General features: G+C 37.4%; 4 protein-coding genes and 3 non-coding genes across 7 annotated transcripts; 4 read left to right on the top strand and 3 right to left on the bottom strand.

The window, feature by feature from the left end:
• Nucleotides 1-21,082: 21,082 nt before the first annotated feature.
• On the bottom strand, nt 21,083-21,934 carry LOC136202295 (nicotianamine synthase-like). The gene has a single exon (XM_065992817.1). The coding sequence runs from the start codon at nt 21,932-21,934 to the stop codon at nt 21,083-21,085; it is 852 nt and encodes a 283-aa protein (XP_065848889.1).
• Nucleotides 21,935-46,683: 24,749 nt separating this feature from the next.
• Nucleotides 46,684-47,526, top strand: LOC136202292 (nicotianamine synthase-like). The gene has a single exon (XM_065992804.1). It carries the CDS (start codon nt 46,684-46,686, stop codon nt 47,524-47,526), a length of 843 nt encoding a protein of 280 aa, XP_065848876.1.
• A 1,607-nt stretch (nt 47,527-49,133) lies between these two features.
• On the bottom strand, nt 49,134-50,830 carry LOC136202862 (probable xyloglucan endotransglucosylase/hydrolase protein 23). The gene is made up of 3 exons (XM_065993800.1): nt 50,564-50,830; nt 50,287-50,480; nt 49,134-49,512 (listed from the first exon to the last, which is right to left on the bottom strand). The coding sequence occupies exons 1-3, from the start codon at nt 50,819-50,821 to the stop codon at nt 49,134-49,136; spliced, it is 831 nt and encodes a 276-aa protein (XP_065849872.1). The 5' UTR covers nt 50,822-50,830.
• Nucleotides 50,831-61,369: 10,539 nt separating this feature from the next.
• Nucleotides 61,370-61,441, top strand: TRNAR-CCU (transfer RNA arginine (anticodon CCU)). Its single transcript has one exon. It is a non-coding gene; the product is annotated as a tRNA-Arg (tRNA).
• An 85-nt stretch (nt 61,442-61,526) lies between these two features.
• TRNAR-CCU (transfer RNA arginine (anticodon CCU)) lies at nt 61,527-61,599 on the top strand. Its single transcript has one exon. It is a non-coding gene; the product is annotated as a tRNA-Arg (tRNA).
• Nucleotides 61,600-61,689: 90 nt separating this feature from the next.
• Nucleotides 61,690-61,762, top strand: TRNAR-CCU (transfer RNA arginine (anticodon CCU)). Its single transcript has one exon. It is a non-coding gene; the product is annotated as a tRNA-Arg (tRNA).
• A 4,211-nt stretch (nt 61,763-65,973) lies between these two features.
• LOC136203604 (probable xyloglucan endotransglucosylase/hydrolase protein 25) lies at nt 65,974-69,129 on the bottom strand. The gene is made up of 3 exons (XM_065994800.1): nt 68,776-69,129; nt 68,509-68,702; nt 65,974-66,507 (listed from the first exon to the last, which is right to left on the bottom strand). Exons 1-3 carry the CDS (start codon nt 69,055-69,057, stop codon nt 66,126-66,128), a joined length of 858 nt encoding a protein of 285 aa, XP_065850872.1. The 5' UTR covers nt 69,058-69,129; the 3' UTR covers nt 65,974-66,125.
• Between the last annotated feature and the right edge of the window lie 2,960 nt (nt 69,130-72,089).

Here is a 72,089-nt window from a genome sequence, read left to right as displayed (position 1 = left end):
ATTCCCTCAAAAATTTTCCGTAAGGAGGACCAAACTGAGGAGTTAGCGATATATTTTTTGGCTGATCCAGAGTCTTCTAGAAACCTCAGTCGAAGCTTGCTAATTATAAAACTTTGCCCCTGAATCAATTCCCAGCATAATTTTGCAAGGAGAGCAGAATTAAACAGTCTGAATTCTTTGATTCCTAAACCGCCATTAGCAATCTTCTGATAGCAGACTCTCCAAGGGACCGTTATGAGTTTCCTTTGATCCCTATCCCCAGACCAAAGGAAGTTATGGACAGCCCTGTTAATTCTTGCAATTAGCAACTCGGGCCAGCGGTAGAGGAGAAACGAATGCACCAGTGCTCGGGTCAAAGCAGACTTGATTAGAGTAAGTCTTCCGGCAAAAGACAGAGTGTGACCACGCCACAGGCTGAATTTACTGAGGAATTTATCCATTAGAGGATTAAGGTACCGAGCTCTAGGGGCTCCCTAAAATGGCGGAACTCCCAGATAATTGAACGGAAGAGAAGCTTGTGCAATGCTAAGAATAGCAGATAGCCGATTTCTGCGACTCACTGAGATAAAAATTTCCAAATAGGACTTGTGATTTGTTCCAATTGACAGCTTGGCCCGAGTAATTCTCATACATAGTGAAAATATCCCTAATGCCTTTCATATTCTTTGCCGAAGCGCGAAGAAATATCATCATATCATCAGCATATAGCAAGTGGGAAGGGAACTCGCTTCTACTAGTGTAATTCATTGGATCTAAAGTTCCTTCATTCACCATTTTAGATATCCATCTACCAAGGAAATCTTCAGCAAGCCCAAACAAAGTGGAAGACAGCGGGTCACCTTGCCTGACACCACAGGAACAGCTAAAATAGCCTTTTATACCACCTCCAAGAGCAATGGATATTCTGGCCGATCTTAGAATCTCTAATATCCAGCTTCTGAAAGTTAAAGAGAATCCAAAGGATTCAAGGACCGCCAATAAGAAATTCCAATCAAGAGTATCGAAAGCCTTCCGGATATCTATTTTTAAGGCCATGTTACCTCCGAAGCACTTCTTTTTGAGCAAATTGACTCCCTCGGAAGCCGCAACAATACAGTGATGGATGCTTCTACCTGCTATGAAGCCGAATTGATTGTCTGATATAATTTTAGAAGCAATTGGGGCAAGCCTGTCAAAGAGTATCTTCGAAACAATTTTGTAGCTGAAATTTCCCATGGCAACAGGTCGATATTAGTGGATTTCATTTGCTCCTTCCACCTTAGGAATGAGAGCAATGATGCTCGAGTTCATCCCAGGCAGCATATGTCCAGAATCAAAAAAACTGAGAACCATTTGACAGACATCATGACCCACTATATCCCAATAGTGCTGATAGAACAGACCACCAAAGCCATCCGGCCCTGGCGAGCTGTCCTTATTCATACTGAACATCGCTTTCCGAATCTCTTCCCTGTTTGGTTGCTGTATAAGAGTTTCATTCTCATTGTCAGTTATGCTAAGAGGGATGACAGAGCTGATGTGATCATAATTGGCATTCTGTAGGCTGCCCGTGAATAACGATTCATAGAAATTGACCATATGCTGTGCAATGACCTGCTCATCATTGATAATTGTGTTATCAATTAAAAGGCCGTCAAGGGAGGGCTGTACCTTTCTGATTTTGGCAGATTTGTGGAAGAAATTAGAGTTACGGTCACCAGCCCTAAGCCATTTCTCTCTGCTCTTGTCCCTGAACAAAAGTTCCTGTCGGTGGATCTGAAGGTCTAGATTCTGCTGAGCTTCGGCGTCCTGTGTAAAAAGAGAGTTGCTAAGCCCCTCGTTAGAGATCAGCTTTTGGATTTCCTCGAGCTTAGCCATAGCATCGCTAATATTTTTGTCCACATCTCCAAAGACTTCCTTATTCCATACTCTTATCTTAGGCCTGAGAGTCATAAGCTTGTGACAAAGTAATTGCGCAGGAGGAAGGGAAATATTACAAGAAGCCCAGTGATCACACACCAGATTGTGCAGAGAGGGATGAGTTGTCCACATCGATAGAAATCTGAACCTGCATTTTTTTGCTACTCTAGAGGAACAAGAAAGAAAGATTGGGCTGTGGTCAGACTTACTACGAGGGAGAATTGCACAGCTAATTTTATCCCATCAGTCAATGAATCCATCGTTAACCAAGGCTCTGTCTAGTTTACATTCCACATGCTCAGTCCCTCTTCTCCCATTTGACCAAGTGAATTGAAGGCCAGAGCTATCAACTTCACTGAGATTTCCATTACTTATGAATTCTCTAAAATCCCGACAGCTGCACTCAGAAAGGCTTCTACCTGTCTTTTCATGTGCCCCAGTGACAGCATTAAAGTACCCTAGAACCATCTTTTTATCACAATTATCAACAGAGAGAAGAGAATTCCAGAGATCGCGCCTTCTACCAGCATTATTATTACCATAGACAAAGGAGATTTGGTAACTAACATGAAAAGGACTGTACGTTATTGTAATATTTTGCTCATGATTGACAACAGTGGAGCAATGTCTCAGGCCGCCAGCTTTAGAGAGAATCCAAATGGAATTGAGGGGATTATTTACAACAAGCTCCATGCCAATAGATTTCCAGAACAGATGAGGAATTCTGCTGAAGTCAACCATAGGCTCAGATAAGCATAGGAGATCCAGCCTGTTGGTTCTGCACATCAACTTAAGAGCTCTTTGAGTTTCCAGGTTCAAAATTCCCCTGCAGTTCCAGTACAGTATGTTCATAAGTGTTTAATTGGGGTCCGAGCTCGACCAGTACACTTCGAATCAGTGGCTTTGCCCTTTGATTTCTTATGTGAGGTGATCCAGTCGCTGCTCTCAGCTGCATAATCCTTTGTTGTACATATTTCTCTGTTATTCGATCTAAGCATGTGTTGTGTCCATTCAGGAGATTCAGCAAAAAAAATTAACTTTTTTTGGGAGATCTGTCGATAGCTTGAATCCCAATTCATCAGATTCTGACATCTCTCCTTTCTCTTCATCACTTCGATCTCCCCAAGCGTCTCCTGCCTCAGTTCCGATTGCTTCTGATCTGTGCAGCACCAACTGCAAATTATCAGCAGAAATCTTACCATTCTCAATTGTGTCTCCCTCACTGTTCAGTCTCTTTTCTTCCACATTCACTTTCTCCGCAGGGTGAGTTCTTTGCCAGATTTTATTTTTCGGCTGCGGAGGAGGCTTGCTCGATTGTGTCGTTGGTTTAGAAACAACAACGTTTTTCCTACAAGTGGCCGGGGAATGCCCAATAGCAGAACAAATGCCACACAGCATGGGTAGGTTCTCATATTCTAGGAAGACCCACTGCTTCTGATTATCTGTGTCAACCCTAATCCTATCATGAATATCCGAATTTTAATTCAACATCAATTAGCACTCTGGCATAGTGCCCAAATTCTCCATTCACCGTGTTATTATCAAATTTAAGAGGGACACCAACTGCTCTAGCAATGCTAGTGATAATTCTAGTATCCCATAATTCCCAAGGCAAGTTATAGAATCTTACCCAGACTTGCGCAGATGTCGGTTTGTGGAGGTCAGGATTGAAGCCAGGGGTCCAATGCGAGAATCTGATGATTCCAGGCTTGAGAGAAATCACACCATGTTCCTAGACGGACTGAAGAGCTCTCTCGTCAGGCATTACAATCTGATAGAATCCCTTTCCAAGTGAAATCAATTTCCAGTCAAGTTTGCGTTTCCATATTTGATTCAGCTTTAATTTGAGATCAGCATGCTTCCACGGCAATTCACCCTTGTTTAGCAAGACCCGGCCAATAACCGAGTGTTGGACAGCTTTAATTCTCTCCTCATAGATCAATTGGGGAATTTTCACCGCCTTGAATCCACCTTCCTCAAAGACTTGTGGAGGCAAAGGCGCAGGAATCGCCTTGGATGGAGGGATCGCCGTTGAAGGGGTGGACTTCCGCAGAATATCAGCGAACGATTTCCTGCTGCGATTGAAATTGTCAGTTGAGAACTTGGTAAAAGACGATCTGTCAAAGAGATGGGCAATGGCATAATTTGCAAGGTCGTCGGCGGCCGGCAGAGGAGGTGTCATCTCGGGAACTCTGGGTCATCGCCTCATTCCATTAGTGATATTTTTATTGAAATGTTCTAAAAATACCATCCTCTTATTTTAGATTTTACCTATAAAATAATATAAAACTATAAACATAGTAGAATTAGATGATGATTAAAAAATTAGATGATAATTATCATTTCGCATACAAATAAAACATGAATGACGTTAAAATTAAAAAGTTAAAGAATTTAAAATTTATTTACAATATCGTAAGGAGATTGAAGTTTTCAATTTTAAAATCGCAAACACTCGTTTTAGTTTTGAGTTAGATGTGAAAAATCTAAATAATCTCCTGGTAGTTAAAAAAAATTTTGAATTCCCGCTTTCACGTAAAATAATACCATAAATACCTATTTAATAAAAATTGAAAATACAAGAATTATTTTAGATTTTACCTATAAAATAATATAAAACATAAACATGGTAGAATTAGATGATTATTAAAATTAGATGATAATTATATCTTCACATACAAATAAAACCTTAATGACCTTAAAATTAAAAAGTTGAAGAATTTAAAATTTGTTTAGAATATCATAAGGTATTTGAAATTTTCAATTTTAAAGCCGACACTCATTTTAGTTTTGAGTTAGACGTGAAAAATCTAAATAATCTCCTGATAGTTAAAAAAAATTTTGAATTCCCGCATTCACGTAAAATAATGCCACAAATACCTATTTAAGAAAAACTGAAAATACAAGAATTATTTTAAATTTTACCTATAAAATAATATAAAACCATAAACATAGTAGAATGAGATGATGATTAAAAATTAGATGTTAATTATCCTTTCCCATACAAATAAAACCTGAATGAGCTTAAAATTGAAAAGTTGAAGAATTTAAAATTTGTTTAGAATATAATAAGGTGTTTGAAATTTTCAATTTTAAAATAACCAACACTCAATTTAGTTTTGAGTTAGAAGTGAAAAATCTAAATAATCTCCTGGTACTTAAAAAAATTTGAGTTCCTGCATTCACGTAAAATAATACCACAAATACATATTTAATAAAAACTGAATACAAGAATTATTTTAGATTTTACCTATAAAATAATATAAAACGATCAACATAGTAGAATTAGGTGATGATTAAAATTAGATGATAATTATCCTTTCGCATACAAATAAAACCGGAATGACCTTAAAATTAAAAAGTTGAAGAATTTAAAATTTGTTTAGAATATCATAAGGTATTTGAAATTTTCAATATTAAAATCGTCAGCCCTCATTTTACTTTTAAGTTAGAAGTGAAAAATCTAAATAATCTTCTAGTAGGTAAAAACATTTTTGAGTTCTCACTTTCACGTAAAATAATGCCACAAATATCTATTTAATAAAAACTTAAAATACAAGATTTATCTTAGATTTTACCTATAAAATAAGATAAAACGATAAACATAATAGAATTAGATAATGATTAAAATTAGATGATAATTATCCTTTCGCATAAGAATAAAACCTGAATGAGTTTAAAAAGTTGAAGAATTTAAAATTTATTTAGAATATTATAAGGTGTTTGAGATTTTAAATTTTAAAATCGCTAACACTCATTTTAGTTTTGAGTTAGAAGTGAAAAATCTAAATAATCTCCTGGTAATTAAAATTTTTTTTGAGTTCCCGCTTTCACGTAAAATAATGCCACAAATACCTGTTTAATAAAAAAAGAAAATGCAAGAATTATTTTAGATTTTACCTATAAAATAATATAAAACCATAAACATAGTAGAATTAGATGATGATTATTTGCAGCCGAAATCATTTACGTGCTAATTCCAAATGTACTTTATAAAAACGTTAATTTTTCCTCCCATATTCTGAGCATTTTCTTCAATCCCTTAGCTCAATATTCTTTTGCTTCATTGGACGATTTAGGGTTTAATAGATTACGTTTGGAAGAAATACTTGTGCTAGATTATTTTGATTTGAAAATTGCTTTGTTTGAATGTAAGTGGGTTGATAGTAGTGGTGAAATAAATAAAAAAAAAGATGAACATGGGTAGTTGACCTTAGTAAAGTTGAATCAATTCGGGCAGCATGTGAATCCACTCATTAGCATCGTAAGGAAAAACAAGTTTTCTATTTGGTTTACCTGTTGATCCTCTGATCTGTTGTGCTTGCAAAAAAGAGTGACTGATACTTGACATTGTTGATGTGATTGACGAATAAGGAAACCACTAGATGTTGATTTTTATGTTGACCCAAAATTTTTATGGTCTTTAAGCCTATTGGTTTCTTCTTGGTAGCCTATGATGATATTGGTTCCTTTGTGGGAAGGAAGAATGGGGAGTACTTAAGATGTATTCCTAATGCTTTAATTGCGGATGTGTTATCTTTTCGTGAACATTAAGGTAGGTCAAGCAGTTAGGTTGGTCAAATGTTCAGGTGGTATCTGATTTCTTTTTGGTGGTCCAAGCCTTGACACGAAACTCTTCCACCTATTTGTATTTAGGTCGTATTATTGATGATTGTAAATCTTCGTTACTAGATTTGGTTAATTGTTTGATTACTTTTGTTAAACGTTAAATGAACATTTTTCGTCACGTCTTAGCTCGAGTGGCGAGTTTTGTGTCTTAGTATGAGAGTTTGGTGTCTGTTCCTCCTTCCTTTTTTCTTTTGTAATGTTCTAATTGTCGTTCAATAAATTTTCGATTTTCTTAAAAATAAATAAATTAAGATCTAGTATGTAGGAGGTCGGCATTGAGAAATGATAAAACATAGATATTCTAAGAATTTCAAAATGGAAGTCCATTCTATAACCTTTTTTTAACAAATAATAATTTAATAAATTTCTAAACCTTTATACTTCCTCATTTGATCGAATATGTATCTGTGGATTTTTTTTTTCAAATATCGGTTTAGGTTTTTGTTTTCTAAAACAATTATCTTTTAGTTTGACATTATAAAAATAACCGTTAGAAATCTTAAAATGAAAAAATACAATAATTAAAAATTGTTTAGAACCACATTAAATATGAAGTCCAATTTCCAATTTTACAAAAAATCATAATTTTCATACTTGTCTCTTTTTCAAATATTTACTTTTTCTCAACTTACCAAACAATACGTAAATAATTTTAAAATAAAAAAAGCGAAGATTTAAATTTGCTTGGAATATTATCAAGTGTTTAAATTTTTTAATTTTAAAATTATCTATAATAATTTTAATTTTAAGGTAGCTGTTTGATAAAATAATATAAAACAATAACAATAACATAACTAGATAATCACTAAAATTTCGACCAACAAAAAAAAGATAATCATTAACATTAGATGATAATCATCCTTCCGTACAAATAAATCTACTTCAATGTTTTCCCTATTAAAATATAGATTAATTAGACTCCGCCAAGTCTAAAACTTTTCAAAAGTATTTGTCACAGGAAGATCTCTACTTCAGCTACGAGTCCTACTATGAAGAACCAAGTTAAGCGGGGGTTTGCTCTAAAAAAAAAACTCCGTCCTATATACTCTTCTTCCTCCCCTTATCCACCGTTTTCCCACCATGCTTTTGGTACTCCGAACAACAGTGGCGGCGGCAGCAGCAGTCGTTCCGGCTCCGGCAACGCCAATAGTAGCACTGAATCCACCACTCTTATGACTTACCAAGTTGTCCAAACTGATGATTTGATTAATTACAATGTTGATGATGCTGAGGAGGAATATTTCAACTCTTTCCCTCCTGGTTATAGATTTAAGCCTCGTGATGATGAGTTTATTGTTCATTATCTGAAGCCGAAAATTTCTAATCAAGTTTTGCCTCTTAATAGGATTAAGGATGTTCAACTCTACAAGTATAATCCTGAAACCCTTGCAGGTATTATTTTTTTTCACTGATTATTTCATGTAAATTAATTTGTTTAACTTGTTGATTAAAAGTTATATTTGGTTTGCATCATGATATTATTTGCTGTAATTGTGATTTGAAGATTGAATAACATATATATTGTTGTTCTCATTATGATAATGATTCAAACGCCGAATAATTCTATTCTGATTGGCAACTAGTAAACCGTAGAAGCATTCAGTGGCGACAATTGGGAGTAATTTTTCGAAGTAGGGTTGGGCAAAAATTTTGTGTGGTTTGAACTCATAACCTCTCACCTTAAAACAAAACTTTTAACCAACTTAACCATTTTTATCTATTGAAATAATACTACTTCGGTTAAATATATACCAATGTTAGGGGGGCTACACGAGATAAAACTAACAATACTCAAGGACGGAGCCGGTGACCGGGGGCTTCGGCCTCCCGGGCTCTGGGCTGGCTCCCCTGGAAGCATTCGTATACTTAGGGGTTAGCGATTTCTAATATTTTTTAATATTATTGTTAATATTGTTTTTATTTCATTTATATAATGTATAATCAAGTGGAGTATTTAATAGTGTTACTAAAACACATCCATAACATTCACGTTATGTATAGCATAGTTGTTAAAAACGCGTCAGCACCTGGTTTGTGCGCGTTTTTCAAGCTAGAACGACAAGAAAATTTGCAACACTTAACAACTTCCACTCTTAAGTGTTTAGTCTTGCTAGACTATTAGTTATTAACTTAAAAGTTAGTCTTTGGATTCAAAGTGTTTTGCTAGTTCTGTCATTTTAGAAATGTTTAAATGTTGTTCTTTGTAATTTTATGTGTTATTTTGTTTTGATGTGGTTTTACAACTATCATGTATGGTGATTACTACTAATTTGCATAGTAAGAAAAAGCAGCAATGGGGTCTAGATAACTACATTTGAATTTGTGGAATTAAAGCATTGTAGAATGTTTTTTTTTTAATTTTTGCTCATGAATTTGCAGCAAAATACAAGGCAAATGGAGAGAATGAGAATGAATGGTATTTCTTTACGCCACGGGATCGAAAATATCCGAATGGGTATAGACCTAATCGAGCTGCTGGAGATGGATTTTGGAAGGCATCTGGAGCTGATCAAGAAATTAGGTTTAATGGAAATACAGTTGGATGGAGGAAAACATTGGTATTTTTTAGTGGCAAACCTTCAAAGGGTGAGAAAACTGATTGGATTATGCATGAATATAAACTGGATAATCCTCCTAAAAGGACAAAAATTAGTCAAAATGACATGAAGGTACTCAATGTAATGCTTATAATTCTTACATTTTTTGAAAAGTTAGTCACAATAACATAAGTTAACATCCATGAGCATATATTTATTGGAATTGTATACCATGGATTCTCTTTGCTATAAGAATTGTATATCATCCCATACTTTATGTTTTCAAGTTAACAATTTTTAAGTTTGTTGTGTTAACTTTTGAGAGCGATTCATTATTTTGTTTCACTGATTATTTCAGCTTGATGACTGGATCTTGTGCAAAATACGCAAGAAAGACCAAAAAGACAAAAGTGTCAAAGCTGCATCTGGATCCCAAGGAGCCTCGAGTGAACCTTCTTTGCCTTCAGAAAATGTGTCTTCTTCATCGTCTGTCCCTATCATTACTGGAGCAACCGAAGATTCTGATTTGGTTCATTATAATTACAGTGAGATTTCAGAATCTTCACATGTTCCATTTCATGGAGATCAAGCTTCTCCATATGCTCAACAAATGATTAATGTTGGTGTTGCATTTGATCAAGATCAAGCTTCTCCGTATGCTCAACAAATGATTAATTTTGGTGGCAACAATAATTTTGTACCTTTGATCGACAATACTGCCTCAGCAAGCATTCTGTATCAGCATACTGCTTGGCAGATACCTTACGACCACTGTTGGATGGAAAGTACTGGTACTGGTTTTATTACTAATGAGTTGGATGAACTCGTTTATAACTTCCCTGACGAACCAGATAGCGAGAACAGCAAGAACATCTAAGGTCTCTTGAGTGTTGTTTTTGTCATGGAACCAATTGAACTAATACCTCGAACTGATAGTTAAGGCCCAATCATCTATCTTATGTTAATCTCCGACACACCCCACACGCAAATGCCCCTTGGGCTTGCAGCGTGCACAACACAGGCCCATCCCGTCTTGTGTTTTCAATTCCACAAATTAATGAGGTTGCCGGGACTCGAACCCTCGACCATTTGGTCCTAAAAGCTCGAACGGATAGTTGAGACCCAATCATAGATCTTATATTAATCTCCAAAAGTTTTATATATTATTTAGCTAATAACTCTTTTTTCTAGCTTAATTAGTTTGGCAGTGAGAGTAGAGATTGATATAAAAACTATTGGACCTTAACTATCATAGTTTTTATATTAATCTCTATCAGATTTTAATGGCTAGTTTTTAATTTCTTTGGATGAACTTATGATTTTCTGAAGTTTATTGGCTTAATTATGATTTTGAATTCCAAAGATGTTTGATTATTGTTATTATGTCTGAAGTTTATTGGCTTGATTATTATAGCAGCTCATAGTTTGATTCATTTAGGTTTGAGTTGGTTGAAGTCTCCAAATATATTTGTGTAACTGTAGAATTGGATGCTCTTAAACTTAGCTATAATTGTTTGAATTTGATGTTGAAATCTCTCTATATAAAATAATTTATTTGAGAAAAAATACCATCTACGGACTTACATATTAATTGCTAACACAGATGATGGATAACAAAATGAGTCACTGTCCATTTTCAAGGTAAAAACTCACCGTCATACTAATATTTTTCAGTATGGTTCAGTTCCAGTTTTGTTTATCAAGATGCTTGTAGGAAGAAACATTTTAGAATGCTATAATTGGACGATTATGCGCTGCTTTGTTAGTATACCTTTTCTTTTTACTTCATTATATTTTTCGGTTCTTTGCTTCTTTCGAGCTTCTTTTTCGATGTCATTCTAGTTAAGACTAGAGGATGGTTGTTATGGACTTGGCAACCCATTTTCATTTCAAAGAGAAATATGTGGACCGAATATTTCAATTTGTTGTTCGTCTATTTGACTGGCGAAAAGTTTATTAGCTCTGATCATCCCAAATCTTTGAAATATTATAAATCACCCAAATCTTATAAAATGTTTTGCTCATAATAATAATAAGAACAACAATGCATTCTTGGGTATCACTAATTTTTTAATCTAGTTAATACATAACAAGATTTAGAAATTAAATAAACCAAAGAAACAGCAAACCAAGAAAAACATAACAAGATTTAGTACACAACAAGTAAACAAATCCAGCAAAAAGCATAAAACTGCAGCTTCACCACAAACAGATCACCAGGAAGCTACTCAAACCCATATGTATTTCAAAAGATAGTGATGATCCGCGAAGCCAAAACGGACCGAATCATAAACACGGGCCCAATCTACACTTAGACCCATAGTCCAAGATCAAACGGGCTCCGAATAAAGGGAGCGGGTAAAGCGAATAACCACCCCGACATCCTAAACGGAGCATTAAAACTCCCACTCAAACACGTTTGTTGCCACGTAAGGGACGTGGCCTAGAAGGAGTAACCGCCCTCGGCGGTTACTTCAGAACACTTATAAAAAGCCATAAGGCCAGAGGGGGAGGTACGTTTTCATATTTTTCCAATAATACTATTATCAATTTACCAACCCTCCTACAAAAACTGACTTGATCGTCGGAGAGTTTTCCCGGAGATCCTGTCTCCGGTTCTGTTTTGCAGGTAACTACGGTGGAGATCATCTAATCGGATCCAGCAAGTTATCATTGGTGCGGTGAAGGTGGACCTTTTTTACCAACATTTGGTTAAAGGTACACAAAGAACATGTCAGAACCATCACGAACGACCGGCGTTACAACCAGATCAACTAGTATGAACTCAAGGGGTCCACGGACTACGAATTCGCAGCCTGCGAGTACACAACCTATGGTGCCTAGCTCGACGAACCCTTCGGGACAATTGAGTCCATTATTAGAAGTCCAAGTGCAAACTGAGATGGAGATGTCCAATAGCGATTTCGTCCAAATGGCAGGACAAGTCTTGGCTTCTAATATGAGCCAAGCGGCGGGGGATCGAATGATTAGTTTGCTAACCGCAATCGCTGATCACAATAACGCCGTGGCGGCTCCTCCTCAACAACCTGTTGTCATCTCCACACAACCATCGACTACTGCCACCATATCTGCGCTTCCGCAGCCATCTCGAGAGCCAAATCAGATAGGTCAGAGTAGTCGCATGAACCCACACAGCCACCCAGGCAACTACTCGTATCACGATCCTAGTATGACGATCCATCCGACCTGGCAAACATCCCAACCGACGTCGGGAATGTCAGGAATCCTTCCGCTACGACAAACGGAGCCCTTTGTTCACGGATATTCAGAGTTGATGACGTTTGGGGCGAATACGTCTGGACAAGAGCACACTTGGAACTTTGATCCTATAACTGGACGACGGCTAGAACCACGGCGGGAACAACTTTCAACACCAATTGGCGGGTGGATGCCACCTAGAGTTCACCAGCAGCGGATGGAAGAGGATCGGCGAATACCCCATATTGAATTGGAAGATCAACTGCGGAGTATGATGGAGCGAATGGGGTACACACCTAGGGCGAGAGTAGAGGTGCAGAGCGATTCGCCCTTCGCTCCATCGTTGCGGGAATTTATTCCAGATCACAGGATAAAAGCGCCGGCGATACCTAAATACTATGGGGACCCAAATTCTGATCCTGAAGCACATGTCAGGAACTATAGAGAATTAATGGATGTCGCAGGAGCGAGTGAAAGCATAATTTGCAGATTATTCTCGACCACTTTGGGCGGAGCGGCATCTGATTAGTTTCGGTCTTTACCTACTGAATCCATTCATAACTGGAATCAATACAGTCGTGATTTCTGTGCAAAGTTCGTGGGCTGTAAAGCAGCGGATGTGACGGATAGGCAGCTGAAGGAGATCAAACAGAGAAATTATAATTCCCTAAGGGAATTTGTTGTCGCATTTAATGATATTCTGGTGCGGTTACAGAACCCGGATATAGTGAGCATTCGCAATATCATGGCGGATGGAACCACGGATTGGAGCATGCGGGAGGAAATCATCCGGAACAAGCCACGCACCGTGGGTGAACTCATGAAGATAGCAAAAGAATTCATGGAAGTGGACGACGTTAACAGGGAGCATAGAGCTCAAACAAGGCAAGAACGGGAGGCGGCTAGACACACTTCAGATGGTCGACGGTATCAAAACCAAACAAATTACAAGGATAATTTTGTTCGAAAGGGCAATCGTTCCTTTCAAGGGGGGGATACCAAACACCATTGAACACGACTCGTCATGAGGTGCTACTTTGGATTGAGAAAAGCCCCCTGAAAAAGGATGTGCAGTTTCCTGAGGCCAAGGGACGAACCAATTTGGGGAGATATCCTAACAAATATTGCAGGTTCCACAGATTGAATGGCCATGACACAAACGATTGCTATGAATTGAAGAAGGAGATTGAAAAGCTTATCGAGAGAGGCAAACTGAGTCAATTCGTAAGAAAAGAGGCGAGTGACGAGAAAACAACGCTCCCGCATGAAGTGGATGCAAGGCCAGAAAAGAAGCAGAAAAAAGGGGTGATAAACGTGATAGCAGGCGGGATCTATGAGCCTCCAACAAAAAGGGCTCGCCGTGAACAGCGAAAAAGCAACACACATAGGGGGGATGCCCTCAATTACTCATTTGCGCGAATCACGGAGCCACATGCGGATGCTTTGGTGATTACAATGGCCGTAGAAGGATGGGACGTTAAGCGTGTCCTTATTGATACTGGCAGTTCTTGTAATGTTATTACTTGGACTGCATTCAACAAGCTGGGAATTAATGATGAACGAGTGGAACATACGTTCATGGATGTAACTGGTTTTGGAGGTCAATCATCTCAAACAAGTGGACAGGTGGTGCTGGAGGCAGAAATGGGTGATAAGAATCTAAAATGGCGAGGTGATCTGGAATTCGCAATTATTGATCTCCCATTGGCCTACAACATAATTCTGGGGCGTCCGTTCCTATCGGAAACGGAATCGCTCATCTCAATGAAGCATTTGACGTTACATTTGCCAACACACCAAGGGCGAGTCATAGTGGAAGGTGATCAACTTGTATCTCAACAAGCCTATACATTGTCACTTGAACCAAGACCAGATGAAGAGGATAAGGTTGATGAGAAGTTGCCGACGGAAGCGTTGGGAGAAACGGAACTATTCGCCATCTCAAATGACAAGAACGTACGAATAGCGGCAGGACTCCCAGAAGAAACGAAGAAAGCCATTACCGAGGTGTTGATCCAATGCGAGTCGGCATTCGCAGCTCCAAATGAAGTGCTGAAAGGAATAAGTCCAGACATAGCAACCCATCGTTTGAATGTGGACAAAGGTGCAACCCCAGTGCGACAAAAAAAGAGAGGACACGCTCCAGAGAGGCAGAAGGCGATTGAAAAAGCTGTGGCGGATTTGCTAAAATCAGATGCAATTCGAGAAGTCACCTATCCGGAGTGGCTAGCCAATGTGGTGCTAGTCAAAAAGCCAAATGGAACGTACCGAATGTGCGTCGACTTCAAAGATTTGAATAAAGCTTGTCCGAAGGATATGTATCCGCTACCTAACATTGATATATTGGTAGATGGGACGACAAGATTTGAAGCTTTATCGTTCACCGACGTGAAATCCAGTTACCATCAGATACCCATGGAGAAGGCGGATGAAATCAAGACATCATTTATAACTCATCAAGCAACTTATTGCTTCAAGGTGATGCCCTTTGGACTGAAAAACGCGGGAGCAACATATCAGCGGATGATGAACAAGATATTTTCAGACAAGTCAGGCGAGAACTTCTCGATCTACGTAGATGATATGATCATTAAAAGCAAGAAGATGCAAGACCACCCGCAGGATATTAAAGAAATCCTGGAAGTGCTGATCAAATATGGCCTCAAATTGAACCCAAAAAAATGCACGTTTGGAGCAAGAGCAGGAAAATTCCTGGGTTTCATTGTTAGCGGTAAGGGAGTTGAGGCGAATCCGGAGAAAGTAAAAGCGGTGATGGAGATGAAAACACCGAGGAACATAAGAGAAGTACAGAGACTGAATGGGCGGTTGGTGGCATTAGGGCGATTCATATCATGCTCAGCTAGGAGATATCTACCTTTCTACAATGCCATCAAAAAATCTAAGTCCTTTGAATGGACGCCGGATTGTCAAGAGGCATTTGAGGGTATAAAACGATTACTATGTTATCCGCCCTTAATGAGCAGGCCGGAAGATGGAGAAGATTTATTTTTTTATGTATCCGTCACCAGTATGGCGATCTGCACTGTGATGGTTCGAGAAGAAGAAGGACAACAATATCCAGTGTACTATGTGAGCAAAGTCTTGAAGGAGGCAGAACTCCGGTATTCGAAGTTAGACAAAATGGCCCTCGCGGTGATAACCACGGCGGCTAGATTAAAACCATACTTTCAGGCGCATACTATCATTGTGAGAACTGGTATTCCAATGCGAAAGGTACTGCAGAAACCTGACGCATCCGGCCGATTGATGGAATGGTCAATTCGCTTAGGAGAATTCGATATTCGCTATGAAGGAAGACCAGCACTAAAGAGTCAAGTACTCGCCGATTTCGTGAATGAGTTCACGTGGGATGATGACGAATGTCCAAAGGCATAAAAAGAAGAGTGGAGCATGTTCACAGATGGGGCATTATCCACAGATGGAGCTGGACTGGGAGTCGTCATCAAGGGCCCGGAGGTTATTCGCCTGTACTATGCGGCAAAGTTAACTTTCGAAACTACTAATAACGCCGCAGAGTATGAGGCAATGATATGCGGATTGAAGTTGCTTAATGAACTTACGCCAGAAAGAGTGGTAATCTACAGCGATTCTAAACTCATGATAAATCAGATCACAAAAAATTATCTGGTGAAACAGGAGGATCTGGTGAAATACCATAAAGAGGTCGGCAGATTGACGCAGGAGTTAACACGCAAGGGAGTCGTTTGGGAAATGGTGCATGTTCCGCGGGGCCAAAACACAAAGGCTGACGAATTGGCAAAAGCAGCGGCGAGTAGAGAACCATGGAGTCAAAAAGCATGCGATTTGGAGATAAGATCGGCACCAGCATTCGAAGTCGATCAGATTATGGTCATCGAAGAACTGGTAGATGATGAAGATTGGCGGATGCCCATTCGCCAATATTTGGAACAGGGAGATTTTTCGGTTGATAAAAGCTTAGCCAGAAAGCTAATTGGGTAGTCAGTGAGATACTCAATTCGAGATGGAACTTTGTATCGGAAATCGTATACATGTCCATGGTTGAAATGCATTAGCCGCAATGAAGGAGACTACGTGCTGCGAGAACTACATGAAGGAATTTGTGGCGCACATGAAGCCTCGACGGCGTTGGCAAGAAAGGTTAAGTTGATGGGATATTACTGGCCCAAGGTGGTGGAGGATTCCCAGAAGATGGTTGCGGAATGTCGCAGCTGTCAAATCCATGCGAATGAAAAGCATGTTCCCGGAGCCAAAAAAATCACTATAATGACGGCATGGCCATTCGCAACATGGGGAATCGATATAGTGGGCCCATTCCTAGAAACGACAAAGAAAAGGAAGTACTTGATAGTCGCAGTTGACCACTTCAGCAAATGGGTAGAAGCAGAGGCAGTAACCGCTCAAACACCTGAGCGAATGATCGAGTTCTTACGAGAGAACATTATCATGCGATTTGGAATCCCACAAAAGCTTATAACCGACAATGGCACCCAGTTCAACTGTGTCAAATTCAAAACATACTGCGAAAGCATGGGAATCAAGAATCATTTTTCTTCTGTAAATCATCCTCAATCGAATGGTATGACAGAGGTTACCAACAGGGCCATGATTCAGGGAATCAAGAAGCGGCTAGGTGATAAAAAAACAGGTTGGGCGGATGAGATACCCCATATGCTATGGGCATACAGAACTTCTGTCAAAGTAGCAACGGGCGAAACACCTTTCTCGCTGGTTTATGGAGCCAAAGCGGTCCTGCCTGTTGAAATCAAGTCGCCTACAGATCAGATAATTTATTATTGCGACACACAAAATCCTATCAATATTAGGGATGCATTGGATTCTGTTGAAGAACGAAGGGAAAAAGCTTACATGCAAATGGCAGTGTACCGCAATAGAATCAAGAAATATCATGACAGAAGGGTGCGAAAAGTGATAATCAACGAGAACGACTTGGTCTTGAAAAAAGCGGATAAAATACAATCCAGAGAAGGCAAAGGCAAATTAGGCGTCAACTGGATCGGACCATACAAAGTATCCAAGAAGCTGGGACCATCAACTTTTGAAATAGAAGAAATGAGCGGCAAAAAGCTCCCGCGCACCTGGAATCTAGAGAATCTACGCCTATATAAACAGGCCGAGTAGTTCAAGGAAATGACGAGTACTCTTTTTCCTTTTATGAGTTTTTCCCAATGGGTTTTCTGATAAAAGGTTTTAATGAGGCTTTGATCCCACGCAGTTTATGTGCCCATGTAATAAGAAGCCTATTTTATTTATCAATAAAGGTATTCAATTATTACATTTATTCAATATACTACGTCCGAATGCGGATCCTTTTCAACATGATCACAAAAACACATAAATGTGTTGCCTACTAAAGAAAGGCGGATGCATGATTACGCATCACTCGCAAAACCTTATGGTTAATCTTAAAAACACATAAATGTGTTGCCTATTAAAGAAAGGCGGATGCATGATTACGCATCACTCGCAAAACCTTATGATTATTTTCGAAAGAAAAATCATAAGATAAGGCATAAAATTAAGCGAATAAACGAGTACTCAAAAAATTGCAAAAAGGGTCTGGCCACCCTAGCGAAAAAGAACCTAACTACAAAGAATTACAAGGATGAAGTCGGCAAAAGACAAGGGTAACATATGAAAATAAGGGGCAACAAGGAATAAAACGACAATCGCACATGTAGGTAAAGCGGCAAGTAAAAGAAAATTTATATATACGAGCAGTTTGTTGCATACAACAGTTCAAAATATAAATCAAACTACGCTACAGCTTCCTCTCATTCACCCCTATTGCCCTCCTCGCCTTCAGCGGCTCCCTCATCTCCTCCAGTGGGCGGATTTGCTTCAAGCGAATCCTCAACAACCCTCGAATCAGTAACCGCTTCAGAGAGAGGTACCTCTTGCTCAGACTGAGAAATGCCTTGTGGTACCTCTACTTCCGCGTTCTGATTAGGGATTTCGTAGCTAATTGGAGAGGCCTGAAAACTCTGCCAATCTAAGAGGAGTACCTCATCCATATCAGCATCCTCGGCTTCCAGCTTGTCCCACTTCTCAGTTAAATCCTTTTCAGGGATGGGAACCTTGGGGCGGTTAAGTATTCGATCTGGATGTCCATGCTCATAAGCGGCATGAATTCACTCCCCATACCAATAGATGCGAGCACCATCTTCAGTGAGAATCTCCTCAGCCCTCTTCTTTTGCATCTCCAGAGCCTCCTTGGATGAATTTAGATCATCAAGGACCTTTTGCAGCTCGTCGGACTTAGCCTGGAGGGATTTGAGAGCTTCCTCCTTCTCGTTCATAGCCTTCTGACAAGCGCCTTCAAGAGCCTTTACCTTCCCTTGGACATCATCATAAAGCGACTTCTGAGTCGCTAATTCAGTACCAAGGTTCTCCAACTCTTTGGCTCGTTCAGCATCCCTTCGGAGAGCGCCCTCCGTGAAATTGATAATCTGCATATAAGACGGCTCGCGAATAAAAAGGGCGAATAAAAACATGCGATTACTATGGACACAAAATCCTTGAAAGGGAATGACAAGCTTCTACCCCCAAAACAACAATATACCTCTATGGCGCGCTTCTCGATCCCCTCCATAGTAGTAGGAAGCGGTACTTGTTCTCGCACGCGGGAAGCAGAGGGGAGTCGCCCAAGGACATTGCATATGGACGAAATAATGTCCTTACAGGAGAAACTCACAGCCATGCCAAAGGTCCTAGTCCACCACCCGCTGATATCGGGAATGGGCTGCGAACGCATAAGGAAAGAGATCAGAAGAACATCAGATAGCTTATAAAGAACAATAAACATTACAATAAATCAAGATACCTCGTGAATTGGTGTACTGCTCTTTCCTTTTGATGAAGCAGATATGGGTGTACCGCCAACAGTAGGAGATACAGATGTGTTTCTCTTCCTGGGACGAGAAGACTCCGTATCTGCATTATTCTTTCGCTTCCTAGTTAAAGGAAGGTCCTCAGAAACAGAAGTGGGACCTTGTGAAACGGAAGCGATTGGAAGGGAAGCCGCCTCAACAGAAGGAGCCACCCCCACAGGAGAATTCGCCCCTGCAACAGAAGTTGTTCCCTCCATCCGCTTCTTCCTTCTTGCTAGAGCTTTCGCCTCCCGATCTGCAGCGAGTTGAGATAAAGGATCACCCCTGCAAAGGGTTAAAAGAAATCATCAACTTGGAAATGAAAAAAAAGAAAAGTACCTTGAACAAAAACGCGATAAGGGATATAGACAACGCGATCTCCCTCGTGGTAGGCAATCGCCACTCGACTTCTTAGCATGTGGAAGGCCTGATCATACGTCCATACAAAAGGAGGCGTACTCTTCAAGAACTTTATAACAGCGGATTCTTCCTCACTGGGGTAACCGAAGTTGAAACTCTTTACATTGGGCCGGCCCCAGCAGCGAAGGAAGTTTGGATTCCCTTCATTAAACTTGATAAAGAAGTAAGATCGGTCCCACTCGTGGATCTTGTTCAGCTTCTCGTCGAAACCATAGTAACCGCTCTGACGGATGAAAGTGAAATACCCCACCGAACTCTTGAAATGATGAAGCTTGGAGAAAATTTTGAGCGAGAAGGGAACCTCCAAACAATCCGCCAGAAATTTATCCAGAGTTAAGTCGGCCCATCCATTGGGATGCAATTGACCGGGTGCGATTTCGTAACCGCCCAGGACGGAAGCAATCTCATCCGCCAGCGGATACGTGAAACCACAGATAATCTGGGCGACGAAAATGGTGAAATACCCCTTTGGGTAGTCGTCCGGTCCTCTATCCTCCCCGGGAATGATGGTCTCGAGACCTTGCAGTCAAGGATACTGCTCCCGCAAATCATCAATTGTCTCGCGACAAACTAGGCTTCCTGACCGGTCCTTCTTCGGTAATAAACGGGGGGTTGGGACAGGTGGCGGAATCAACTTCTTAGGGTCAAAACCTAGACCCTCATCGGTTGTATTCGCTAGATGGAGGAAGTCGGCGGGATGTGAATCAGACCCAGGAGAGCTGGTTGAAGCTTCATCAACCATCTCATCGACCTCATGAGACACCTCGCGGACGTAATTTTCGTCGAACGGTGTGAAATCGAGGTCAAGGTTCGACATATTGATGAAGAAAAATGAACAGAAGTAAAGAGCCGAATGAATTACAAGTAACGGAAAGGAAAACTTACATGTGGGAAAGAATACAGAGAAGAACGAACACTAAGGAGTTGACGCCAGAGAAGAAATGACAGGAGAAGGAAAGAACAACTTTCGAATTTTGAAAGAACAACTTTCGAATATCCAGACAAAGACGAAGAGTCCCCTATAACATGTGAAAAGACCCTAAAGGGCTCTTGCCAAACTAAAGGGGAGGCATGTGATGATCCGCGAAGCCAAAACGGGCCGAATCATAAACACGGGCCCAATCTACACTTAGACCCATGGTCCAAGATCAAACGGGCTCCGAATAAAGGGAGCGGGTAAAGCGAATAACCACCCCGACATCCTAAACGGAGCATTAAAACTCCCACTCAAACACGTTTGTTGCCACGTAAGGGACGTGGCCTAGAAGGAGTAACCGCCCTCGGCGGTTACTTCAGAACACTTATAAAAAGCCATAAGGCCAGAGGGGGAGGTACGTTTTCATATTTTTCCAGCAATACTATTATCAATTTACCAACCCTCCTACAAAAACTGACTTGATCGTCGGAGAGTTTTCCCGGAGATCCTGTCTCCGGTTCTGTTTTGCAGGTAACTACGGTGGAGATCATCTAATCGGATCCAGCAAGTTATCAGATAGGCTTCCGAACAAGAACAACCGAATTGATCACATCATTTTTAGGATGAAAGATGGAAAGAAGCTGAAATCCAGCTAAGTCCTTCTCATCAATACATGGGTAAAGAAAAGCTCTAGCTCCATCTGCACTTCTCACAAGTAAAACACCACCCTCTTTCATATATTTCCTTATGTGTTCAATAATCTTAACTTTCTCTTCTTTGCTCATCCCAACCAAGGCTGCCAAGAATATGCAATCATATTCTTTCAGCTTGTCTTTCACTTCCATTATATCACATGTCACAAACTTCATTCTCTTCTCTAGATCATCATCTGAATTCACAATTTGTCTAGCCACATCATTGGCTACCTCATCAATGTCATAGTTATCAAAATGAGATGATTTAAGATGATGTGTAGCCATTACAAAAGAAGTTAAAGGCATTGGACCTGAACCCACAAAGGCTACTTTATTAGGCTTCAAAACCCCATTTTCAGCTAGGATTCTGTATTCCATGTGTGCTAACTTCACATAGTTCCCATAGTATGGGAACAGATTAAGATTGTTCATGGGTTGAGGAGTTTTGATCAACAAGGATGCAAATTCAAGCTCCAGAAGAGCTTCAGCACGACCGGCGAGATCGATGAGCGTTTTTCGCATTTCTTGTTCCTCATGGGACAAGGAGTTGATGTTTAAGGATGAAGGTAGAATACATAGTTTTACAAGGTGTGAAAAGAGGCTATTAACCTGCTTTGAAGGCCTTAAAGAATCAAGTTTCGATATGCCATCGTATACTTGCTTGATGTGAGCTATGAGATGCTCAGCTGGAATTTGGGTTTCAATGTTGGTGTTTTGTAAAGAAGCCATTGATGATTGATGTTGATAAAAAAAAATACTATGCAATATTGTAATAAGATTAATTTGTGTTGGTGCTTGTGTTGGCATTGTTTGCTATAGACGTATTTATAGCAGTATATGCAGCTTCATTTTGCACTAAGAAAACTGTGAGGATTTAGAAAAAAAATATATAATAACTACAATTCTGTATCAGGCAATAATTAGGTGAAGCAGGGTGTTTCATGCCATCAGATCCATTTAAATACGTAGAATATAAAATAGTATTGCTACATATGATTATTATAAGCTTAAATTTAACTTGTTTTAGTTTCAAATAATATTAATAGCTAGAAGGTTGGCCAGAACCCTATACTATTTTTTTAACAGAAAAATAGTATCTTCATAAACTACAGGTGCAAGCTATTCTGAAAAATCATAAAAATTAAACACCTAGTATAAGAAAGAGCGTTTCAAGCTACCAAATGAGCTGCTCTATTCGTTAAACGAGCGACAAAATCCATTTTAAATGCTTTATCTAACATTAATTGCTTAGAGTCTTCAATTTAGCATCTGTTTCAAAGGCAAGTTTATCCATATCGTTGTCAATAGCCCACAAACTTTGGGATTCAATTCACCAATCAGTTAATAATAATTTTTAATGTAAATTTTTATTGAGATGTGTTATTTGCCTAAATCTTTGCGACTTGAGAGTGGATACTTACCTAAACTTTTTGTAGCTAAAAACCTATGAAGTACCCATAAGGATACGCATACTGATACAGGTATACGGGTATACAGGTACGGAAAATGTGGTATTTTTTTCTTCCTAGATCTCAGTGGGGGGCAAGTGCCCCAATTTACCTCACTTTATATTCGTCCCTGATCTCCGCGTATCTCCAGTGTATCCTTGTATATCTCCTAATTAAAAAAGAAAAAGAAAAAAGGAGATATTGTCTAGCCGTATCTGGTACGTATCATGTTGTATCCATATCCTCGAAATATCGGATACGCGTACATTGACCTCTTAGAAGTATCGGTGTTTTATAACTTAAAAACAAAAATTATGATATTTATACCGCCTAAAGAAAAGAAAATTTAATTAGGTTGGACATGTGGAATAAAATAAACAAAGTTAAAACACTAATCCACGTGTAACCAAACAAACATACTAATCCATGTTAATGTGTTGATTAAGGTTATAAAAAAAATGTGTTAATTGAGTGTGGTGGGAACATGACCATTCAAAAAGGATCTTTCGATTGATCAATATATATAACAAGAATATATTAATAGTGTGAAAGCAACCAATTCCTTCTCATTGATTCTTTCCATAGTTGAAGTTTATATATATAAAAGAAAGTCAACAAGATAATTCTATAAATTCAGAATTAATTAATAATATTAGTTTAATCCATTGATACAGATTAATTCGGGACGAGTTAGTTTTAATCGTAAACTAACAAAGATGTTTCTTCTCAAGCTGAACTTGGAGAAGTGAATCTCGGTTTTACGGCCTAAAATCCGTAGGAAATCAAAGATCTCTCATTGTTGAAGGTTAAAAACCCTAACAAGCTTCAATGAAGAAGATAATAAAATTGATTGATAAAAAGTTGTCTAATTACAAAGAAAAAGATGTATTTACATCATCTCAAAACCCTAAAACAAACCTAAACAATTACACAAAAGGGTAACTACTTAATTAATAAAAGGGTAAAGATAAAGACTAAATAAGCCCCTAACTAGGGTTACAAACATGGATAAGAGTAGGGGCAACTTAGGAATTTAGAAAGAGTAAGGATTTAAACTAATGAAATAGAAAGAGGCAATTAAGGAGTAAATTAAGGAATAAATTAAGGAAATAGAAAGAGACAATTAAGGAGTAAATTAAGGAAATAGAAAGAGACAATTAAGAATGAATTAGGGAAATAGAAAGAAGCAAGGGCAAGGCAGTCAAATGGATAAAGTTTAACCATATTCTTCCCCATCTTCTTTGCTTGGCGTTGAAGACTGCTTTAACTATCTCAGGCTCTGCGTGCCTTGAAGGACGCTCCACGTGAGGGGCCCTCTAAAATTGGTCCCCGTCAGCTGCGTCTTCATCCCCTTCTCGAACCATCCCTCCACGCTCCGCTTGTCTCATAACACACTCTGTGTGCACTAGATTAGTGGTCTCCTCTACGTCTGGTTCTCTTCCTCCCCTCTTGGCATTAACTCACGCTCTGCTTGTCTTATAACACACTCCGCATGGAAGGCGTTAGTGATCACCCCTCCGCGTGGTTTTCTTCCTCCCTCCTTGGCTCCGGACTCACACTCCACGGGTTCTATCTCTCGCCCCACGCACGAGCACAAGATGCCCTCATCATACTCCTCTTCTTCAAAAGAGTTGGTCCGTAACTCGGTTATAGAACAAAGATGGTGCTCGGTAGGTGTTATCTGCTCCATATATTGTCAGATTCTCCTTCTCTTCATGAACTCTCCCCACATCTCAACTTGTGTCTCACCCTGGACTTCATCTTCTGTGGTACTCATCCCCCAATCTCTACCGACATCGAATGGTATGTCTTGGCGAAGCTTGTCAAACCACTTCCCAACAAATGCTTGGACGGTCTTCCAACGCCCCTCATTTCGTTGAACGGACCACCTTTGGATACTCTTGATCTCCCTATCACGAACTTGAGGAATCAACACAATCTTCTTTCGCTCTTGGCCTACCTCAAATTGAAGGTCCTGACGACATGTATCAACCCAATTAGGATCAATCAAGGTTCTAAAAGACGCTAGGCGCTAGTCGGATGGAGAGGACTCTTACTAATTAATCAGATTTGTATTTTTTATATTTATTTATTTATTATTAAATAAAATATTATATAAATACCATTAATATATGAATTTTCCTATGTAAAAATAATAATATAAAATATTTAGGATAGAAAAACACACATATTTTAATATTATTTATATTAATGTCCTTAAAAAAATAACAAATAGATCAATAAAAAAATATTTATAACAAAATGTGTCAAAATAAAATTAATATTCTTAAAAATAAATTTAATAGTTTAGGTTTTTTTTTATTTTTTTGTTATTTAATATTTTTTATAATTAAAAAAGTTGACATAAAATTTGAGGACCAATTTTTTCAAAAAAAGCCGCCTGGGAGCCGCCTAGGACCGCCTAGGCGGTCAAAAATCGGTCAACCAATTTATGCCGCCCAATTAGTGAAAATCGGGACGGTGTTCTAAAAATCTCCACCTAGGCGGCCGCCTTAGCTGATTTTTTGAACACTGGGCTCAATCCCACAAATACTCTTCAAAGCCCCAACATGGCCTTGAGTCGAATATGCCCTAACCTCTATGTACCTCATGGCATCAACCCGGATGCTAGACTCAACTTCCACTCGCTCATAGCCGACCTTAAATGGAATCTCCCGGTGCCATATATCAACCCAAATTGGAGCGATCCCTTGAGTACTCTTCATAACTCAAACATGATTTTGAATTGAATAGGCCCGGACTTTGCTATCATTCATGCCACTAACCCGGCTATGGTGCTCAATCTCTCCTTGCCCATGGCCCACATCAAACGGAATATCCCGACGATACTTGTCAACCCACTTCATAGTGAACTCAAGCCCACTTAGATTAGCTCCTCCCTCACCTTGGGTTAACAATCCCAGAACTTCAAGACTTGCTACTTTACTAACTTGGCCATTATTCCCCAAGTCTTGAATTTCTTCTATCTTCTTAATATTTCGCGGGCGGCCATCCCCATTCATCAAATACTTCATAAATCCCACTCTCTTCACCACAAGATCGCTTCTCATTGATTCCTCATAGGGTTGATGCTTCCTCAACAAGCACCACATATACCCCCACACATGCATGTCAATAAAGCACAAAATAAGGAGTTCCAAATTTACCAAGTCTTGACCTCCTCCCATCTTCTCTATATTCCCCGGGAAGCCGTTCCCAACCAACAAATATTCAATCAAGCTCACATCCTTCACAGCAAATTCACCCCTCATGGGCTCATCATAGGAAAGGTTCTCCCTCAACATATACATCCAAGATTCCAACACATATATTTCAACAAAACACAAAAGAATAAGTTCAGATTTTACCAAGTGAGTGACTTGATCCTTTTGTGTGTGGCATGTGTTAGGCATCTCGGTGCTATCAATAGGCACCATAGAGTAACCTTCATCCTCCTCTTTAGAGCTCAACTCACCATATGTAGGACTAGGTGCACTATCTCCCGGATCCCATGCTATGTCTAGTGGTAGCTTTCTCAAAGGTGGAAGCCCTTTAGGAAACCCTTTAGGTGGCTCGTTGAAATACATAGGTTTGTCACGCTCAAACATCGGCTCAACTTTCTTACTTCCAACTTTGCTATCCTCCTTCTCAACCTCATGCTCCCCTTTGGATTTGACTCCATTAGGACAGAGGCTAGTTAACTCACCCATGGAACCCAAGTCAAGATGATTCAATGTCTCACCCGTTCCACTAATGCACCCATTCACATTCAACTCCCGAGTTGGACAAACTCCCAAAGTGGACTTCGTTTTCTTACTAGGAGAACTCTTCAAAGGTGTACGGATGTATCAGACTCCGCCTTTGTGTATGGTGTAGGTGTTGCTTATTTTCGCATGTGAGGCATCACAATCAAATTGCCATGGCCTACCAAGTAGCACATCACAAGCATCCATCTCCACAACATCACACATAGCTTCATCCCCATAAGCTCCAATAGTGAAAGGAACCTTACACCAATGAGTAACTTGAAGTTTTTCCACCTCGTTGACCCAACCAAGGTGGTAAGGTCTAGGATGTGGTTCGGGAACCAACCCAAACTTACTCATATCAGACCGACTAATGATATTTACTTGGCTTCCTCCGTCAATCACCATCTCACACTTCTTCCCAAGAAATAAGCATTGAGTTCTAAATAATCGATGACATTGGCTATGCTCCTCCTCACTAGGCATTGGCACCCTCGTCACCAAATACACATTATGTTCATTGCCATCATCATCAACTTCATAGGTGCCTTCACTTTGGCTCCACTCAACACTTTCCGACTCATCTTCATGATGGAACCTACTCCCATCATACTCATAGTTATCCTTATTATGATCCCGTTCAACATCCTCCAATTCATCATTACAATGGAATCTACCTTCCTCATCTTCATAAGGAGTCTCATGTCGATCCTAAAACACTCACTCACTCTCATCATAGTAGACCCCATCTTCGTCATCCTCATAAGCGGCCCTATATTGGTTCCACTCAATCCTTCGACGTTCATCCTCCTCATAGTAAGCTCTACCATCTTCATCATAATCAAATTCATTTGCACGATGATAGAATTCACCATCCTCACATATTTCTTCTTCGGAAGCGCTCTCTCTCTCTCTCTCTCTTCAACCTCATCCTCGAATTTTCCTTCATAATAATCATGTTCAACATTTCTTTCTAGCTCATTCTCGGATTGGTTCTCCTCTTCATCAATCTCCTCTACTAACTCCTTCTTTATGTTCGTACTCAAATTCATTTCCCTCTTCGTCCACGAACCATATTTTCCCATGACCTTTCGTTTCCTCTCACTCCTCTTCATAATTCGAACCAACTAATTCACATGCCAAGTCACCCGACTCAAAAGACATGCTACAACCCAATATGGTAGAACCACCAACATCTCTCCCATCTCCATAGCTATCAATCTCCATATATACACTAATTTCATCATGCTTCCCAAAGAGATTAATAAGCCCAAACTCATTCTCCCCCTCTTCAAGGCAAATATCCACAATGTCCTTAAGCATACATATATGTTTATGCCTAAGGGGCATTTCATCAAACACTTGGGGAGCATCACTTGCTACATTGTTTTCCCCAACATCCTCACCTACCAACACTCCTTCTTCCTCCTCCACACATAAATCCACATTCTCATTCACAACATCATTATCAAATAACCCCAAATGAGAATCTAATTCACAAATAACATCACCAACATCCAACCCCTCACTAGAAATAAATTCATCCTTAACTTACAAATGAGAATTTGACAATGTTGGGTTTAACTCTTTCTTGTATAATGGAGGAAAGGTTTGGGATGAACCTTGAGGATGCAAAAGAGAGGTTTCCTCATCCTTTTTCCGCTGGGCTCGACGTTGTCGTCTCCTACTATTCCGGGTACCCTTTGGAGTCTATCCATCTCTTCTTGCTCCAAGTTCTCTCATGGTCTCGTCATACTCAAGCTCTATCTCCATGGTCTTGGCTGCGATACGCTCTTTGATGGCTTGGAGTTCAATTGGTGTAATCATGGTTGAAAGAAGTCCTCGTTTAGGAAAACGACCGGCTCTGATACCAAATGATACAGATTAATTCGAGACGAGTTAGTTTTGATCGTAAACTAACAAAGATGTTTCTTCTCAAGCTGAACTTGAAGGAGTGAATCCCGGTTTTACGGCCTAAAATCTGTAGGAAATCAAAGATCCCCCATTGTTGAAGGTTAAAAACCCTACCAAGCTTCAATGAAGAAAATAATAAAATTGACTGATAAAAAGTTGTCTAATTACAAAGAAAGAGATGTATTTATATCATCTCAAAACCCTAAAACAAACCTAAACAATTATACAAAAAGGTAACTACTTAATTAATAAAAGGGTAAAGATAAAGACTAAATAAGCCCCTAACTAGGGTTACAAACATGGATAAGAGTAGGGGCAACTTAGGAATTTAGAAAGAGTAAGGATTTAAACTAAGGAAATAGAAAGAGGCAATTAAGGAGTAAATTAAGGAATGAATTAGGGAAATAGAAAGAGGCAAGGGCAAGGCAGTCAAATGGATAAAGTTTAACCATATTCTTCCCCCTCTTTTTTGCTTGGCGTTGAAGACTGCTTTAACTATCTCACGCTCTGCGTGGCTTGAAGGACGCTCCGCGTGAGTGGGCCTCTGAAATTGGTCCCCGTCAGCTGCATCTTCATCCCCTTCTCGAACCATCCCTCCATGCTCCGCTTGTCTTATAACATGCTTTGCGTGGACTAGATTAGTGGCCTCCTCTATGGGTAGTTCTCTTCCTCCCCTCTTGGCATTAAACTCACGCTCCGCTTGTCTTATAACACACTCCGCGTGGAAGGCATTAGTGATCACCCCTCCGCGTGGTTTTCTTCCTCCCTCCTTGGCTCCAGACTCACACTCCACGGGTTTTATCTCTCGACCCACGCACGAGCACAAGATACCCTCATCACCAATTCTTTCGAGCGAGGGTAACATAACATTTGATTGAATGTCGAATTTCGCAAAAAAATCTTTCCTTAAAGCATCGCGAGTATGGTGAACCACATGGAGACCTTCAAAATCTCCTTCTCGCTCATATAAGTGGTGCTAACTTTCCCCGAAGAGTTTTCTGTTAGTTTTTTTTCTTCTTCTTCTTTTTTGCTGTTCTGGTTTGCTGTTCTGGACGTAGCCCTTCCGAAGCTACAAAAAAAACATATTATTTTAATTATTACTATCAGAATTATTCCAATAATCTCCAAAGCAATGACTATGTTATAGTATTCAGGTTAGTATCAATTTGTCTCTTCTAAATGAATTATTTCTAGACTTTCTAATTGCTATAAGTCTTTGACCATGTTTCTACGAGAAATGATGAAAAGTATTTTAGAGATAGTTTGCCATTATTATAGCCAATATAACCTGTTGTGGGGAAAGTGTTGTAGGAAAAAACTAATAAGTGTTGTAGGAAAAATACCAGTTTTCTTGATAAGTTGTGACATCTACTTTCTCCAAAAGATATAAAATGTAGCTTTTCCTCAAAGCAGCTTTCTTAGCATTAGGTGGAAAATCTATTTTTAGCATCTAGAAAAGCAATGTCAAACGCGCCCTTACTTTGAGTTTCAATTGAATTACTATTTATGAGTTGATTTGATTGTAATTAGCCTCACAACGATAGGATTACAGTAATTTCAATTCAAACTATATCCAGAATAATTCAAAGCACAAAATCAATATCAACATAATATAGGTACAAACATTATATCACTAGTTTATGGGCAAAAAACCATCAGATTGTCTGAAAAAATTGGAAGGTTGTCTTGGAAAAAAGTTTAGTAAGAACATCAATAGTTTGATTATGTCTGGAGAAATAGCAAGTATGAAGCTCGTAATTAGCAAATTTGTCAGTTAAAATGCAAAGTGTTTAGAACATTCGTGGAAGATATGTACTGATCTCAAAATGTTGTATTTTTTATTATTATTTATAATAAGGGATTATCATTTGTTTTATATGGTGCAAAATTAACTTAATAAAGTATCTTAGTATATATGTACATGTTTGGAATGTTCAACACCCAGTGGGGAATAAGATAGTATACTAAAGCATTTCTAGTCTATTGTTATCGTGGGAATGATAATGAACAAAAGACTAGTATATACATTAGTTGTGATGATGCTTCACTGGTTGCAAACAATGGATGTCAGAACAATGGAAAATGGGCTTATAAAATAGTAAGCACCGGATCGATTAGCTTATGAGAACACCAAATGGTCATGTGTCATAGTTATGTCTCATGTAACGCTTATAGTGGACTCTTTAGACATGAAATCATTATAGGGCCTAAATGGGACACAATATACTTAGATCATTTTCCTAAAGGGCCAATGACAGGATACCAAGCATGAGTTCAGTTGGATATGTTATGAATCATGTTGAGGATTCATGAGTTCAGTTGGATATGTTATGAATGATGTTGCGGATGTATGAAGTGAGAGCATTGCTATTCTCCAACAAAAGAGAGGATATCATCGACCATTTGATTTGTGAAGTTGAGAAGTGTACTATCATATCCAAATGAGGGAGTATGGTACTGCTCATTTGAAACTTATCAGTTTACTAGAGAATCAAGAAATGTTTTAGCAACAGATAAAGGTACAGACCCGTGTCTCATGCTAAACATCTATATTCGTTTGCAAGAGATCACGTAAAGTTACCATTAGATTCTTGTTACATTCATACGAGATATTCATTCCATGTGAGTGATTATAATTACTTTGTTACAGTCTGCTTATGATTTATTGGTCATATGATGAATTCAGGCACACTATCAAATTAAATGAATCTATACGATTGCACATATAAAAATTTTGACCAAAATTGACACAAAATACATTAATGATTATATATTCTGAGTGCACTAAATTTGAAATAAAGTCAAACTGGATGGACAAGCTACTTGGAATTTCGACAAGTATAATCTAAGTAAATTATTTTATTGGACAAAATAAGATATAATTACTTTTTTACATATATACTTTCAAATGCATTTACCATCAATAAACATTTATCGTTGGCCCAATTTAGGGTCAAAAAGTATTGCATTTACAACACCTTTACTTGTATATTTTAATTAATTTTATTATTTATTATATGAAGAAAATAATAAAAACTTGATAGGTGAATCTATAAAAGGAGCAGAAATCTTTAAAAGAAAAGAGCAGAAAAGCGCTAGTTACTAAAACAACTGATAAAAAATGTTAACGGAGCTGTCAAGCCTCTATATGTTCTATACAATGAAACAGTTTGAGTTTTAGTAGAATTACTATTACTATCGATGAACTGGTTGTACACTACAAGGAAACAGGTTTTTTGTGGGGAAATTTTTCCCCACATAATGTCAAAATTTTGCCACTAAAGGATTTTTGTGGCGAAAAATAATTCACCACAGAATCGCCACTGTTAGACCGACGTTAAAGGCAATTGTGGCGAATATTTGATTCGTCACATAGACACACAATTGTGGCGGAATAGAATGTCTCCACAAAATGCATTTTGTTTGTGGCGATTTATTCGAGCGCCACACTAAACTTTTTTTAGGGATAAGTACACAAAAAATGCATGTGGTATACACTTTTTACAAACTCGGACCTATGTTTTTTTTTTTTTTTTTGAAAAGAGAGGTCTGTGCTAAACGCCGTTAGCAAACAAAGGCAAAATTGACTAACGATGTTAAAATTCAAAGAGAAAAGAGTTAATTTAGTCCTTATATTTATATATTTTATAAATTAACCCCCTAATTATCTAATCATCACAAATAAACCTCAAAATCAAAAATAAAAATAAAAAATACCATCTTCTCCATCCCTTTTTAATTTTTGATTTTCATTCTTCTTTCTCTCTCTCTCTCTCTCTCTCTGTTCTTCTTCTTCTTCTTCTTCTTCCTCTTCCTCTCCTTTTCTTCTTCTTCTTTCTTCTTCTTTCTTCTTCTTCTTCTTCTTCTTCTTCTTCCTCTCTCTCTTCTTTTCTTCCTCCTCCTCTCTTCTCTTCTTCTAATGGAATTTCAGAACGTCTGAAATCCAGACGTGATGAACGTCTGGATTTCAGATGTTCTCTAGAATTCTGGAATTTTCCAGAATTCAGAAATTTTTCCAGAATTCTGGAAATTTTCCAGAATTTCTGGAATTTTCTAGAAATTCTGGAATGGAATCAAAATTAAAAAAAAAGAAAAAGAAGAAGAGGAGATGAGGAGGAGGAAGAAGAAGAAGAAGAAGAAGAAGAAGAGAGGAGAGAGAGAAGAGAGAGAAAGAAGAATGAAAATCAAAAATTAAAAAGAGATGGAGAATATGGTTTTTTTTATTTTGGGGTTTATTTGTGATAATTAGGGGGGTTAATTTATAAAATAAATAAATATAATGACCAAATTAACTCTTTTCTCTTTGAATTTTAACACTGTTAGTCAATTTTGTCTCTGTTTGCTAGCGGCGTTTAGCACAAACCTCTCTTTGCAAAAAAAAAACCACAGGTTCGAGTTTGTAAAAAGTGTATACCACATGCATTTTTTGTGTACTTATCCCTTTTTTTATGGCGAACAATATCCCCACTAATCCTCGTACTATTCTATGGAGAATTTTATTCGTCACAAATAATAAATTTTTTTGTGGGGAATATTTCCCACTACTGTTGCTATTTATCTGTGGGGGAATTTAAATTCCCCACAATTTTTTTTTTTGGTAAGAAGGGAAGAAAAAAAAACAAACAAACAAAAACCTAACCCGGGATCAGTCTAGGAAGACTGACCACAATCCTATCCTCAAGAAGAGAAGGTAACAGAAAAGAAGGAGGAACGGAAAGGGTAGAAACACCTAACATCCCCCCATGCCCAGCAGCTGCCAAGCGATCCGCCACGCGGTTTTGCTCCGTATAAATATGGGAGAAGGTAAGAGAATCGAAGGCAGGACGAAGCCTCAAGATGGCTTTAATGAGATTCTGACTCTTAAGACAAACAGCCTGTCTATCCGAAATCCTGTTGATAGCCTCCAAATTGTCAGACTCCACCGAAAGTCTTTTAACACCCATGCGAATGGCGAGTTTAATGCCAGACAAGATCCCCCAGAGCTCTGCAGTAAAGGAGGAGCCCGTACCTAAGTTATGGGTAAACCCAGCCAGCCAGGCGCCACCAGCATCCCGAAGAACTCCACCAGCAGCAATTCTGCCATTACTAAGGCAGGAGCCATCCGTATTCAACTTGACAACCCCTTCCCTGGGCTTCCTCCAACCAACTAACTGGACCTCTTTAACCGGGGAGGGGTGATCCAGGGGCTCTCCTTCAAAACTCTTTATAATAACAGAGAGTTTTTTCGAGAAGTAAAACCGGAGGTCAGGAATAAAGACAGTCTTCTCAGCAAATAACTCTTCATTCCTCCATTTCCACATTTGGTGACAAATAATAGCGAAGAGAATAGCCCCGTGCTCCATACTGGCCAACAAATTCCCATTAACGCCTTCAGAGAACCAGTCAATATCAGAGAACCCCATAAAGGAAGGAAGGATATGGTGAGGAAGGACCCCTTCCCAAACCTTTCTACTATTCGGGCAATCCCTCAAAGCATGGCACAAGGTTTCCACATGGCCGCTGCATCTGCTACAGGCACCAGATACAGCCAAGTGCCTTCTGTGTCTATCTGCATTCGTGAGGAGCCTGTCTTTGACTCCCAGCCATAGGAAACTCCTAATGCGGTAGGGGACTTTGAGGGCCCAAATGGACTTCCAAATTTCCAAAGGAGGATCAGCCCTATTAGGGGTAAAAGCTTCATAGGCCGATTTGCAAGAATAAGAACCATTATTAGTCAAGGCCCAGCAGTGTCTGTCCTTATCCTCCTCCTGATTACTAATCTTCACACCTCTAATATTAAGGAGGGTCTCCAGGCTAAGAAAGGAGTCGAACTTAGACCAGATCCAGTCTCCCTCCGAGTCCACCACATCAGCAATTCTCCAAGAGAGGAGATCATTCGACGGAGGGGCGATGCACACCTCAATCAACGGTTTGTCACCAATCCAGGTGTCATACCAGAAACTAATGGATCTCCCATTACCCACCTCCAAGCCAATCCCCGTACAGAACTCAGCAAAAACAGCACTAAGCCCTTTCCAGAGGAAGGAATAGCTGACAACCCTCTCCTTCGGGCCACCAAAGATTCTATCTTTCCTATACTTGCCGCACAGAAGACGAACCCAAAGGGAGGAGGGGGATTGCCACATTCTCCAAAGAAGCTTCATTAACAGGACTTTATTATTGTCCTTAGCTTGCCTTATACCAAGACCCCCCCTGCTCTTAGGCTGGCAGGCTTCCTTCCAAGGGACCAGGTGAATCTTCCTCCCATCCCCAGACTCTCCCCACAGAAAACGCCGATTAATTTTATCAAGGTCGTTGAGGACCGGCTCAGGGAGCTTACAGGCTTGCATGATGTGATTTGGAGCAGCGCAGTTGATAGACTGGATTAAAGTAAGGCGACCTGCAAGGGAAAGAGAATTAGCTTTCCAGTTAGCACACAAACCGTTAGATTTGTCCAAAATGTCTTTAAAAGAGGCTTTGGACACCCTATCACTATGAAGAGGGACCCCAAGGTATTTCCCAAACGATTGAGTCAGGGGAATGCCAGACATCTCACTCAGTCTTCTACACAAGCTATTATCCATATTCTTGGAACAAAGCATACGGGATTTATGGATGTTAATCTTCTGGCCAGAAGCCTCACAAAAGCAGTCGAGGATATCCATCACAGCCTTAATTTGTTCCTCATTACCCTCCACAAAAAGCATGACATCATCAGCAAAGAGTAAATGGGTAACAGGGGGGCAATGTCTGTTGATGGAAACAGGGTGGAGAGTCCCTTTGCTCACTGCCTCTTGGATCAGGTGAGACAATCTTTCCATGGCAATAACAAAAAGGAAGGGGCTCATAGGATCCCCTTGACGAATACCCCTGGATGGAGAGAACTCATCCGACATATCCCCATTGATCATAACCTGGAAAACAGGAGAGGAGATACACTTTCCAATCAAATTCCTCCAGTTCTCCGGGATACCAGCTTTAGCTAAACTATCCAGAAGAAAGCTCCAGTTCAACCTATCATAGGCTTTCTCCAGATCCAGCTTGAGAGCCACGATCCCTTTCTTGCCTTTCTTAATCTTCATAGAATGGACAACCTCTTGGGCAATAACAACGTTATCCATCAATTGTCTTCCAGGAACAAAGCTCCCTTGATTTTGGCTGATAATATCCGGAAGGATCTTCCGGATTCTATTAGCCACAATCTTAGTAATAGCTTTATACAAGACATTACAAAGACTGATGGGTCTCATCTGGAGAAAGGAAGAAGGCTTGGCAACCTTAGGAATCAAGACAAGGAGGGTTTTATTAACCAAACTGATATCGTTCGAACCACCAAAGACACCTAACACAAAGCTGTATATACCCTCTTTAACAGTCACAATTAACATTTTTATGTGGGGAATTATTTCCTCACAAAATCTCAACTTTTTGTGAGGATATATTTATATCCCAATAAATTCTTACTTTTATTGGGGAATTATTTCTCCACTAATTCAGTATTTTTTGGATTATATTTAATTTATATTATATATATATATATATATATATATATATATATATTAAGAATATAAATTAATTTAAATAAATTGTTAAAACAAAATTAATATAGAGGAATAAAACTAATAATTATATATCATTCCTACCAAAAAAAAATAATTATATAACATTGATAATAAAATTATATTACTTACAAAAATTGAATACAACTTTACAAAATGGGCCAAAAAATATTATGCAATTCAACCAAGTTGATAACATTATTACAATACCAAAATACATATATCAATAAGTCCATTGTAAGTTGTCCTATGTCCGCCAAAAGTAAAAAAAAAAAAGCCTATCAAAATGATAAACATTAACATTATGATTAGTATTATATTCAACTATAATGTAAACATTACAATATTGTCGTGGATATAAAATATAGAAAATGAAATGGTAAAGCATTAAAATAAATTTACCTGTATTCACACAAAATCTCCTTCAGTTGTATATGATCACATTTTCATTTTCTTTCTTTCTTTATTCTCCTATTAAAAGTGAAAGAAAAATTAAAAAATTAATTATAATCTCATCAACTTTAACATGTATATTTTCTTGTTGATAAACCTACAAATAATTAAAGGAAATGCAATAGTTTGGTAACAAACCAGGCTCAATGAATTGGAACACACAAGAAAATTTTACAACACAAAACTGGAAACAATCTGAAATTGCCCTAAATGAAGTACTGTGAGATATATAAAACTCCTCACTCATGCTTAAATCATTTGGAGAGTGAAAGAATATACAAAGAGTCATTCCTAATTAAACAAATATGGGATCTGCTTTCGAATTACATATGACATCAAAAAGCATCACACAAAAGCAACTAAATAGACATCACATGAAGCATATGACAAAAAAAAAAGTAGAATGTTTAAAAATATTGCAATAAGGGATAAAAAATTGAGATTTACCTAATTGTTGCGTTCATGTCTGCTACTGATGTTCGTGATTCCTTCTTCGGATTTTTCATCATTTTTAAGTCTAAAGTACGTAATTATCAAAAGTACAGAACAAATTCACAAGATCAATATTAACTTGGACCAACATGAATTAGATAGAAAAAAGTAAAAAAAAATTTGCAAAATGCATATGATCAATTGAACGAAGGTGAGTCATGTAGGATTCCATGTCTGTATAGTCAAGTCCACATAGGCAATAGTAGACAACCTAGAATCCCAAAAACATAAAATAAATAATGAACATGCATATTGACATTCAATGATTAATTAATACTTCTACAAAGAAGACGATATTAACCTTATCTACTCCATCTGTATCAGAACTTGCACCCATTGATGTCTTAGGAGGATTAGAAGCTTGATTAGTGGGCTGTTGAAGTTTATATAAGATATTAAAAAAATGATTAAGGAAACTTACAGTTCCATTTAATATGGGTCACTGAATGAATATAATTTAATAAAATTGATGGGTTGATGACAGAGAGAGTAAAGCATAGTGAGTAAGAAAAATGAGAAAGAAAAAGAGATACAGACAATTAGTGGGATGAGTAGTCAGATTATTAGATCCCACATCGGATAGAAAACATTGAGTGGTAAAAATATTCACCTATATAAGAACTGGTGAACACATGAGGAGTGTAAGGGGGGGATTATCTTTGTAATCAAACTATGTAACAATGGGGAGAGACTTACTCTATTGTGTTATATGGAGCTTTGTAATAGCCATTGTCAGTAGGACTCAAGTTGGTATAAGAAACACTGTAGGGGGGAGTGACCTGTCATACTGGACAGTCACTCAGTTGTTGGTAGTCTACCATCTCTAGTAGTTGCCCCCCTACTACTATGAGGTGGGACCCGTGGTGTAACACTGTTGCTTATCTATGAATAACATCATCCGCGTATTGTTCCTTCTTGAGTGTCCTATATGTTATCCATGTGTGTGCCTGATTGAGATGCTTGTCCTTATGTTGCTATCGTATGTATGCTATTATATTCACTACATGTGGTTCCTATCTAACCCTTGCATTTGATCTTTGCAGCTAGAGTGATCTAGTTCCCTTGGCTGGCTTACTTCGGGGGAGACAAGTAAGCGCCGCACGGGTCCAGACGGTAGGCCCCGTGACATTTGGTATCAGAGCCCGGTTTGACGATACTTGGAGGAACCATGACGATTGCAAACGCCAAACGCATGGATGCCATAGAAAAGCGAATTGAGGATCTCGATCTTGATAATCTTTCTATAGCAGTGATAGAAAATTGCAGGCAGATCGAGCGTATGGAAGAAGCCATTATAAGACTCCAAGATGAAAATGGAGGAGGCCTGGGGGCCAATACAAATGAAATTTTTCTACGCATTGATAGCCTTGAAGAGGCAATGTCGAAACTCCAGGGCGGAGATGAAAATAAAAATCCGGCAGGGGCCGAGGCCGTGATGACTAATATAAATCCGGCAAGAGCTGAGGCCTTGAGGGCTAATGAAAATCCGGCAGGGGCCGAGGCCTGGAGGGCTAATATAAATCCGACAGGGGCCGAGGCCTTGATGGCTAATATTGAACTGTTCCAAGCCGTGGTGGCTAATGCTGATATCTTTAGGGCAATGATTGCCCGAACAGAAATTTTTGAGTTCGTGATGACGAATGCAAAGGCTATTAGAGATGTAATAGCGAAAAACAATCCCCTTCCCGGTCAACCACCTGAGAGTGGTGTGGCTCGAGGAAAAGGGACAAACAGAATTAATGAGAATGCTCATTTTGCAGGTGAAGAAGAGATAGACAGGCTGAGAATAGCCATGAACCATGTCGAAGCAGATCAAAGAAGATTATTCGAGGGTATAGAGAAAACTCAAAATCAAACAGGAGATGGGTTTGATGCCCTCAAACAGGAGCTGGATGAACTACAGAGGAAGGTGGAATCTCTGTCCCTAAATGGGGGAAGTCATCAAGGAGCCGTAAAAATCAAAATTCGAGATCCAAAACCTTTTGTAGGAACTCGGGACTCCAAGGAAGTGGACAACTTCTTGTTCGATGTGGAGAGTTATTTTACAGCTACAAAGACAAGCCTCGATGCAGATCGACTAGCAGTCGTACCGATGTACTTAGAGGGGGATGCCAAGCTATGGTGGAGACACCAGACCAGTTCAGGGTCAGTAAACACATGGGAAGACTTCAAACGAGAGCTGAAGTCTCAATTCTCTCCTGTAAATGCGCAGTTCTCAGCCAGAAATAGGCTAAGCGAACTACGTCAGACTGGCGATATCCGAGAATATGTTCGAAGCTTCCAAGCCATTACCTTAGAAATTCCGGACATGCAAAAGGATGAAAAGTTCTTTGGCTTTTTGAAGGGGTTGAAACCTTGGGTTCATAGTGAGGTGATCAGAAGGGGAGCCACAGATCATCTCTCAGCAATTGCAGCAGCTGAAAGCATAGCTGATTTTAGTAGCACCATGAAGAGAAAGTTTCCGGTCGGAGCAGACTCAAACTCCAGGACTAACAAATGGAGCAGGCCATGGAATGGCGGAGGTGATCGAAATTACCCCTCGTCCGGAAGCGAAAGACGGCCGTGGAACGCCAACAACTCTGAACGTCGACCCTACCTGGGGAACTACTCAGAAAGGAGGAATCCTCCACCTAGGACAAAAAGTCCCTACTCACAGACCCAAAGAAGCCTTCCACAAAGGAACCAGTCATATACACCGAGGACGATGTCATGCTTCCTCTGCACAGGATCACACAAGGCAGCAGATTGCCCAAAGAGATCATCTCTGGCCTCACTACTTACGACCCAGGAAGAAGGGAGCATCGTAAGGGAAAGGCAATGGGAACCTTCTGAACCCTCGGTAATGGGATCCCTTCGATTCATGGGAGCTCTGGCAAAACAAATAAAGGAGACAGGAGACAGTTCAGAGAAGGGACTCATGTATGTAGAGATGATAATTAATGGCAAGAACACGAGAGCCATGATCGACACCGGAGCAACAGACAACTTCATAACAGACTCCGAAGCCTCCCGCTTAGGACTCCATGTGTTGAGGGAGACAGGAATGATTAAGGCTGTGAACTCACCTGCTCAGTCGATTAGCGGAACAGCCCAACATGTACCTTGCAAGTTGGGACCCTGGACAGGGACGATCGGGTTCACAATAGCACCCATGGATGACTTTGATGTCGTATTGGGATTGGAGTTTCTGAAACAGAGTTTCGCAGTACCCATGGCGTCAACAGGTTGTCTTTTGTTCTTGAACCAGGATCCGTGCATGGTCCCGATAACGTTAAGCACAGTCCGAGGGAAGAAATGCATTTCAGCAATACAGTTCAAGAAAGGTATAAAGAGGGGGGAACAATCATATATAGTTGTCCCTAAAGGTGACGACTCAGAAGGTAGTGTCATCGTCCCTCGGATATTGGAAGGGGTGATGAGGGAGTTCCAAGATGTTATGCCAGAGACATTGCCACAGACATTACCTCCACAACGAGATGTTGACCATGCTATTGATCTGCTGTCAGGCACGAAGGCCCCAGCAAAAGCACCATATCGAATGGCTCCCCCTGAGTTGGCAGAGTTGAGGAAACAACTAGATGAGTTGCTGGAGGCAGGTTTCATCCGGCCATCGAAGGCCCCATATGGCGCCCCGGTATTGTTCCAGAAGAAAGCAGATGGAAGTCTGCGGCCGTGTGTTGATTATCGAGCACTCAATAAGATTACGGTGCGCAACAAATACCCCATTCCTATGATATCTGACTTGTTTGATCAACTCAGTGGAGCCAAATACTTCACTAAGCTCGACCTACGCTCCGGGTATTACCAAGTCAGAGTAAGGGAGGAGGATGTTCCAAAAACTGCTTGCGTAACTCGGTATGGGTCCTTCGAATATCTTGTTATGCCCTTTGGACTAACAAACGCTCCGGCGACTTTTTGTACTTTAATGAACCAGGTATTCAGGGACTATCTTGACAAATTTGTGGTGGTCTACCTAGACGACATCGTCATATATAGTTCCACCCTCAAGGAGCATCAGGAGCACTTACGTCTAGTTTTTCAGAAACTGCGGGAGAATCAACTTTTCCTTAAGTTATCCAAATGTGCATTTGGTCAGACGAGCATCAAATTCCTTGGCCACATTATTGAGGAAGGGAGGATAAGCATGGACAAGAGTAAAGTATGGGCTATAGTTGATTGGAAGGTCCCTATGAATACAACAGAACTGCGATCCTTCTTGGGATTGGCTAACTACTATCGGAAGTTCATCAGAAGCTACTCAGAGAGAGTTGTCGACCTTACGGATCTGCTGAAGAAAGACAACAAGTGGGAGTGGACAGACCAATGTCAAAAATCCTTCGAAAACTTAAAACAAGCTGTCATTGCAGACCCTGTGTTAGCCATCCCGGATATGAGCAAGCCATTCGAAGTTCACACAGACGCATCCGATTTTGCCTTAGGAGGAGTCATAATGCAAGAGGGTCGAGCAATAGCTTTTGAAAGCAGGAAGCTCAACAATGCAAAGCGACAATATTCCACACATGAGAAAGTTACTAGCAGTCGTACATTGCCTGCGGGTATGGCGCCACTATCTGTTGGGATCCAGGTTCATAGTAAAGACAGACAACACATCGGTTAGTCATTTCCTGACTCAACAGGGATTGACATCCAAACAGGCCCGATGGCAAAGCTTGTTAGCAGAATTTGACTTTGTACTGGAGTATCACTCAGGGAAAATTAATCAAGTGGCAGATGCATTAAGTCGGAAGTCAGAATTAGCAGAGTTGACAAGAATAGCCTCTTTGTCCAACAGTCAACTATCATCCCCATTGCGACAACAGATCCGGGACAACCTACAGAAAGACCCTCAGGCAACTGCTATCATCAACCTGGCAAAGCAAGGGAAAACCAGACAGTTCTGGATGAGCGATGACTTGTTAATAACAATCAAGGAAAGAGTGTATGTACCAACCGCCGCTAATCTGAGGAAGACACTGATGAAGGAATGTCACGACACACTATGGGCAGGCCATCCGGGGTGGCACCGCATGCTAGCTCTCCTCCAGCGAAACTATTACTGGCCAAGGATGGAAGATGATGTGAGAGAATATACAAAAACGTGTCTAATCTGCCAACAAGACAAGGCCGAAAGAAAGAAACCTGCAGGGCTGCTGCAGCCACTGCCAGTACCAGACCGACCATGGGAAAGTGTCTCCCTCGACTTCATCTCCAGCCTCCCCCGAGTGGGCGACTTCGATTCCATCTTGGTGGTGGTTGACAGGTTTTCCAAATATGGAACTTTCATTCCGATGCCAAAATATTCAACTGCGGAAGTGACGGCACAGGCTTTCTTCAAGCAGGTAGTCAAGTATTGGGGAATCCCAAAGAGTATTGTCAGCGACAGAGATGGTCGGTTTGTGGGAACCTTTTGGGCCGAATTATTTCGACTCTTGGGGTCGAGCCTCGATATGTCCACTAGTTATCACCCTCAGACTGATGGTCAAACAGAGCGATTTAACAGCATGTTGGAAGAGTACCTTCGGCACTTTGTCAATGCCAGTCAACGAAATTGGCCTTCCTTGTTGGATGTGGCGCAATTCTGCTTTAATAGCCAGAAAAGTTCTGCTACTAATAAATCACCTTTTGAAATTGTTACAGGTCAACAGCCGCTGGTGCCTCATTCAGTTGACATTCCATACACAGGCAAAAATCCAAAAGCGTACCTATTCACCAAAGAGTGGAAACAGAACGAGGAGATCGCGAAGGCGCATTTGACAAAGGCATCAAGGAGGATGAAGAAATGGGCGGACACAAGCCGACGTCCACAGGAGTTCCAAGTGGGAGACATGGTCCTGCTCAAACTTCGACCTGAACAACTTCGCTGCCTACGGAACATAGATAGACGACTTGTCAGGAAGTACGAGGGACCCCTCCCAGTCCTAGCTAAAGTGGGACCCGTAGCCTACAAACTGGATCTTCCACAGTGGATGTCATTCCACCCAGTGTTCCATGTCAGCAACTTGAAGGAGTACCACCCAGACACAGTAGACGATCAGCGCAACAAATCAAAGCGACCTCCAATTACAAAGAAAGCACCTGCGAGCAAAGAAGTGGAAGAAATCCTTGCAGAACGCACAGCAACGGCATGTCACCGCCGCCCGCACACAGAATACCTTGTCAAGTGGAAAGCTCAAGGAATAGAAGAAACAAGCTGGGAGAAAGCAACCGACCTCCAACCTTTCCAAAACAAGATTGAAGACTTCATCAAGACCCGTTCGACAGGGACGTCGAACCTCTGAGTGGGGGAGAGTGTAAGGGGGGATTATCTTTGTAATCAAACTATGTAACAATGGGGAGAGACTTACTCTATTGTGTTATATGGAGCTTTGTAATAGCCATTGTCAGTAGGACTCAAGTTGGTATAAGAAACACTATAGGGGGGAGTGACCTGTCATACTGGACAGTCACTCGGTTGTTGGTAGTCTACCATCTCTAGTAGTTGCCCCCCTACTACTATGAGATGGGACCCGTGGTGTAACACTGTTGCTTATCTATGAATAACATCATCCGCGTATTGTTCCTTCTTGAGTGTCCTATATGTTATCCATGTGTGTGCCTGATTGAGATGCTTGTCCTTATGTTGCTATCGTATGTATGCTATTATATTCACTACATGTGGTTCCTATCTAACCCTTGCATTTGATCTTTGCAGCTAGAGTGATCTAGTTCCCTTGGCTGGCTTACTTCGGGGGAGACAAGTAAGCGCCGCACGGGTCCGGACGGTAGGCCCCGTGACAAGGAGCACATGCTTGCTTGAAATTTCAGAGAAGGGGGAAATATGTTTTTGGGTCTAGTGATTTACAGAAGAGAGAGAGGGTTTTTGAGAGACCATTTACAAGATATATCTTGCTATATTTGATAATAAAAAATTGATAAATTTTTTGCTCTAAAATATTAAGCTAAATTTCAAGTCAATCAGTGGGGAATCCATTTCAATTAGCCACTAATATATGAACTTTTGTGGGGAAATTAACAATCCCCACTACTTTTCCGATATATATAATATATAAAATAGATTCTTTTAATTTTTAGATATTGAATAATTTTTTTTAGCTCTTATAGCGTGAAATCTTGGCGCTTTTTATTTTAACTAATCAGTGGGGATTTATAAAATTTCGACACTAATTTGTCTAAAAAATAGTGGGGAACGCTGAAATCCCCAGAATATGTAATGAATTTTTTCACACTTTAAAGCGACAAATCTTGGCGCTTTTATTTTCGTTAATCTGTGGGGATTTCGGAAGATTCGCGGTTAATATTCTGAAAATTAGTGGGGAAAATGTTAATCCCCACTATATGTTCTATTTTTGTGGCGATATAAAACATCCCCCACAGTATATTACATGAATTGTGGCGATATTATAGTGTCATCACAAATACTTATATTTTGTGGGGAAATAATGAATTCTCCACAAATATATTGTAATTAGTGGGGATTTTAGTTTCCCCACTAATTTTTCGCCACAAAAAATTCAATTTCTTGTAGTGGTAACTTGTAGTTTTGGCGAGAATAAAAGATTATAAAAATTTGAATTCAAATTATAACAAAAATAAATCAAAGGATAACAAACTCTAACAACATATTATATACATATATTATAGGGTAAATTCCAAAAAAAAAACTCATGTGGTTTGATGTTGTTCCAAAAAACCCTTGTGGTTTGTTATTACAAAAAAAAGGACTGTGGTTTGCGCCGTTACCCGAAAAACGGAAAATGGCTTAACACCGTTAAAGTGCTGACGTGCACATGGGTAAAACGGGAAAATCGAATTTTTTTTATTTTTTTATTTTTTCCTTCTTCTTCTTCTTCTTCTTCTTCTTCTTCTTCTTCTTCTTCTTCTTCTTCTTCTTCTTCTTCTCTCCTCTTCCTTCTTCTTCTTCCTCCCTCTTCTTCTTCCTTCTTTTTTTTTCTTCTTTTAAACTTCGGATCTGGTGGAAATTTCCAGAAATCTGGAAAATTTCCAGATTTTTGGAAATTTTCCAGAAATCTGAAAAATTTTCAGATTTTCGGAAATCTGTATTTTCGGAAATCTGTGAATCTGAAACATCACCAAATAAAAAGGAATCCCTCTTTGAGTTTGCATATGAAAACATGGAAGAGAGGTGGAAATTTCTGAGGGAAGCGGTGAAAACAAGTGGTCAATTCAGTTTACCAGATTTTTCACCTGGATTTTGTCAATATCTTGGAAGGGTCTTCAATCCTCAACCTGGTAAGTGTCATAGTTAAAGCTTACGAAGCTATATTTTTACGATTTCACTCACTTTAACATGGTTTATGTATGTTTATGCAGCATTTACTTGGTTGAAATGCGAAGAACCTATAAAGGATTGTGAAGAATTTCTGAGATCGAATAAAATCTTAAGTCGAAGTGGGATTCATTTCGGAAGTGGGGCTGAGTATGTAAGGATTAGTTTGTTAGAGAGAGACCATAACTATAAATTATTTATAGACAGACTCTCCAAACTTCATGTTTAGAAATCATAAATAACTCTGTTTCCTTTTCTTCTTCTTTTTCAATTTTAAAACGTAATGGTTTGGATCCCATTCTGAATTACAAAAATTAAGTATAGTTTAGCTAATTTTTTAATACCATATATGTGGGGGAAATTGGTATAGCTTAATTTTGTATCATCTTTAAGAAGAAGAAGAAGAAGATTCGATTTTCCCGTTTTACCCTATATTATATCCTCGTCACCTGTCATGGAATGTATATCTACAATGTATTTCTTGCTAGATAAGTTTTTCTTAAATTCACACTTATCATCCTCTTTGTTTTCCTAAACAGCTGTCTATCATTAATTAATAGATAGTAAGTAATATTTTTTTTTAACAGTTGGTTTATTTATCTCAGGTTGTAACTGAATATCTTGTTAAACTCAAACTACCTAGTTAGTTGGATTTCCTTACTTAAAGAACAATTTTTTTTTTTAAATTATCTTGTTCAAACTCATCACACACATAGAGCCTTTCCTAACTAAGGTTTTCTTCAACATACTATGATACTAGGGCTCAAATTTATTAGCAACTGCTTTAGTTTTTGACCAATCAAATTAATTTTAATTGGTAAAATTTAATTAAATAAAAAAATTAATTTCCAATTTGGTTTATGTGGCATCAAAATTTTTGTTATTTGTCCCATATGGTATTATATAGTTACATTTCCCTCCTAAGGTATTATCTAGGTGAAATTTGATCCAATTTAGATAAAAATTATCTGATTTCTTAAATTTTTCGTATGACGCAATTTTTAACACATGATTTGTACAGGTGCCAATTGTTTAAAAAAATTACATATAATCTTAATATATGGATAAAATAAGAATTTAATCTTTTTCTTATTTATCCACGTATAAAGTTTATATGGAAAAAAATAATTAAAACAATGAGCTCATATATATACAAGTGTTAAAGTTGTGTCATGTAAGAAAAATTAACAAATTGACTAAATTTTCATTCAAAACAAATTAAATGTCAAATATGAGAATATAAGAGAGACAACTAATAAAAATTTGGATACCACATAGTCAGATAAGTTTTTGTACCTATAAAAAATTAAAGGTTGCTTTATATTTACTTGCCACTTTTATATATGTTTTTATATAAAAAAAATCGTACTACTAATTAGATCTCATGGCATGAAACACCCCCTTTCTAATATGATTTGATACGTAAAGCCTGTTGCTTGAATCTTTATTTGTTGATCATGCATGCAATCTTCATATTTCTTTTAAAAAGGGAAGCTTGCATGTTGCTATAAATACATCTAGAGGAATCCAAACATGGCCAACTCATCCATCCACATATATTAATCTCATTACTACATTACAATTCATACCATTATCATCAATGGCTTCTTCCCAAAACTCCAACATTGAAACCCAAACATCAGCTGATCAGCTTCTCGTAGCTCACATAAAGCAAGACTACGATAACATTTTGAAGCTTGATTCTTTAAGGCCTTCAAAGCAGGTTAACAGTCTCTTTTCACACCTTGTATCCCTATGTATTCCACCTTCAACCATAGACATCAACTCTTTATCCCCAGAGGAACAAGAAATGCGAAAACGCCTCATCGATCTCTCCGGCCGCGCTGAAGCTCTATTGGAGCTTGAATTTGCATCCTTGTTGATCAAAATGCATCAACCCTTGAACAACCTTAATCTGTTCCCATACTATGGTAACTACCTGAAGTTAGCAGACATGGAGAACACAATCCTAGCTGAAAATGGGGTTTTGAAGCCTAAGAAGGTAGCCTTTGTAGGTTCAGGTCCAATGCCTTTAACTTCTCTTGTAATGGCTACACATCATCTTAAATCATCTCATTTTGATAATTATGACATTGATGAGGTAGCTAATGGTGTGGCTAGACAAATTGTGAGTTCAGATGATGATCTAGAGAAGAGAATGAAGTTTGTGACATGTGATATAATGGAAGTGAAAGAGAAACTGAGTGAATATGATTGTATATTCTTGGCAGCTTTGGTTGGGATGAGCAAAGAAGAGAAAGTCAAGATTATTGAACATATAAAGAAATATATGAAAGAGGGTGGTGTTTTGCTTGTAAGAAGTGCAGATGGAGCTAGAGCTTTTCTTTACCCAGTTATTGATGAAAAGGACTTAGTTGGATTTCAGCTTCTTTCCATCTTTCACCCTAAAAGATGTAATCAACTCGGTTATGCTTGTACGTAAGCCTACTTTTTGAAGTAAGTGTGTGTTGTGGAAAGTAGCTATTCTTCTCGCATTCCTCCTTATTAATAGTGTGCTACAATAAGTCTGATTTCATGTTTAATCAAGTTATTCCTCAGTTGTAATATCAGTCAACTAATATATATATTGGTAATATTATCTTATGTCACATTTACATTTCTACTAGTTATAAGGATCAATATGTACTTCACAATGAGAGCTTTAGATCATACTTTATCCGAGATAAGTAAAAATCAATCCCTAAAATTCTTACTCTGATTGTGGAAGACTAGCTTAATTAGTAACATTAATTTATGATTATCAAACAATACAACAAGAGGGCGAGAGACATATCAAATCCATTGTCACAGGAATGTTCACATGCATCTTAATAACCAAATGAATTTGTTAATTTACCGTTAGATCTAGGCTTATTAAATCTAAACTGTAGGATGCTTTCAATCTTCACCCTAGGATTATACTAAGCATCGATCTAACGGTGAATGACTAAATATTACATAGTCATTAAGGTCCATGTGAGCAAAACCGTCCATTGTCATACATAAGCATGGTAATTAAACAAAATAAAATACGGATGTCGCTGAGGCAATAGCCCTGTATTCAGCCTGACCGAGAAACATGTTTTTTTAGAAGACTATGACAATAAACAAGAACCAACAAATGATGCTTAACCATTAGTAGGTTGGTGGTCATTCTAATTATATCAATCCTAATCATTATTAGAGAATTGTTGAAGTTGAGAAATTAGACATTTTAGAAAGAAAAATATCATGTGTTAGTGTTGCAAAGCAAGCTTGCAAGTTTACAGAAAAAATTGATACAATGGCAATTTCATAATTTCTAGCAAGTTTGAGGTTTTGGTTTTTATGTTTTGGGTCCTATTTTCATTGGAAACGAAGTCAAGGATCAAAAGGAATCACCTTTGTTCATGAATTACATTTTTTTTTTGTCGATCAAATTCCATCATTTAGACCTTCAAAAGTGGAATTTACTACTTTCATATTATTTTCCTTTTTAGTCTTTCATTTTCCATCTAGGATTCTAGGGTATTACTATGTAATGAGTAGCTTTTGCTATTCTTAATAGAACCTTTTTCCTATCATGATACGTTCCCAATAACCACAAACCTATTTTGGTACTTTATCTCTTTTTTTTTGATTCAGCTCTTCATAATTCGAACCTTAAGAAATTATTCGATCCTTTTATTCCTAACAATATTTTGACAATCAGATTTGACGTATTCAGAAATTTGCGGGTACTATAAACCGTTGGCACCATTTTTCTACAAATGGCCATAACAAGTACTAAAACTGATCCAATTTGTAGCTTTATTTTTTTTTAAAAAAAATAATGCTAAATGTATTGTCATAAATATCATATTAATTCAACATATTGAAGAAATTAATAATAGAGACATATATAAAATTCACATTAGCATTACAAAACCATATTGAATATATTTCTTTCCTCATTCTTTGGGGCACATAATAAGAATGGAGAAAAAATTATTACAGATGATGCATAAAATTGAATCATATAATAAAGATCAAATAAAATATGGTATATAATAAAGAAATGTTATAGTTATATTAGTTAGACACATAGCATTCAGCAGGTAAGCCTTGAGGGAATCTAGGAGAATCTTTGCAATAATTGTAAATCATGTAATGATCTTGAACCCATTTCATCTGACCTTGTCTTGCAAAATCAAATAGCCATTCAGGAGATTCTTCTGAATTGCAAGAAGATTCTCCATTGTTCATATAACAAGCATTTGCATTGAAGTTTCTATAGGAGGCATAGAAAGGTGCTTGGCTCCAATCTATCTTAACTAGTCCACCTCTTGTTGCCCAATTATCTGCATTCCATAAACTTGAGTAAATCTTCATTGGTTGATTCTTTGGAAATGGAACACCAATTGATTCTAAGTTCTTGAATTCTCTAATTGGAATCCCATCCACTGAGAATCTGATATCAAAGAAAAATGGAACATTTGTTAATGAATTTCATATAGTGACCAATATCCTGAACGCTTGAAACTTTAAAAGTATTTGTATACGGGAATGCATAGTCGGCCGGCCCTGAGGTGTGCACGAAGTGTGACCACTCAGGGCTCTAAATATTGGGGGCACTATAAAAATTCTTGTGATATTGATAGTCAATATTTTTTCAAAGGTTACGTGTCTAACTAATATGATGTTGAAATATTAAGTTATTTGAAACGATTTGATTGATAACATGTATTGGAAAATGATGCGGATATCCTGTCTGGAACCGCCAACCAAACAGCATGTTCACAACAGGCTGTATCAACCAGGGCGGATAGGGGCGCATCTTTTCGGGAGTATCAATACTGAACACCAGGCGGATCCTCAAGATTACTTCCTTCCGAAGGAAACTGACCAACAAACCTGACAGTCCGTACTTGTACCTCCTGTACTATTTGTCTGGGCATAATACCTATTTGACCCTTTCCTTAGTTCTTTGTTGTAACCTAAGTGGGGTATTCCTTGTCATTTCATTATCTTTAAGTATTTAAACCCTCATTTTTGTAAGGATCAACAACTTTTGTCAATTAAATCAACTTTCTCTTTGAGAACAAGGTTAATACCTTTTATTTGGGATTCACTAACTAGAGAAGAAACATTTTTATTGGTTTACGATTAAAACTTTCACTATCTGTCTTTCAATCTGTATTAGAAAATGATACTTTAATTCTTGGCATAATGGAAATAAACTTACATTATATGCTGAGGATTCCAGAGAATGGAGTAGGTGTGGAAATCAGCAGTTGGATCAAACCACAAATAGAACTGCTGCTCTCTGTTGCCTTTACCTTGGCTAAATACATTAGTGTGAAGAATGTATGGATCTCCACTTAAATTCCCCAAAAATTCAAAGTCTATTTCATCCCAATTAGACCCTTTTGAGGATAACTGCAAAATTAATCCAAAAATTAGTCATATTTCTCAAATTTTATGTATGATAATATAAAGAAAATGAGTGAAAAAAACGTTACATAGTAAGCAGTGACAGTGCCAGCAGAATTGCCAGGAACAAGCTTGAGTTGCATATCAATTTTGCCAAATAAATACTCATTTATGGACTGAAATCCAGAGCCAGATGCTTCATCAAGAGCAAGTGTGAGAAGTTCACCATTTTCTTCTATCTTAGCATTGCCCCAATTTACCATGAAATCCTGGTAAAAGTTACCGGCAGAAATAGGAGCCAACAAGATGTTAATCATTAACACCGGGATTAGTTGCTGTAATTTCATACTTACAAAGCTTAACTTGCCCTAATTGCTATGAATTATATATGTTGATATAGATGGATGGTTTTGAGTCTTGTTTATATAGGCAAGCATGGTTACAAGTAAGAGAATTAAATAAAAGATTATTATTGTTGTGTTTTTTTTAATGAAATAAAAAGAAGGGGTGAGTTGTAGTTTGGATATGGCATCAAATTAATAATAATGGACACCATGAACAATAGTTATGCTCAAGTCAAAACATCAAACACGGTTTTTCTGGAAATTAAAGACAGGGAGAGCATAGGAGTCAATGGTTTGTAGAATTAGTCAAAATAATAATAATAATAATTAAAGTGTAAAAATACTCGTAAAGTTTATATTTATGAGCAATTTTATTATTAATGTTTAAAATGGTACAATTTTACCTTTAACATTAGCAGTCAAGAGCAATTTTACTTCTAACGTTCACAAGTTGGATTAATTAGAGAAATTATTCATCAAATTGTCTTCTCATCTACACTTTACATTTGCGTCATTTTATTAGTAATAGCTCGTAAACATATGATTAAACATGATAGAATTTGAAAAATATTGTATTTTGTACGAGTTGACAAAAAATTCAAATATTTCACCGAATTTAGAAATATTAATCTTCAATTCTATTATTAAATCACAAAAATATGAAATCTTTTTTTAAATCAACTTGTGTACAATTGGTGCAGAATAAGAAACAAAAATATATGTGTTTTTTTATAATGACATCTAAAATTGGCCCAATATGCCAACATTGGTAGTAAAATTGATCTTTATTATCAATGTTAGGGGTAAAATTGCATCATTTTAGACGTTAATTATAAAATTTCTCCTACCTATAAATATTATGAGTATTTTTTTGCAGCTAATTCCGAACAAAATTAGAATTCGTAAAAAAAAATAAATAAAATTTAGAATGATATTTAAAATTTAGCTAGGAGTACGTATTTATTTTTAATTAATATTTAATTATTTTTATTATAGATTTATTCTAATATAATATATTTATATGTTTATCGAATGATGTATATATTTATTTTATTTATATAAATTTATGAAGAGAAACTTTGCAGTTCAAATAAATAGAAATATTATATGTAAATTAAGGGTTGCGCTGCCACAATTCACAACTCAGAACATCAACATGCTTCCCGCAATCTAAACTACAGCTTGTACAAAATTCATTAACCACAAACCATCTCAAAGTCTTGTAGTTAAAGGGAGCTTGTAATTCAAATTTTATCGATTTTTTTTATGTCAATTGCTCAAATTTTATTGTTTGATTTTATAGTTTGATTTTAACTGAATTTTCTGAATTCAAAACTTATGTTTTTGGTTTATGCAATTCATAAATCGGTGGCTGCACACATACGGTTTAACACGGATCATTTAAAGCAATATTCTTCAACCGATAAATAGAATCCATGCATTATTGATTTTCTCTTTAACTTCATTTCGCAATTGGTCATCTTAAATTAAAAAGGATTCTCCACAAGTATGAACATGGCATCTAACATTTGCTTGCTGATTAGAATTTCAAACCCAATAACACATTACCTCTGCAATTTGTCTTCTTAATCCAAGAATTTTCCAATTGGAAATTCTTAACTCGCATACATGCATTTCGATCAATAGTCAAGAAGAGGGCAGTGTTGTCGGAACAAGGAGCGTCCAAGTTTAAAATGTTCGACATAGTGAAAATCGCCAGCCAATCTGACGAAGCCATAACACAATCGAACTTTTCCTCAACCAAGCAGCTCGAGTCGCTCTGTTTCTCCCAGTGTATGGGTAGCCTAGTAATTGAACTTTAGAAAGTCCGCAAGCCTCAATTGCATCACTGAACCCTCTTATCAAATAATTGGGGTGTCAATTACCTCATTTTTTCTCAGATTGATATAGCATATCATTGAGATCTCCTATTATGGGCCATGGAATGGTAGAACAGTAATGAAGATGTTTCAAGAGGGTCCAATAATCCTTCCCACGACTTCTCGAGGGAAACCATAATAGCATGTGAGATGTCAACTTTGAATCCATTGGATAGACACCTTAACATCAATAAAGTTTTTATATACAATTGGACTTCCAAAAAAGAGCAAGCCCGCCTTCGTAATTAATTGGTTCCACAAAAAAATCTAATATAAGCAATTTTATTTTTTAGGGTAAATTACATCCATGGCCACTGAACTTTACCCATTTTCACATTATGGCCACTGAATTTCATTTCTTCCTGGTATGGCCATTGAACTTTACACTTTTTAACACCGATGGCCACTTAACGTCTCAAAACGACTGTTGACGGTCAAAAATAAAAATCCAAAGCGTTAATGATATTCTAAGAAACTTTAATTCTTGAAAATTTTCGTTTTGAGGTCATTTGGGTGTTGTTTGGTTAGGAGAGAGAAAGTGAATTTTTAGAGAGAGAAAGCTACAAAAAAATATAATTTTTGAAAATAAAAAATGTGGTTTTATGGTAAATGTCGTTCTGAACAACTTTAATTCTTGAATATTTTCATTTTGAGATCGTTAACGATCGTTAACGGTCATTTTGAGAAGTTGGTTAAAATTGAGTGGCCACCGGTGTTAAAAAGTGTAAAGTTCAGTGGCCATACTGGGAAGAAATGAAGTTTAGTGGCTATAATGTGAAAATGGGTAAAGTTTGGTGGCCATGGATGTAATTTACCCTTATTTTTTATTGCCTCAATTTTTTTTTCTATTTCACTTCCATAAAAAAATCATGTTTATAGTGAAACATAAGATATACTAGTATATGAGTTGTCCGAGTATTATCCATTAATCTCCGGCAGTTTCAACTTAAAGTTCTCATTTTTTCGACAATTACCATCTCGTAAAAAAACAAAACATTCTTACTTAGTTCTATTAACTCGTCCAAAGCGAAACATATTTTTTTATATTTATATCTAGCCAAATAACTGAATAGTAAAACCAACAATTAATAAACACATTAATTAGTGTTAGATTGTCTAAAATTTACAAATACATAAGTTATTTATTATTAAAATATCAAACTACATATTTGTATATTAATTAAGACTGATTAGAATAATTAAGGGTTTCAAATCGTTTAAATTAGAATCTCGAATTAAATCCTAATATATATTTTTTTTTTTTGAAAACGGAATAGATTTGATAACAACCCAAATTATTCTTGAATAAGGAATAAGGGAAAATTAATAGAAATAATGGCAAACCATTATTCCTTCTAAAAGAGATATTTATACATGATTAATGTGGAATTAATGATAATTAATGCAGGGGAGAATATGCAAATAATGAGGAAAAGGAAGGAGTCTCTAGCATTATGCCACGCCACGTGGACCATGGCGAGATACGCCATAACGAGATACGCCCGATGAGAGCGAGTAGCAGAGACCCGTCATAGCTCTCAAGGAGAGCGTACATACGCCTTGACGGATCAAAGAATACGAAAATGGATATTCATCTTACTGACAGAATATTATCCCAATGACCAAAAGGGATATTCACCTTGAGAACGCCGCAAGAAGAACCGGATGGCGGATCTCCACGGTTCAGCTCAGTGAGATCCGCTGGCGAACCTATGAGGCGAATCTCCACTTTCACCTGATTCATCACAGTAACGGCTAACCGCCGACTCGGCCATAAAGACCATTAATGAGCTATCAATTAGCTAACCGCCAGGTTAAAGGTAACCAGTAACCGCCAGCTTAAAGGTAACCAGTAACCGCCATTAATGGAGCATTAATGGAGACCTTCTAGTTGCTGAAGGTTACGACTTCCTAGCTATATATAGCCTACATCCCTAGGCTATCAAGGTACACTTTTACTTACCCTTTGTCAATTCAGTTTGCTCTCTTGATTTTCCTTACTGACTTTAGCATCGGAGTGTCCCCGGTCGATCCCAACGGCGCCTCACAGGGAAGTGCTCCGATCAAGGATTTTTCCCCGAGTTATCAATTGGTGCGGTGAGCGTGGATCTCTAACAAACAGAAGATCACAAAATCTTGATTGTATAGAGTTTCACAAAGAACAAAACAATGGAGTGAGAGGAATAGAAATCACAATCTCAAACTTTGGCTCAATCAGTACAACAAATCTATCCAAATATACAGTTCTCCATATATTGGTGGGAAAGAGTTTTCTACATTGAATCTGGAATTTTATGATGAAAAAGATAAGTTTCATCACCTTTCTTATTCCATTTTTAATTAAAGAAAATTGAGATCCCTCACTCTTATAAAATGCTATGAATATCATTACATGTTATTTTGATAAATCTAATAAATTGTGAAAGATGAAGTCATAGACACAAATCTTTCATTAAATCTTGCATGCTTACTATGTCCTCATATTTTTATGCATGACAAGTGTAATATGATATTATCATTGAATTAGTACAAACGCATGTATAAGACCCATAATCTTGGGATTTACAAAAAGAATCATCCATTCAATGTGATTTTGTCATTTGATATTAAAATATCATAAAAGGGCTCATGTAATTACAAATTATTTAGATCTGGTCGGTCTTTTGGATGAACATGCATATAACTATTAGAAGAAATTACAAAAAAAATCATATTTGGTTTTTTGTACAATTCACCATCTATATATGGCTTTTCTCCTATATAGTACTTTTAATATCAGAAATTCATATTTTTGAATATTGTTTTGTCAAACAGTTATTTTATTCCCTTTTTTTACAAGGATGTGTCTATTCATATAAAAACTGTTTATTTGACATTGTTAGAATTTCTGTTACCAACACAAGAGACTTGAAAATATTGAGTCTATTTGTAATTATCCTGTAATTGTCTCTAACTATTAAGGCCATTATGGGTTGATGAATTACCAAATTGGATAAACAAAAATTTCATGTCCTGAGCTAACTACAAAATAGTGCAAGTGTCGGTTTCGGATCAGAACATTAATTTATGCGAAATTCTTAAGATATACATGAGAATTCCTTAAAAATTGGAGGATTGTATGTGAAGGTAGGTGAGAGTGGATTTTGAGTAATTTTCCTTACACTCCAAATTGGAGGAGAATCATGGTACATGTATTTTTCTTCCAAAATTGCCCTTTCTCTTTTATTTTATTCGTAAAAATGAAATGATATAAGAGTAATTTTATATATAACTATATTATTAAATCATCACTTACCTTTCTTTAATTACACCTCATTCAAATGAGGCTTTAATGATCTCTGAATGCCATTAATGTATGGATGCACAATATTAATTGCAAGTAAATAGCAACTATGTAAGATATCTTACCCAATATAGAATGTCATAACTTTTATGACGTTTAAAATAAATATGCTATCTTGGATATTAATGCGCATTGAAATACAAAAGGACATTATTCTTAAACCATTCTCATTATGGTTATTTATTAAGAATTCATTATGATATTCATGTGCAGTAGCAATCTTTATGGTTATGACCGTTATACGTGATATTATTATTAAAACAAGCACGATTAAAATTCTATTATGAATTTGTTTGACATATAATATTTACTCGGTTTTATCCTTTGACTAAGTTCATTCTAGAGTCAGGGACCAACGCGAAGGAATTATTAAGTTGATTCCAAGATGAATTAAAAATTCCATAAAGAGACATTGCATCATACATGATATTTGCCAACAAGGCAAATGCAAACATTCTTTTGCTATGAAGTATGTTCCATGGATCAAGCCATTGATCCCCCAAGGTAAGTGAATATAGCTTTTATGACTTACCACAATCTTTTAATAATGGATATAGCATGCCCCACTTCTGGAGTTCTTTCAGTGCTAACCCACAGGTACAAGGGAGTTGCTAATACTACAACCAGTGCAAACACTGATATGAAAAATAAAGCTCATTCCAAAGAAGTGTATATGCAGAGTCACTTCAGAAAAATTCCTTGACTATGTCATTGGCCAAAAAGGAGTTAGAGCAAATCCAGATAAAATAAAAAACCTTGCGAGGAAAAAGGTGAAAAGAGCGCCTAAATAAAAGCCATGCGAGGAAAAGGGTGAAAAGAGCGCCTAAATGAAAACCCCACAATGGGTGAGAAAGATCCAGAGGTTGAACGGGCGGATCATCATACTAGAAAGATTGTCAACAAGCATATCAAGGTATAAAACAATTCCTAGCAGAACCACCCTTGATGAGCAGACCAATCTGAAGGGGAGACCTGCATTTGTATCAATCTGTCATGGATAAAGATATGTGCACCGTGGTTATTTAAGAAGAAGAAGGTCAGCAGTTCTCCATATATTATGTTAGCAAAATGTTGAAGGATGCGGAGACAAGATATCAGAAGTTAGATAAAATGGCTCCCACGGTTGTGACAACATCCATCCGCGTTAAACCATATCTCCAAGCATAACCTCAACATGATCGAGATCAAGATCAAGAATCGGCTTCACCATCATGATTCAACATTGAATACACGAATGATGAGATTGAAAGGCGAGTGCATGCCGCTCTATATAGACAAGAGAACAATGCAGAAAGGTACGCCATCAAGTTAACATGAATTCGCCATTCACAGCACGGATCCTAGGGTACGAAGCGGACAGAATGTTTAAAGCTTCCAACTTGCCACAATATAAAAGAAAAGATTCAATATAAGCGGGACATTACATATCCCGAACCCAAAGGAGGGGAGCATGTAACTGTTGGAAGAAACGCCAAAGCGTACTACAGGTTGGCCACCACACTGAAGCTTGCTGTGAGCTGGCAAACTAGATAGCTTTGTCCAGAATAACAAATAACAAGATGACAAGCAGAAGACAGATCCCAAAAATAAATTCAAAAGTGTCATTAATGTCATAGCAGATGGACCAGTGTATCAGCCACCCGTGGAAAAAGAAAAAATATCCGCTCTGGATAAAACATCCCTCCATTGCTCCTTTTGCAGAAACAGGTCCGGTAATCTCTCCACATGCAGATGCATTGGTAGTAACAATGGCGATTCAAGGATGGGAGATAAAATAAAGCAAGTAAAGACACGGGCAGTTCTCGCAATGTCATCACCAAAGGTGCATTCGCCAAACTAAAGGTTGATCCGATCCAAATAGAAACAACCATTGTTGACATCATTGGAGTGACGGGTCACACTATCCAGACCAATGGCCAGAGGTTGCAGCCCTAATTTCCATCCGTCGTCTGACAATGTACATTCCCACCAGCAAAGGAGGAGTAATGATTAGCGGGAACCAAATGGTGGCTAAAGAGACTTATACTCGGCGTCACTATCAATCCGCCCATAATCCAAAGAGGATGAAGGTGAGAAATATTAACTTGTCACTACAGCTTTGGGCGACACAGAAACGCTCCTTATTGCTGATGGAAAGCGGGTGCGGATCGCCAAAGGATTAAAACTTGAGATCAAAGAGGAATTTAAAAAAGTTCTCATTGAGTCTGAAAGCATATTTACATAGGAGAATGAGATCCCCACAGGAGTAAGCCCAGATGTGATTACTCATAAGTTAAACATCATTGAGGATGCGGTTCTAGTTGCTCGGAAAAGGCGGAACCATGGACCTAAAAATCAGTATTTTTACATATTCTTATATGTGCATTAAACTGTTATAGTATCCTACATTTTATAATTTATTCTTTCTCGCCATACTTCTTATATTCATTTGCCTACCTTTTAGTGTTGATATACGCCCAGTGGCTGGCGAATGAAAAGTTCCACAGGCGGATCAATTACCTCAAAGATAGGACAATTGATCCCATCACGGGCGGATCCCCTTTCCATAAAGATAAGAAGCACAGACCCTCAGGAGCTTTCAAATGAGCTCAACTCTCTCCTCAAAGACAAGAAAAGGATTGACCACCATCAAAAGCGGGTTAAAATCGTCTCAAACATGAGATCATTACACCCTCAACTTTCTCCTCAAAGATAGGAGAACACTCTCATGGGCGGATCCATCTTTAGATGATCACCATTCGAGAAAGAGTTAAAACATTCCTTGGACGCAAGGACTTTACACTCTCTCACTCCCTTCCCAAAGAAGGGTTCACAAGTCCTACGGGCGGATCGCTTCACCTCAAAGATAGGTAGCAAGTTGATCCCCTAGGCAGCTTTACTTCCTCTAGAAGGAATAGAACAGCTTCTAAACCTTCACAAAGGTTCACACATTGGGGTACGGCTGGCCACCTACCCTAAACAATCGGAGAAATCCTAAACCAGATTCTAGAAAATTACTTGCTAAAAGATATAATGCATTAGTAAAAATAGTTCTGGAAAGCAAAGGGTTCATCCAACTAATGAAACCTCATCTTCATCTCTAAGTAATGAAGCCTCGTCTTCATCTCCAAGTAATGAAGCCTCGTCTTCATCTCCAAACAATGAAGCCTCGTCTTCATCTCCAAGTAATGAAGCCTCGTCTTCATCTCCAAACAATGAAGCCTCTTCTTCTTTCAATTCATGAAGCCTCGTCTTCATCCAATTCATGAAGCCTCGTCTTCATCCAATTCATGAAGCCTCGTCTTCATCCAATCAATGAAGCCTCGTCTTCATCCAATTAATTAAATCTCGTCTTTATCCAAACAATAAAGTCTCGTTTTCATCAAAGTAATGAATCTGCATCTTCATCATAGAAATAACAAAGTCTCGCCTCCACAAAATGCACAAAAGTCCCTAAATGGCTGATCATTCTTACTAATCCCTAAGTGCGGGTCATTCTCCTCAATATGGCAGAACTGAACAAAAGAAGTCCCTAAGGCGAATCATAATCCTATGTCGTAGGAACAAATGGTCCCATAAAGGGCGGGTTATTCCCTTTCTAAAGGAAATATAACTCTCAAGAAGCCCCTAAAGGCTAACAATGGATACGGTTGGCCACCTATCCACGAAGAAGCAAAATCCCCTAAAAGCGCATCATTTCCATATGTGATCCCCCATCTAGGGCGGGTCCACTTTCCTCCAAGATAGAAAAATAAAACACCATTTAGACAGCCCTAAAGAGCTTTTTATACCTTTAGGGGGGGCTTCTGATAACAACTCAAATTATTCTTGAATAAGGAATAAGGGAAAATTAATAGAAATAATGGCAAACCATTATTCCTTCTAAAAGAGATATTTATACATGATTAATGTGGAATTAATGATAATTAATGCAGGGGAGAATATGCAAATAATGAGGAAAATGAAGGAGTCTCTAGCATTATGCCACGCCACGTGGACCATGGCGAGATACGCCATAACGAGATACGCCCGATGAGAGCGAGTAGCGGAGACCCGCCATAGCTCTCAAGGAGAGCGTGCATACGCCTTGACGGATCAAAGAATACGAAAAGGGATATTCATCTTACTGACAGAATATTATCCCAAGGACGAAAAGGGATATTCACCTTGAGAACGCCGCAAGAAGAACCGGATGGCGGATCTCCACGGTTCAGCTCAGTGAGATCCGCTGGCGAACCTATGAGGCGAATCTCCTCTTTCACCTGATTCATCACAGTAACGGCTAACCGCCGACTCGGCCATAAAGACCATTAATGAGCTATCAATTAGCTAACCGCCAGGTTAAAGGTAACCAGTAACCGCCAGCTTAAAGGTAACCAGTAACCGCCATTAATGGAGCATTAATGGAGACCTTCTAGTTGCTGAAGGTTACGACTTCCTAGCTATATATAGCCTACATCCCTAGGCTATCAAGGTACACTTTTACTTACCCTTTGTCAATTCAGTTTGCTCTCTTGATCTTCCTTACTGACTTTGGCATCGGAGTGTCCCCGGCCGATCCCAACAGCGCCTCACAGGGAAGTGCTCCGATCAAGGATTTTTCCCCGAGTTATCAAGATTAATGAGCCACAATCGGGCAAAAGTTCAACAAACTAGAAGAAATAAATAAAAGGAATAGCATGTAAACAGGAAAGCCGAGCAAAAGCATCAGCTAGACCGTTAGCTAAACGCTTGACAAAACGGACCGAAAAACCGTTGTTGAGACTGAGTAAAGATTTACACTGAGCAATGATATCACCAAACTCGCTTTCGTCGGGTAGAGACGAATTAACTGCTTGAACAACAGTTAACAAATCTGATTCCAAAAGTACATCCTCAAAACCAGCCGATTTAATCCAATTAAATGCATTTAACAGAGCTGTAGCTTCCACTTCGTGCACCAGCTGAAGACCATCAGTAGAATTAACCCAAGCAGACAAAAAACACCCCTCATCTGAACGAAGAACAGCAGCAGAACTAGTTTTTCCTACTGCAGCAAAAAACGCAGCATCAACGCTGCAGCAAACCAGACCTTGAGGAGGGCGATGCCACTTCGAACAGACCATAAATCCTAATATATATTAAAAAACTTTAATCGAGAAAGAATTCATTTAAAAATTAACTGACCAGTCTTAAACCGAATAATTAAAAATAGGAAAAGAAAATAAAATTAATATAATATAATTAACTAATTGAACTCATTCCATTCAAAACTAATTTCCGGGTTCTGTACAATGTATGAATTAAACTTGCAAAGAATTTGATTATAAATATAATTAATAAAGGCCATGAAACACACAAATTGCAATTGCGCCTGTAGCTCAGTGGATAGAGCGTCTGTTTCCTAAGCAGAAAGTCGTAGGTTCGACCCTACCTGGCGCGTAAATTGAATTTTAGTTTTTAGTTTTTTCTATTACTTAATCAGGCAATAGTTAATATTTTGTTAACTTTTTATCTAAAATCAGTTGCGCCTGTAGCTCAGTGGATAGAGCGTCTATTTCCTAAGCAGAAAGTCGTAGGTTCGACCCCTACCTGGCGCGTGATCTGCTTATTGGTTTTTATTTTTTCCATTAGCTAACCAGCACTTTAAACATTATTATTATATACTAACTCTTTAGTAACGTTCAGTTGCGCCTGTAGCTCAGTGGATAGAGCGTCTGTTTCCTAAGCAGAAAGTCGTAGGTTCGACCCCTACCTGGCGCGCAGTTTTATTATTGGTCCTGGAAAATATAAAACAAAAACAGATTATTTTGTTAATTTTTAGCATAAAGTTGAGTTAGGCCCCTAATTGATATTTTTAAAATTAATTAGATCATTAATTTATCAATTAGATCCTCAAATATATCTTGATAGTCAACTAAATTCCTAACCTTCTAAAATCGTTAATAATGTTATCAGAATCGGACAAGACATCAAACCGGATTTATAGATGGATCATGAGTCACTTGATCAGATCAAATGACTTGAATTGATCAGACCTTGCCGAAATGAGGTCTTTTAAACCGACCTACTTTTACTTAAAATCATTTTATAAATGAAGGTTTTAATTAATTTTATAACATTTTCTTTTGTTTTTTAATTTTTTATTGTTTAAGTTATTATTTTGTAAATAATTAAATTTAAGAGTCTCCAGTTTGTGGAATCTCGGTTCAACCAGTCAAACCGATCGGTCTAATCTAGCTCCGATAGCACTAGTTTTGATTAGTATTTAATGTTTTAGTTTAGTTTTGGTCAAAGAAATTATTTAAAACTAATCAATATATATATATACTCATTATATTCTCTTATATATAGGTCATTCTATCAAATTAGTTTTTTTTTTCAAATAAAAGTTCAAATCCGAATATCAAAATATGTTGCCTTAAGACCTGTAAAGTATAACACAATTAGATAGGAGCCGCAGACCAGCAAACCTCTCTGATGCTTAAGTTAGTATGAGAATACTAATCTTAGAGAATAAACCACAAGTTTAAGTGTATAGAATTGAGTACCTTTCTCTTTGAACTAAGCTACTATTTATAATGATTTGAGTTTCAGCCTAGATACACGTGTCATTGCCATATTGGTTCGGAACCTAATTCTCTCTCCAAATGGACTTAGCGTGTATCTGAGGTCCAAAGCCTTATTTCTTAAATGATACTTTTTGGGGACCCAAGATGGGCCGATCAAAAAATAGGCCATGGGCCTTTTAGAACCACATGGAGGTTCAACTGATATTATTTACCATATCACAAGTTATTTTAGGATTTTAAAAACTTTTAGTTTAGTTTTTTTTTATCATAATATTAAATTTTTTATATTGGTATATGTGTTTTTCAATATTCTAATGTTTATTTCTCAATAATAACATGAGAGATAAATTTTTTTAATTAACTAACATATTTTTAATTTGTATGAAATATCCTAGAATGACTTATATAAAAGAATGGAAGGAATATACCATATTAATTTTGGTTTTGTTTAAACGATTTCTTTTTAATAAAACTTAAATGATAACCAAAATATTTAGAAAATATTGATTGCATAGAATTGAAAATATAAAATAAACGAACCAAATTTTATTTCAATTACAGTAATCATCTAATACATTAGTAATCTACTTGACCGTTTTAAAACACCATAGGAATGTGGACCCTCTCCCCCATCGGAAATTTTTGGAACTGCAGTGGACTTAATCACAGTTAAGACTACTTTTGAAATTTAAACTTATATTTATTTTTTCTTAAAATATTACTTTTAACAGTCTTGATCACATGTATTTTAATGGGCATGTAGAATTTGCTCATTCACCGTTAGATCTAAGCTTATTTAGAATCCTAAGGTGGAGATTCAAAACATCCTAAGACTTAGATTTAATAAGCTTGTATCTAAACTTTCTCTATTCCGAAACTGTCACACCCGACCCTTGAACGACCTCAATCGGCATCGGGCGTGAAATAAAAAGATCACCATCAACACCTATAAGTCTCCAAAATATCCAAATATCATAAATTTCAAACTTTTCAATTATTCCTCTTAGATATATATTCTAAATAAATCAATATCCTTACTACATTAGTCATTCAAGAACCTCAACATATTTACCAACTCCATTACATTACAATTGAAATACTAAGGTTCTAATGATAATTCTAACAATAAGTAACAACTTCCAATCCTCGCCTAATCGGTCGGTAATCTTCTCTATATCTTGTACTTTCTCACCTAAAAACATTAAAACATTTAAAAGCGTGAGACAAAAATCTCAGTAAGCAATTATCAACTACATAAAGTACTTATACTCAAAATAGCTATATATATATAGTTTAATTTTCAAAATGCATCATATAAAATTCATATTCTTAAAAATGAACATTTTATGGATTAAACCATAAGAAAATACTCAAAGTAGTACTTTTAACCAAATATGCACTTTAAAATATCATAAGCTTGCTATCATTTCTCAAAATACCACACATAGTTAAAACGTAAATCACTGTATTAAAACACTTAATATAAAACTCATATCCAAAATAGCTATATATATATTTTATTTGTTTAAAATCTCAACTATACAAAATAAATAGGTTCGTAATTAACCATTTACTCAAATCAACCGTAAGTCAATAAATACTTCATAAATCGTATTTTGATAAATACTTCATAAACTGTATATCGATAAATACTTCGTAAACTGTATCTTAATAAAAGCTCCATCAACTGTATCTCAAAAGATACCTCACAAATCGTATGTCAATAATTACTTCACAAATCTTATATCAATAAATATTTCGCAAATCGTATCCATCCGAGAGATAATCCCCGTATGTATCAATCCCCACAATATAATAGAATCGAGATATCTCATAATTTTGCCTAACCCGCATGGTCTTACTCAACACTTCTTTGCCATACCCGATAGGTCTTTCAACTGTGTACACAGGCCGTATTTCTCACTAAATACGGACTTTAATAAAACCACATATCCGGATTACTCTTGATGGATACTAAAAATCTTATAATTTCATAATATAATTTAAAATCAGAAATATATATATACCTCATAAATCAACATCATAAAATTTCTTAATACTTTTACTCAATCAATTTCCAAAATATTAAATCATAAATCATAATGTACTAAAATCACCAATAAACAATTTAAAAATATACCTATCAATAACTTCAATTTCTTAAAAATACCATAAATCATCATATATAAACTTTATTTCAATAAATCACAATTTCATCAAAATTACTACTTTAACAATCTTTAATTAAAACTAAAATAAACTTTAAGAAATAAACTTATAGAAAATCACTTAATATATACATATACCATTGTTCATAAATCAATCATCAATAAAGATTCTCAACACATTTTTCTTTAAACTCTACCCCTCAAAATATCAAATCTTTCACAACTATTAATCAAATATACTAAGTTCATCAAAACAAAACCTAAAATATATGTATATAAATATATATCATAGGTTAAAATTAACATGCAAATACATATATAATTACTTGAACTTAACTTTAAGCTCATGTTAAAAACTAATTCATAGAAACTCCAATTAATCAAATGCATGTCAAAAATCACCACAAAAATTCAATTTTCTGGAAAATATAGAGTTATATATACATATATATACATAAAAACTCAAAAGGGTAGTTGATAGTTACTTACTTTAGCACTAATTGAGAGAAAAACACATTAAAACCTCAAATCCACCACCATAATCTGCCTAGGTCGAACCATATGTAGGAATCTCCAAATCAAAATCACACCGACCACAATGTGTATTAGGATGTCTAGAACCTACTGTAAAAAAATCAGCTCGATCCAACGGTTCAATCTCTAGATATGAAGCTATGATCAAAACTTGGTGATTTTGGGTGTTTAAATGGAGAGAATTGAGAAAATGAGGAAGGAAATGAAAATTCAATGAAAGTTTGATTTTTATCATATTTTTTTATCCGAAATCAGGCTTGGGAGTTCTAAATTTCTGTTCCCAGAGTAAAATATCTCTTTTGGTCCCTTTAAAATTTAATTTCTTTCAAAACTTATCCTAAACTTTTAATTTCTTCTAAAATCATGAAATTGGCCTCCGAACTATATCCATAATACCCAATTAACTCTTCAATCAATAAATAAATATAGTGTAACATAATATTAGGGTATAATAATTAAAATTAAGAACACGGATGTGACAGAAACGCTCCTGCCCTCGAAGGCAAGAATGGACTGCTACTTATACATTATATATACTCTCACAAATTCCGTTTTTGCTTTTACCCTATCATCATCAACCCATTATAATTTTATTATTTACCAAATATAATATTCTATGAATTACATATATATATATAATTCTAAAATGATTAAACATCATATATAATGCTTAAAACTGAAAAGAAAAAAAGATTAATAGTTAGGGAACACTATAATACATAAAAGCCACTTTTTTCTTGAAATACACATTAGCACCTTAATAAACACAAAAAATACAAACACACACATGATCCATCCTCTAGTTATTTATACATATATATATATTAACCATACACACATGATATGCAATGATCAGTGGTTGCATTCAGGAGGGAAGCCATGGGGAAAACGGTTAGTATCGGTGCAGTAATTGTAAATCATGAAATTTTTGTGAACCCAGTTCATTCTTTTAATGCTAATCGGATCTAATTGTTGATTTAGCCATGATCTGTTAGGAGAGCAAATGGGTCTGGAAGAAGCATAAGACCACATACATGCATCGGCTCTGAAGTTTCTGTAAGAGGAAGTGAAAGGAGCTTTGGACCAGTCTGTTTTGATGAGACCACCTCTTGTAGCCCATTGATCAGCGTTGTAAATGCTTGAGTATATTCTCATCCGTTGATTTTTGGGGAAACTCACACCCATTGTTTCCATGTTCTTGAATTCTCTTATTGGAACTCCTCCTATTAAGAATCTGACATATATACACAGTATTACAGTTTCAATCTTGGGATTGGGAACTAATTTGTAAATGGTTAGAGATCAGAATTATTATTATGAGCTTTATTTTTTTGGTAAGTAATTTATTAGTCGAAATGATTTTAGCGTAACACACTATTTAGTCGTCTATTTTGACAAATCATTTGGTCATTTTGTGTATGGTTTTTAAATTTTTAACCGAACATATCTTAGTTTTCATAATACCTATAGTACTATATAAAATGGTTATATTAGTCTTTTATTTTCTGTCTGTTTATTTATGTCAAATATAACGGTTAAAATCTAAAAATAAATATACATAAGGACCAAAGGATTAATATTGACAAAAAATAGAAACATCATAATGCGTTTTTCAAAATAGAGGGACTAAACAGTGTGTTAGGTAAAAATGAAGGACTAATAAATTATTTAACCTATTTTTTTTAGTCTAAATGGTTTTATGAATATGGATACATTAAAAATCAGATTGAGGATTACCAAATAGGTTGATGTTAAATTTTATATTTTTTTACAACAAATAAAATATATTTTTTGAATTTTTGAAAGATAAACTAGAAATTTCTGAAATTTAATTATATACATTTTTTTTCAAAAAATAAACATCTTCAAGTTCTCATTTTCAATTATTTATTATAATTGATTGATAATTTAATGTTTGTAATTCATTGATCTTTCACTTTTTATTTCATTAAAACCTTGATTTTTACTTTAAACACATTAAATATCTAATCGTTTATTTTTTATCTTATTAAATCATTGTTTGTTAAATTTCAGTTAAAAAGATAATATTAGTTTCATATGTATTTGAAATTATATATTTTACAGGTTTTACCATTTTTACAACCAAATTATACAGATAAAAAACTTCTTTCATATGGTAATTGAGTTTTATATTAAAAACATGTAATTTTTGTTACTAGGAGATCAATCCTTCGGTGTCTTCTATGCTTGACAAAGTAAGCTTTATTTTGTTTTTTCTACCATTGGATGAGCTTACTTTGTCAAAGTTCATCACCACCCAATGGTGAAAAAAACAAGACTTAATAGACATCCAGTCCCCTAAACTTGTAACTTTTTTTCACCTGGCCCCCTCAACTTAGGGGACAACCTCTCAACCCCCTCAACTCTCCAAAAACATCACATACAGCCCCTTACATCCCTATGTTCGGTCAAAATATTGATATGTGTAGAAAACGTGGTTAACTGTTGACCACACCAATGTCACGTGTCACTTTTTTATTAAAATTTTCCATTCTGGCATAAGAATTCTGATCGAAATCCATCTCTGGTAGTTGCTCACCGAGCACAAATGGGTTTGCTCGCCGAGCAGGGGTCTCAATGAAAAAATTTAATAAAAAATGACACGTGACATTAGTGTCGTCAACAGTTAAGCGCGTTTTCTATACGAGTCAATATTTTGACCGAACATAGGGGTGTAATGGGCTGTATTTGATGTTTTTGAAGAGTTGAGAGGTTGAGAGGTTGTCTCCTAAGTTGAGGGGGCCAGGTGAAAAAAAAAAGTTACAAGTTTAGGAGGTTGGATGTCTATTAAGCCAAAATACAAAGTAAGACTTACTTTGTTAAAAACAAAATAAGCATAGTGTAATCTCAATCCTTAATATATGTAATTTGTAAATAAAAAACTTAAAAGCTTTATGAACTTAAAAAAAATGAAAAAGTTAATGACTTTTTTACCTTTAATATTTCAATCGTTGAGTTTATAAAGTTAAAATAAAATCATAATAATACCTTCCCCAAACAAACAAAAAAATCATAATACATCAGAAGCTCCTCTATCCGTTTGGATTCTCGTTGACTTGTAATTTGTAAACAAGTGAATGACGATTTTTTCATTTTTTATTTCGGTTATGAAAGATTTTTCAATTGAAATTTACGTCCACAGTTAATTTTAAAAGTAAAAAGTGACTTAATAGGTTAAATAAATAAATTAAAAGATAAAAATGCTTTAACGTACATAATGCGATGAGGATTCCAGAGAATAGAATAGGTATGGAAGTCGGCAGTCGGATCAAACCATAGCCTGAACTGCTGCTCTCTGTCTCCTCTTCCATTTGTATACACGTTCGTATGAACCGTATATGGCTGTCCACTCACGTTTCCCAAGAATTCAAAGTCTATCTCATCCCATGAATTTCCTGCCGATTTCATCTGCCAAATTTCACACTTTTCCATTAATTTACACAACCAAATTTCAAGAACAAAGAAGAAGAAGAAAGAGTACATAATAAGATGTAACAGTTCCGGCGGAGTCGCCGGGGACAAGCTTGAGTTGCATATCAATTTTTGCGAACAGGAATTCTTGTTTGGATTGAAATCCAGAGCCTGAATCTTTATCCAGTGAAAGAGTGAGAATTTCACCATTATTCAGTATTTTCCCTCTTCCGTTTCCCCAATTCACAGCAAATTCTCTGTAGAAATTCCCACCATTAACACTATTCATCAACATAGAAATTACCACAAGTACCAAAAAACTGAATGATGAAGATGAAGAAGGTGCAGCCATGGTTGATTCTGAGAAAGTGATATATGAAAAAAGAGGGAGGAGGAGGAGGGTCTATTTATAAAGCGGCGATAGATTGGAAAATGACAAAATGTGGATTTTCTTATTTACGAAAATAATATTTATGGGTTTTCAACTTCACTGCACAGTAGAGACTACCGCGTCGTTTTGTTTTTCCTGAAATTATACTAAATGGTCTAATTCCAATTATAAAAAAAAATCAAAAAAATATTGTATGTGAATTTCAATAATTTGTTCTTCGTTTTTCTTTATAAAGTCACTTTATTTTTTTTTTTTTTTTTTTTTGCGCGTAAAGGTTGGGACTGAGATGAGCGGTCAAGGAGCCAAAATTGGCGTCCTTAAACAGGCTCACCAAACCCTCATATCATAAATAAAGGAAAAGTTCGGTACAAGAAATAAAAGAATAAAGAATGAAAATAAAGAATTAACGAAAACGGAAATTAGCAAAATTTGAGATGTCGTTGATGATGAAGTCGTGGCAGAAAGCCGGAGCCGTCTCCCACCAGCGGACGTCGTGGACCAGGACGCCGAGTCTAGCTAGTGCGTCCGCGGCCCTTTTCCCTCACGGAAGATGTGCGTAGCAATTATTTCCATTGACGAACATTGGTGAAGGCACTTAAGCCACTTTTGCTTCACATTCCAAGGCACCTCCGACGATTTTTCCTTGAGCAGGCGGACCACGTATGTTGAGTCCGATTCTATCCAGAGCTTCATCCACCCTCTTTCCCAAATGCAGATGTCTGTGTCATGTAAACCCCTTGATATATTCTGAATCTGCTGAGAGATCCCGGGGGTGAGAGGCGAAAGATCCCAGAAGTCCCCAATGAGGAATTCTCCCACCCGCGCGGTGCAGCCCCGTCGATCAGCAACCGATAAACCCAACTGATCCGCTAAGTTGGGCTTAATCCATAAACCAGTCCAGAAATTCAGCTTTGACTGCTGGCCAATCCACCATCTAACTTGGCCGTTTAACGAATGAAACATACCTTTGCAGGAGGACCAAACCGTTGAGGTGTAAATGTAAGAACGAAGGGTACCAACCTTGGTTAGAAAACGACCCTGGAGAAGCTCGACAATAAAGGTATGACCCTGAATAATGTCCCAGGAGATTTTCCCCAGCAGAGCCTGATTGAAAAGCTGAAAGTCTTTGATGCCCAATCCACCCTGCATCACTGGCTTGCAACAGGTATAACCCAGTTGACTGTTACTAATTTTTTGTGTCCGTCCAACCCGTCCAGAGGAAGTTGCGTACCTTTCTATTGAGTCGTTTAAGCAAACTGACGGGCCATTTGTAGATGGTGAAGGAGTGAACCAGGGCACCAGTGAACGAAGCTTTAATGAGCGCAAGTCTCCCGACGAATGACAGTGAGGAACCCTTCTAGGTATTGAAGGTACCAAGATAACGGTCTGCCAGCCCCGTTAAGTGTCGTGCTCTAGGGCAACCCGCAAACAGCGGCACGCCAAGGTATTGGAAGGGGAGAGGGGCCTCATGCAGGCCCATGATGCTTTTAACGACATTTCGACCCCTAGGGGGAATCCCGGCACCCAAGTATATAGTGGACTTCTCAAAATTCATTTGATGTCTTGATATATTACCATATGGACCCAAGAGAACGCATATTGTTGATCGAAGCCCTCCCAAAATGATCATAATATTATGAACAAATGAAAAGGAAATTTGCTCATTATTACAAAAACATAATAAATTGTGATTAAGATATATAAAGAAAGATGTATATTATTAATTTTTACTAATTTACAAATTTAAAAATATGGATAAGGTTAAATTTATCCGTAATATTTTTGAGGATGCGTATTTTATTCTTAATGTTTTCAACGTGGAGCAATACAATAGTTGGCGTGAAAATAATAAACTCAATCTATACGGATTGTACTAATCTATAGTTTTGCTAAATGACATTATTTAGTATAGGGTGGAGCAAAAAAAGAAGAAGAAGATATATACCATTTATCTATTAGGTATTCGACACCTGGGCAAATGTGAGTGGACAGCCATATACGGTGCATATGAACGTGTATACAAACGGAAAAGGAGAGAGAGAGCAACAGTTCAAGCTATCGTTTGATCCGACTGCCGACTTCCATACCTATTCTATTCTCTGGAATCCTCATCGCATTATATACGTTATCACTCTACTCTTCCTTATCTTTTTTCATTTAAGTCACTTTTTCTTTAAAAATTAACTGTGAATAAAAGTAGTTCTCGACAGTCCCGGAGTGCCCTACTACCTCCGTGTCCTTTACCTCTAGCTCTGGATCTATTTAAGAGTCCCAGAGTGAATAAAGGTAGTTCTCGACAGTGAATGAAGGTAGTTCTCGACAGTCCCGGAGTGCCCTGCTAGTTTATCCTCGTCCCAGTGAATAAAGGTAGTTCTCGACAGTCCCGGAGTGCCCTGCTACCTTCGTGTCCTTGACCTCTAGCTCTGGATCTATTTAAGAGTCTCGTTTTTATAAGTATGTTACTTGAATCAAAAATTACTCTATGTACTTTTATCTAGACCTACAATTACTTGAAATTTAAAACGTTAATAAAAACAAACAATTTAATATACTAATAACCTATATAATTGTGAATGGTGAAATGCGAAACTAATTGAAATTTTCCAATGGTGACTTTCCCCAAGAACCATAAAGATCAAATAAATATTGTGTTCCTTCTCTTCCTAACCAAATGCTTCCTTGTAGAATGTCACCTTTTATGTCATCAATCCATTACCACATCGTACCAACAAATAAGAGACGAGATCGTGCACACCCTTTGATGCAATCATTAATGTAACTATTGGTCTTTGGATTCACACACATTCTTTCTCTTTTTATGTTATTTCAATAATTATAGTTAGGTGTTACACAATGTGAATGTATATGTCTTGTATTTGTTATTTTGCAATGAGAAAATGGAAAGAACATCTTAGATTCTTCCCTCATTCAATTTTTTTATGATGACATCAAAGAAACTTCTCCGTCAAGCTAAGCTTTTTTGTTTTTCTCTT

The sequence above is a fragment of the Euphorbia lathyris genome, chromosome 8 (assembly GCF_963576675.1).
Source record: "Euphorbia lathyris chromosome 8, ddEupLath1.1, whole genome shotgun sequence".
In the NCBI taxonomy this organism is placed as follows: domain Eukaryota; kingdom Viridiplantae; phylum Streptophyta; class Magnoliopsida; order Malpighiales; family Euphorbiaceae; genus Euphorbia; species Euphorbia lathyris.
Note: the sequence above shows the minus strand (reverse complement) of the source record. Positions and strands in the feature narration are given on the sequence as shown.

What these genes read in the sequence shown, in the direction of transcription:
- LOC136202292 (XM_065992804.1), top strand. Translation starts at nt 46,684, where the DNA reads ATGGCTTCTTCCCAAAACTCCAACATTGAAACCCAAACATCAGCTGAT.
- LOC136203604 (XM_065994800.1), bottom strand. Translation starts at nt 69,057, where the DNA reads ATGGCTGCACCTTCTTCATCTTCATCATTCAGTTTTTTGGTACTTGTG. An exon ending in GAACTGTTACATCTTATTAT is followed by an intron (nt 68,703 to 68,775) that starts GTACTCTTTCTT and finishes GAAATTTGGCAG; the next exon opens with ATGAAATCGGCAGGAAATTC. An exon ending in TGGAATCCTCATCGCATTAT is followed by an intron (nt 66,508 to 68,508) that starts GTACGTTAAAGC and finishes TATATATGTCAG; the next exon opens with ATTCTTAATAGGAGGAGTTC.
- LOC136202862 (XM_065993800.1), bottom strand. Translation starts at nt 50,821, where the DNA reads ATGAAATTACAGCAACTAATCCCGGTGTTAATGATTAACATCTTGTTG. An exon ending in GCACTGTCACTGCTTACTAT is followed by an intron (nt 50,481 to 50,563) that starts GTAACGTTTTTT and finishes TTAATTTTGCAG; the next exon opens with TTATCCTCAAAAGGGTCTAA. An exon ending in TGGAATCCTCAGCATATAAT is followed by an intron (nt 49,513 to 50,286) that starts GTAAGTTTATTT and finishes CTTTGATATCAG; the next exon opens with ATTCTCAGTGGATGGGATTC.
- LOC136202295 (XM_065992817.1), bottom strand. Translation starts at nt 21,934, where the DNA reads ATGGCTTCTTTACAAAACACCAACATTGAAACCCAAATTCCAGCTGAG.